Here is a 72,089-nt window from a genome sequence, read left to right as displayed (position 1 = left end):
AAGGTGAGGCCGTGATTTACAAGCAGTCCTGAGAGCTGCTTCAGCTGACACCTTAGAGCAGCCCATGTGCATTGCTCTGTAACCCTCCAGAATTAGGTGATTTGGGCAAAGGGTTTGTCTTAACAAGAAAGGTCAAAAAACACCCCTATATTTATCATAAATAATTTCCATCTGCCACAATCTTTTCTTAAAACGAGTAAAGCTTCACAGTGGAGGTAGTGGGCTCACACCCTGTACTGATGAATTTATTTCAGTGGACCAACTTAAGACTTGAGGAACTGAATTGACCGGAAGAAACGTACTCCAAATATAATAGAAGAAACAATGAGAGAATGACTTACTAATACTGAGATTTCTTTATTGTTAATGCTCAACACTATCATCTTTCAACTTCTTAAACTTACTAAACTTCTTTGAAATAATTCTACGCTTTTAAGAAATAATCTACGGCTCTGTGCTTATATTACCTACTGTACAATACTAATTTAAAAAATCCTAAAACCTAATATTCTAGTTGAAAAAAAAAATCCAGGGTTCACAGATTCAACGAGGCTGAAGCCAGCGTCTGGTGCCAGTACTCCACTTACAGCTGGTCAAATTCAGAAATGCGGCTTTGAATATGGGCCAGCTTGTTGTGGAGGTACAGGCACCCGCTCTTCATTTCAGAGTAGCTGGGGCTACCCTGTGAAGGAGAAAGGAAAATTAGAGCCTGCAAACACTTCTGCAGAGTCTAGAGCCTAATGTCCTTTGCTTTAGAAAAGCCTTGAGGCGGACTCAGCAGTTACCGTGGCCCCGCAGCTCTGGTGTCACACGCACCTGTTGTAACTGCTGATAATCTGCTAGGATTCGATGATGCAGTGCCTACAAGAGAAAAAAAATGGGGAGAGTATCACCACCACTATGAAATACAAACATTGGTAAAACACTAAAAGTTCACTCAGTCTGACTCTAGACATTTTCTTGTCTGTCAGCCACCACTCTTCTTGGAGATTCGTAAAAACAAATGTCCCCCGCCCAGCATCACCCAAGATCTGCAATTAAGCCTCTCAACAGGCAACAGAAGGAGCCCATGATCTAAGACTCTGCCTTGGACACCTCTCCTCTTACTGTTCCTTCATAGACAGCTCAAAAAAGGCAGTTTGGGGCAGGGTCTGGCCAAAATCAGACCCAGCCCAAGCAGTGTCTGACCATATATGCCAATTCTGCAGGTTCCCGTTGTTTCACTGAGCAGCTCCAGGGAATCCAAAACACTGCTGTGATGATGAAGCACAGTCTTCATGGTTTTGTCCTTCTTTACCTGATAGGATTCAGAGCCTGGAGTCAGACACTTCCATTGCTCCTGAAACTGTCTGAACTTCTTCATGGTCTTGTCAATCAGAGAATGTAAATTCCGGTATTCTTCATACTCTGCATTGAAGTCATCCTTGTAGCGCTGGCGTTGCTCCAAGGAGACAATGGCTATGTATTTTCTAAGGGAAAAAATGAGGCCATTTTTCCATGAGTGAACTCTAGGAGAACATTCCAGTATGTTTCTAGTCCATAAAACACGTGTGTAATTTTACACCAAGCACTGGGTAATGTCAAACACAGACACCCAAGATTTGAGTCACTTGCTCTGGGACCGACAGTTTCTACTTTCAAACTCATGTGCAGGAAGAGAATGTAATCAGGTAACTCTAGGAATCTGTCACATTTCTATGACACTTAGATACTAACGGTTTCAATTGTAGAGGTATTCTTCATTAGGAAGTGGAGCACACTTAGAAAACGTTTGCTTTAATTTCAAATGTCAAAGGAAAAACACAGCAGCTTAAGGAAGAGGAGATACATTACTAAATTATAATCTCGTCCTATGTAGGAAAAGCCTAAATTAGTTACATTTCCTTTTGAAAATACATGTCCAAAATATATTTGTCAGGGACCGCATTTATGGAGTTGACTGCACAGAGTTGGACTTTTGAGCTACATTCTTTACTGTTTAACACCAGAGTTAATTATAATATTGGATTCTTCAAGCGGACAGCAGTTACATCACTGACCATGGAACTGAGGCATTTGCAATACAGCCACAAAATCAATCTCTAGATCAGCCTGAAACAACTACTCCATAAAGAACATCTGCTCCTAGGGAGGGCACAATTCATTAATGCTCCAGGCCACTGATGGTCATCAAATCTTCTTCATTCCCTTCTCCTTCAAATCAACAGGCATGCGGTTTATCAAGCTCATGATAAAAATCCAAGATGAAGAGGCAATGAGAACAATAGATGCCAATTCCCAACACTCTCACACCAATGCTTCTGCTCCTCTAGGCCTTAAGATCTTGCTCTTTTTCAATAACAAAAGCTGCCTCCAAATGAGACTAAGTACTCCAAACCATTCTGATACTGATATTAAAAGGAGTACATTTTTAACAAGGACTGAAAACAACTGGTGCCAAGGATGCATTCCAGGCCAGACACACCTGATTAGTGTGCAGGATAAGTTTGGAAAGAAAACTACAGATGCCTTGCAACATTTTGGGAGGCCCCGGAGCAATGTGACCCAGGGCCCTGCCAGGCCTGCTCCAAAGGCCGCAGCTGCCCCAGAGCTGCAGGAGGCCTGACTGCCCTTGCCAACATCCCTGCTCTCACACAAGCTGGCAGCAAGTTCCAGTCTTTTATACCACACACACACACACACACACACATACACTTCTCCCTCCCCTCCTGCACTGCAACTTCAATGAGGGGATGCAGCAGCACTGCTGCAGCTGAGCCTGTGCAACTGCACTGCAGGAAGGGAAGGCCCGTCCAGGCCTAACCCACCTCGGTGTTCATCTCTGCTCTGAGCCTTCCAGGCCCAACTAAACCTGCTCAAACTCACCCTTTCAGCACAGGAAAGAGCTTGACACTGCACCCCACTGATAGGGGCAAGGGAGAATTGTTCTTTTACTCACCTCAAGTAATCTGGTTGGTCACTTGGTGCAGAGCATGTGGAGGCAATGGAAGTATCTCTTCTTGCTCCTGCAGAAAAGCACAATTTTGACACTCTTCATCAGGAAATCTTTAAAAGTCCAATAGACCCCATTGGACAGTCTTGAAAAAGTCCTTCAGAGCATTCTTCTCACAGCTAATTACTCACAAGAAGCAACAACATTGAATAATACGGCACAAACAACCTTCTCCAAAGAACCATTCCTGGGAATTAGAAAGAGGGAATGGCCACTTTATTCTACAGGTTGTGCATTCCCATAGGGTTAGTCCCAGCTCAGCTCTTCTTATTTGATGGCATTATGTGGCATCTACAGAGCCATTCAAGTCATGCAGCAAAAGATGCAGCTTCACAAAAGACAACAGCTTGAGAGAAATCAACATCGAGTTTCTAACCAGAAATAAAGAAGAAAGTTGAAGTGGTTCTCATGCCATGTTTTTATCCCCACTTCCCTGCCAAATCCAGAGGCCCAAAGTTTCGATGAGTGCCTGCACTCTTGTCAGCAGGAAAGCCAATTCCATTCTATAGGGCTTACTGGCACTAAGGCTCCAATACCCTGCAGACAAAACCCAGTGCTCCCCATTAACGTGGCAGGATGGGCTTGGAAACAGCTCTGCACTTGTAAATTGCCCTTTGGCTCTGGGCAAAGGCATTTGGCAATGCCTTTTTCAAAGGCATTTAGGAAGCATAAACTCACAGCCGCTTTCCAAAGAAATGTTGAAGAATTACGATGATATTGAAAATAGTTGACATAAGGAATAGTCAGCTGAAACAGGAAGGAACAATCAAGATCATGGTAATCTCTCTCTGCTTTCCATTTCAGGTCTTGTTCCAAGGATAGAAAGCCACAAGTTCCTTTACTTTCCTTATGAGCTTCCATTTGCCATTGTTTACGCAAAGTAATCTTGTGAAAACTCAGCCATTCTTGACAATATTTAAGCTACAACAGCTTCAGTTCTTGAGGAAAGAGCTGTTGTGTGACGTTCCACTTCCTTTTCTTAAATTTTGTTGTATAGCAGAAGTATAAAAAGAAGAGTAAAAGTGGTAGTAAAACTGGACAGAAAGACCAAGAGTCACAGAATGTTCAGTAAAACTTGGAAGAGCAGTTTGCTGTGAGCATTTCATTCCTAAAAGTACATTTGCTCTCATGCCTCAGTCCACATCAAAGTTTCAGCCTAAGCCCCAACTTGAAACACGGAACAGATTCTTCCTTCACTTGCTGGGCAGAATTTGGGAACTGGCTCCTGAACAAAGCTGCTCACATGAGTTTATAAATTTAAGCACAAATCTTTCCAAAGGCATCCCAAGGTTTGCAGGTACCGTGTCTGTGTCCAGAAGAAATGTGGAAAGACCATCTCAAAGCACCTGTCTCCACAAGCACACCACCACTTGCAAGAGGCATCTGCACACTTCAAACCTGCCTCCAGGCTGAACCCAATAGGGAATTTGCAAGCTCAGCCTCCAAAAGAGACAACCCACAGATTAAACAAAGCAACTGAACTGTGCCTTGCTGGGTGTGTCCCTGTCATCAGAAATCAAGTGTTCTTTATGCATTTCTGTTTACCTTTTCTATGCTGTTTCCAATCTGTACCACTTCCACACCTTTTGAAGAATGAAAGTCTGCAGCTGGGATGGAGAGAAAACTGCCAGCGCAGTTCAAAGTAGAACTGCAGGAAAGCACAGCCCAGGATTTGTAGCTTTTGCAGTTTCCATGAAAAGGCTGAGTTCAATGAAAACAACCATGGAATCACTGAGATTTTATCAATATGTATCAGCAAACGAGTCTGCAATAAATGTGTGACAGGTTTCTGCCTTCAACATGCAGTCTTGAAAATCTGCTGATTGAAAAAGCGCTGACTCAATCAACGCTTGTGATTTTACTAGAAATCAGATGGAAAGAATACAATCCATTGCCTGTGGCTATCCATTGTCTGGCTCTTCCTTTTAACCAGCTTCTCCTAACAGCAATCTATTTCACATTTCATTGTTCCTCATTGGTTTTGAACTACCTAAAGAAAGAATTTCTAAAAATGAGTTTAGAAATTGTAGGTGTTTTGTAGTTTTCAACAAGGTTCCATCAGCACAGGTTCTGGGCTTTGTTATAGTTGTCTTTTAAACCAAGAGAGACAAAGTCTTATGTAATGGCAGAAATAGAAAGAAGTCTTGATTTATCATGACCACACATCAAGGAAAAGGATTGAGCAGTCATGCAGTGCAGCGCCTTTATACATCCAGTGCCCATTTTCAAAGCTCCCTTTTCACAGGGTGTAAAACCACAAGTAACTATTTCAGAACACTGACAAAGACAGATTTTCCCATAAGATAAGCCAACACAACTGGAATGTGAGAGAAACACAGATGGCAAGAAGAAAACCTCGAAATCTTGGCATAACAGAAGCGAAGGTTTGGAATTAGGACACAAGACAGAAACCTCCACAGTAGAGAGCGTGGGTAAGGAAAATCACTGCTTTCGTGGCTTCTAGCCCAAGATGTGGGGACAGCTGTGACCACCCTGTGGATACTCCAGTCTTGGACAGTATAAAGGAGGCACCTCCAGAGAGACTTGGAGATCCCCACCATTGAGAAGACCAAGGGTGAAGAAGGACAGGCTGGATAACAGAGAGTCCATTTGATGATGTTATCTCCCCATTTAAAGTCTCTCTCTCCCCCTCACCCTGCCTCTCTTCTCTCATTTCTTTCTATCTCACTAGTTTGCATTTACTGTTCAATAACATTTTTACTATTGACTGTAGAAAAGAGTCATGCTTGCACCTTCATTTAGGCAGAAGGTTCCCTTAATAACCAAATTTTTACACCACAGTGATCCACACAGGAGTCAGGAAAACCAGCACATAAATACCTTCATCGAAATCCAAACGGTGCCACTGCTTCAGCCTCCCCAATTCATTTTTCTCCCCGTTTGAATTGGGGATCTCCTTCTGCTCCCTGGAAGGTGCTGGGACGCTGGAACTCGGAAATTTCTCCGTTGGCTGCACCACATGAGTGCAGGGGGAAATGGAGCCAGCACTTGGAGACATGTCCAAAGGGAAAAGAGATGTGGAGGGCAGAAGGCAGGAAGAAAAGTGGCCACCAGCTGCTGGCTGGACATGACTGGGCTGGTGGCCAATTCTCCTCTTCTTGCTCGTCACAGGACTGGGAAAGCCAGAAGCCAGAGGCCGTTTCTGCAACAATAAGAAAATAATTCATTCATTCACCAATGATCAGGATCATCTTTTGCTCCCATTCTCTAAAAGCAGCACTTCTGAACATGCAAAGGTTGAAAACATGTTTTTCTTCACTAAAAAGTGCATTCAAACCAGGAAGTACTGCAGGTAAAGGAAGTACTGAGGCTCTGTCTCACTCCTACTTTCTCATCTTAGCACTCAGCAAGTCCCACTTCATATCAGTATCTAAAAAGCTTTGGGAGAAAGACATTCCTTTTGGGAGTTCCATCAAAGGATTCCCTGAAAGAGAACGTCCTGCACTTTCACATCACAGCTTTTACACCACCTGCAAGTCTGCTGAAATTTACCATAGAGTCCAGAATTTTACAAAAGCACAAATACCTGAGCAGGTCTTGCTGGAGCATCTCTCTCAGAAGGCCCTGGAGATGTTTCTTGGCTGGTGTTGGTGGTGTTCTGAGATGGAGTTGATTTTCTGTATGGATGGGCCAGTATTTTATGTTACAAAGCCTAAATATCAACTATACTTTCCTTGCAAGGAAATCAGATTCCTTCAGTGTCAGGACTCAAGGAAACAGCATGAAGCTGAGTTGGGGGAGCTTTAGGCAGGATATCAGGAAAATGTTCTGCCCCAGAGGGTGCTGGAGCACTGCAACAGGCTCCCCAGGCCAGTGGTCACTGCAGGAGGCTTCAAGAAGAGTTTGGACAACACTCTTGGGCACCTGGTGTGATTCTTGTGGTGTCCTGTGCAGAGCCAGGATCCTGGCAGGTTCCTTCTACCTCCCCATATTCTAACAATCTAATCTTCACTAACTAGGGATTTTTTTCCCTTTCTCTGAGCAACTGAACTTACCCAGAGAGGATTAACTTCAAATTCTGTCTGTCTATTTCAGTGTAGCCAGGCCAATCAGTCTGAAGGGTTTGAAAGAGATGTTCCTTCAGACTGAAGGAATTATCCTTTGCATTCCACTTGGCCACCTACAGGCAGATATGTAGGAAAGCAAACCTTTATTATGCTTGCTGCATGCAAAACTACAGAAATATGATTGGTCCTGAACAGCTGCTTATGAGAACCCAGTTTCAACTAAATTATGTCTTTTAGTACAGAGCTTGATTATTCCTCTATCACATGAGTTTTAAGCCATATTACTCTTTCACCAAAAGAAAACACCAAGGATCTCCATCCATATCTAGGAAGATTTCCTGTGAAAACAACATTGAGAGCTACAGTGAGTAAGGAGAGGGGGTGAAGCCCAGAGTCCCTCATCATGTGGCAGAGCCAGGGTTCATTCTAGCAAATCCTGCCATGAGAAGGCCATGCATAGGCCTTGCTCTATTCCTCTGAACTCAAATGAGGATCATATCGTCCTCAAGACAAATACAAAGTCTACTCAAAAAGGTAAATTGTGGTAATAAAACCTCCAGACCACTGATCTCTAAAGTTCAGGTTTTGACTTCATCCCCTGACACCTGCTCAGAGTTCCACTGAAAAGTGCATTGGGAAAAATCTCCATCAATTTGACCCCTGCAACACACTGCATAACTCATCTAACACACCACCACCATTTCTCACAACTTTGACTTTTTGCCTTGAAAACATAATTTATGTCTATATTGATGCCTATCTGCCCAAAGCAAAAAAGAAATGTAAAAGTGACAAAGATACTCAGAATCAGGGATTGACTCCTTAGAAACAGAACTCAGGTTGTGTTGGAAAGGAAGCAAATGTGTGTGTATCAGATCTCAGCAAGCTCACTCTGCCCATTTGAGATTTATACAAAATAAACCTCCACTTGCTCTGATGTCCACAAAAGTCTGAGCAAGGCATTTCAGGCTGCAGGGCTGCTCACACAGAACTTTCACAATGCAAACCTGGACCCTGAGGCAGTTCCTACAGCACATTGACTCCAGGGAAATATCAAATATTGCAACGGCACAGGAGAAAATGTTTTCATCCTTTACACTCTAAGGAGCTGAAAATTTATAATCAACTTGAAATCTAAATGAGCTACTTCAGTTGGGGTGGCAGAACAAGGCTCTCATTATATTGTGAATGTCTTCCAGGTGAAAAAGCTCTGCCACGGCCTTGAGCAAACCCAGCAACAAATTTCCCAGGTTCATGGATTGAGTTCTTAAAAGTCACTGTAGGATCAACCGAAACTGCATCCATGTTGAATACTCCTCCATGGACTAGGTTCCAAGATACTGTTTTCCTACATAAGGAGGAAATGTTGCTACTGGATATATTAAGGATGGCATCATTCACCAACGGCCATGGGGAACAGGGAATATTGAAAAAGGCAGGAAAGAACCACTGCATCTTTCAATGCATGTGCATCCTTATGTTGGCTGTAGTAACAATATAACCATGGAATTCAGAGGAGTACTTTAGAAAATAAATGAGATCCAAGGAAGATTGAGCTTTAATTCACATGACAACAAAGAAACCCTCTGCTCAAATTTTCGCTACCATCTTTAACATGGAGGATGTGCCTGGAACACCCTGGAAGGCAATCCCCACAGATCCCAGCAGAAGCCAAGTACCATTGAGAGGCCACCAACTCTGTTCAAATGAAACACTGGCCTCTGCAGTTCCTGAACTTCTCTGCTCTGGAGCTTCTCCCAGGAAATTTTATGTGCCATCACAAACCATTTCACACAATCAAGGAACACCTGGTACTCCATGAAGCAGTTAAACAGTACACGGAAAAGCAAGAGAATGGATTAAGGCATGAAGACCAACAATGTTACAAAGTGTTACTCATTGCCAGCCATTCTAGGAAAACAACAATGCCCCAAAAGTTTTGCAGTTTTCCTTCTTTCTGTCAAATGGACCTTCAGTTTGAGACATCTGGATGAAGCTGATGGAAGAACTTAACAGGGAGCATTCCCTAACTTGTTCATCGGTATCTAATTTAAAGAGACAGTAATGAAAAAGACAATTAGGAACAAAACAATAGCTCGGTGGAAATAATCCTGTTACAAACTCCACAATCTCACCTGCTGAAGGATCTTTGCAAGGCTGCCCTTGTCCTTTTGCATGACTCCATCTCTCTGCAAGCGAACAAGCAACTCTGGCTTCTTGTAAGCCCTCAGAGCAAGTAAATGAATCACCCTGTCCCTGTAGGGTCACCGATAAACAGCACTGCAAGGATTCTGTACACTCCCTGCAGGCTTCACGAGCTTTGTTCTCTTCTCCTCAGGGACAGGACATGAAGTGTGTGATTCGGCCCTTCTCACATCTGCTGGTTTTCCCAAAGGAAAGGAAAGCAGTAAAAGAAGTGTCAAATGGGAAGTTTTCAGAAGGGAAAAGAGTTGATTTAAAATGATGATAGAAATCTTGGCTACAGAGCTGATTTTCACTGTCCTTGTGGTTCCCTTTCAAATCACATATTCTCTGACTCTGTGACAAAGCCCAATCCCTATCTGGTACTAGATGGAGCATGTTGCAAAGGCACCCTGTACCCTACCAGCAACCAGACCTGTGTCATCTGAATTTCTCTGTGCCAGGCCAAAGCAGATGTGGCACAAAGTTCCAAAATTGACTCTTTAATGCCAGTCCTCACATGCCAGGTATTCAAGGTTGAATATCCCCTTAGGATCTATGTAGACCACCAGCAAGAATCACACAAATCATCAATCACATGTGAAACAGAACATCCCCAATGAATAACTCAGAAGTTGAGTTTTGTCTCTCCAAAAAGCCACCTTGGTGCTGCCTTAAAATGCTCTGCACGAGGCTAAGGCAGAGCAAGAGCTGCACTCGCAGGGGCAGGGATGTCCCTGCAGGCAGGTGACTGCAGCCACAGCCAGGTCAGAGCCTGTTTTGCTCAGGGCAGCTGGCTGTGCCTGCCTCAGCTCCCTGCTGCAGGCAGCACCACTGAGTGCCTGGAAGGGGAATGTGCACCTGGTGTCTGCCCAGAGCCAGGCTCCTTGGGGAAACTGCACTCAGAACAGGTTAATACAAATGGCATCACCTAAGCACATTGTGCTTTGAGGGGAATATTGGAATCTGTGGGTAAGATGAAATCAATATCTTTCTTTCAATTTCCTTGGAAAGAACCCAGTGTAGTATTGTGGTAACATTCACTTATAAATGACCCACAGAAATAATTAAATCAAGCATGGTTTTCCCATATTGACGTTATGAAATTCACTATGCGACTTCCTAAAGCGCATTTTCTTTCAATTTCCCAATTTGATTTAATGGATAATGACAGTGCCTAGTTGTTGCAAAACCAAAATCTTAGCTACCAAGTCTGTGAATTTAAGTGCATAAGGTGGTCCAGTGCTTGACCTCTTTGTGCCAAATTGCAAGCCATCAAGCGGTATGGGAACAAGGAAGGACTGGCAGACTTTCTCAGGGGAAATAAACCACTGTCCAAATGCAGTGACAAGAGACTGCAAGGCTGACCTGAGGGCAAACCACCTCCAGGTTGAGATCTCAGAACACAAGACATCCCCCGTCCCCAAACTATGCTGCAAAAATGAATGACCAAGTTGAAAATCTTACAGACATTGAGCAAAAGATGAAACACAGCCATACCTCCAAGTGGGTTATAGAATTCGACATCCTGTGCACTTCCATTGTGCAACGCCTGGATGGCATTGGGCTAAAGGGAAAAAGAAATTTTCTGTAAAATCTTCAGCCTACTCTCCATTACTGCTGATTAACAAGGCCCTCCATATAAAACAGAAGCTGTATTTGCAAAGGTTTGCTGTCACATCACCAAAAAGGGCTGCTTTGACACAGTTCTCCCTCTGAAAACAGCTGGCTACAAATGTGCCCTGAGAGAGCCACCCTCACTCAGCCTCTAATGCAGCCAAGCCTTCAAGTAGCAAGTCATCCTTTCCCAGTTCCTGGAATTTATAGGCACAGGCGTCCCTTGAAATCGAGTGCCTGAGTACAACTGAACTGGTCAGTGCTAAGCAAAAACTCCAGAGAGGCTCACAAAAAGATCTGAATGTTGGGGCATGACCAGCACTGTGTTTTATTGGGCACTAAGGAAGCCCATCCTGGAGTCAGCTCCAGGAAGAACTTCAACTGCAGAAAGATGAATTTCATCTGTAACAGGCACCCAACCCTTTCTCTTTTCTTCAACTCTAGATGCACCTTTTGCATAGATGTAAAATGGAACCAGTTTATCCTAAGTTAGCCAGATACTACAAAATTTGGGTTTCTTGGCTGAACTCATCATTTAGTAGAGAATATGTCACATTCCATTGGAATGCAAAAATAACTTAAATATCTATTGGCCTAAAGTTTTTTTCTTAACATAAACAACCTACTGCCATGCAAGTGCTTCATTCGGAAAGCAACATTGCTTGACAGTGAAGCTAATAAGCTATTCATTTTAAATTGGCCTGAACTTTTACTGAAATACAAGTATCACCTGCAATGGTCGCAAGAAGAAATATTCAACAAGTCTTTTTTCTAAATCCTTCAATACTTTGCTTGTGAGACTATTCATCCTTCATTCATGTCGCTGTCATTTAGAGAAAGTGCTGCCTCAACCCAATTCCATATATATTTCTGTTTCAATCATCACCACTGGCAAAGATCAGAACAGGGACTTGACATGAAGGGGAAGGGGAAGAGGGCGTCCCCTGAACTTCACATGTTTTACGTCAGCTTAACGAATCAGTAAGCTCAAAGAGCATCTGTGCGTTTTATAGAAGAATGGAAACAAATCAGGTAAGGCAGCAAACCCATCAGCTTGGAATACTTATGCAGCTTTTTGTTGCTTGTTTAGCATACAGTTTTTTCTAATTAATGATTTTAATTATATATGTCATTAATCAATTAAATAATCATAGGCAGTATATTGATTACAAGCAGTGTATTAGTCTTAAGCATTATAATTTTCTGCTCTACAGAGAAGGTAGGTAACTGTCTTTGGAGAGTCTATTGCCAGAGTTGGATTGTTAGATCACCACAACTTTTAGCTTTGCTAAACTAACGCTGATAACCTCCAACAGACAAAGCCTGAGGGCGCAGAAGGATGGACACCTGGATCCTAGAGTTCCTAGCCCTCCATGAACACGTTGGAGTAGCCAGAAGACAAAGAAGAAACAAATTAAGACATTTCAGTCTCAGAGCCTAAATCAACTGTTCTGGGAATAAAGATAATAAGGAAACTTAAAAATGTGGACTAATTGGCATGAGAAGAGAGATATCAATGTGCAAGAAAAGATAGAAGACTAATTAATGTGGACAATGATGTAATTTAGAGCCAATGAACAGTCATTTCTTTGTTGGCTCAAATCTACCAATAAGGGGAAAACTTTGAAAGCGACATGCATGTGCCTGGAGTTCTCCCCTCTGCACCACAGCTGGAACTAAAAAAATGCCTACTCCTAATACCAAAAAATTACAGTTCAAGGGCTTCATCTATCCTTGGATTTTTGGTGACCTGGGTATAAACACAGAACAATGAGAAATCAGAGCATTTTGAGCATGAGGCAGACCCAGAGCATGAATTTCCTGGATGACACAGCATGGGGAACCTGCCACATCCGCAGACACTTCCTCTGGGTCATCCCCTGAGGTAGCTGCCTCAAAGGGCCCTTGGAGCACCAGAGGGGCCCCAGCCCTGCCCAACAGGTCCCGCGGGCTCAGCAGCGCCTGACACCAACACCATGGCCAAGCCCCCACTCGCTGCCAACCCACAGAGCCCCACACCTGCCCCTCACCTGCTGCTCCTGGCACCTCTGGCTCACCCTGACGGGCATGGCAGTGCTGGTGGGGGCCCTGCGGGACGCAGTGCGGATTGGGGCCCTGCGGGACTCACTGGATCCTTCCCAGGCCCGCAGCTCCGCCATCCCGCTCTGCCTCGGCTGCTCCTGCTCCCACACACACACACAGATCCCGATGAAAATCTGAAAAGTGTGAAATATTTCTTAGAAAAATATGTTCCTGGATTTTTGGTCTTTGTGGCTTCCAACGCTCATCAACAAGAAGGGAGATGATTCCCATGAAACAAGAAGCAGCCAACAAGCTGGAAGTGATGGCCAGGCCATGGAAATGCAGGTGACTTCTTGGCTGAATTGCCTTGTGGAGGTGCAGGGCCTGACAGGCTTCAGTGACTTCAGACACAGGGCAGGTCAGCAAGGTTTGGAAAGAAGGATGTACCACTCATGATGGTGGACACAAAGAATGCAGAATTTATGGGTAGAAGGATATTTGGGAGAATCTACAAGAAAAGAACAAACTGATAAAGGCAATGCAGCAACTGTGCTGAATCAGCTCCAGCAGGGTAAAAGGCCATTCCAGCAAGAGCAGACCATGGCCACCCACTCAAGGAACCTCTCTCTAAGAAGAAGGGAGAGATTGAGCATAGAGACTAATGAGCATGAGAAGCGAGAAGATCATTTTCCAACAGCAGACAGAATACTCCTTATGAAGAGAACTAGGGAACTTGCAAGCATTGAAAACTAATTTCTGTCTTTGCTCAAATGAATAAATACTCAAACATTCTGGGTTCTTGTGCTGCTGAATTTGTGAATTTGTCCCTGACAGAACTGTAAATAATTACCTCCACTCAGTGGGTGGATCGGGCTCTTGAACAACGGGTGCTGGAGCCAGCCAAGGTGGAACAACACTCGCTGTGGCTCTGACACCCCCGCTCTCGCTGCAGCTGCCGAAGGCTCTGAGCGCTCCTGCCCTGTGCCGGTGACAATGGCCACGTGTCCTTGGAAACGGGGAGTTCCGTGTGCCAGGCTGGCCGGGATGTCACTGAGGAGCGGGACGTGACACAGTAGGGGCAGAGGGATTTCACAGTGGGCACAGGTAGGGAATGCCCCGCCCTGTCCCATCACTGGCTCTGCTCATTTCCAAGTGCAGAAAGGGGCACCCCACCAACCCCAGCAGCTTCTGCTGTGCAAACCAGGGCTAATGAAGTGTTTCTGCACCAAAGCGCTGCACTTGGCTCTCTCTGAGGCAAAGGAGCAGCTCAACACCTCTAACCAGGGCAGCAAGGTGCAGCCCTGCCAGCTCTGGGCCATCCTGTCGTGGGCCCGTCAGTCTGTGAGGCTTCCAGCACGCACACGCTCACTCAAATATCATCTCTTTGACACAATGCCCCGGCCTTTCCTCATCCCAGCCTCCTCAATGGTAACAAGCCAGCAGCATTCCCAGGGCCCCAGATGCTCTGCAGGAGGAGCTGACATGGAAAGGCCAGGGAGGACCATGAACACAATTACATTTGACTGACAGTTGTGCTGACTGCAGGTGGCCATTGAAATTACTGATGCATCTGGAAAACTGTGTCATGCTCAGTTTATGATCATTTGACTTTCGTTTTCCCCGTACACAATCTTACTCCCTATTTCAGTCAGCTGGCACCCATAAAACCCTTGTCTAGGCATTACTGGGAGAAGGAATGAAAGCATGGCATTGAAAATGGCTTGAATATTACCATGCAAATCTGTTTTTTCTTCTTACAAATTCTTGTTTTTATCTTCAAGGCCATGTCCATATCTGTTCATGTCTGATCTCCTGGCTGCCGCCCTCACAAGGACAGCACAGTTTGGGGACGGAAAGGAAGGAAGCAATTTCTCAAACTGCAGAGCTGACATATGTAAAAGAACTGTGTCCCTTTTTGGGAATGATTGGATTTTGATGGTTATGGATACTGAGTATGGACGGTTGGAAAAGCCTTTTTATGAACCATGAAAGGGGTCCAAGAAGGTGTTGCACTGGACTCTGGAATGTCAGACACGCTTTCCATATCTTAAATAGACATTGATGACAACCCCTGCCATGGAGTTACCAGATTTGACTGAACCTTTTGCACTGTTCATACATGAGTGCCTTTGCCTTGTACAGTAGCCTCATCTTCAACTCAAGCCCTGGGAATGCAGGAAAGCAGCTGTTGGAATCCCTAAATTTCAAGAGTTTTGGGAATGTTGCAAAAGGCAGGCCTCAAAAACAGCAGAACTGCAATTAGAGCTGATTGGTAGCCGTAGGATTTGTCAGCGGAAATGTTATATGAGATGTGGAAAGTAAGGTCAACTAAACAATGGTCTGTGTATTAATGCTTGCCTAGAATAACTCCCTAAGCTGCAGAAAAGTATACTTAGTAAGATAGTAGAAAGTTATAAGCTCAACAATGGAGCTCAGTGCATTGTGTTTTAAGGCTTGCAAGCAGTTATTGTATATGAAATAAGCAAGCATTGCTGTAACCAAATGTATGTGTGCTCGAGTGGATGGATAGAACTACTGTCAATATGCTTCTGCTTCTGCAATTGGTGAAAAAACTCGAGTTGTAAACTGAATTCTTTCTCTGCTACTGGGGATGTGAGCTGCTGGCATCTTCCCATTCTCATAACCATGAAGTGAGACTGGAAAATAAAGAGCTCAAGGTGCGTTCCTCAGCAGTCCCATCCAGTTCATGATTTTGTACATAAACCTGTGGCTTGCAATAGAAGCCAGGGGAAAAGAGCATACTCCTTAAAAAACAACTAAATCTTGTATCCAAGGGATATCCTATCCCTTCAAGAGGAAGTCATATGATAGGAAATGATACCTTAAGTCCCTTTTTACAATCTTTGTGAAAAGTGCTCTCATCTCTGCAGAAATTTCAGGTATGACCATTCCTGATGACTTTGGATGCTCAGGTACATCCTCATCAACCTGGGGACTGTGTCTGTGTCAGAAAGCACAGCAACAAGGCACTTAAAGTGCAAAGGACCATTTCAAGTGTTCCTAAGCACTCCTGTAGCAATAAAAGGGGATGGGACCAGTGCGTTCATACACCTGCCCCCAAGGGAAGCCAGCCCCAACACACGAGGAACTGGAGGGAAAACAGAGTCAGTCAATAAAATGAAGATTTCATGTGTTAAAGCTTGGAAACATGACTTTTGTATGATGTGTAGAATTAGAAGAAATGTCATAAACGGAAAGATGAATCATGAAGGGGTAACTATGAAAAATCCTCAGTCTCAGCCCACCCTCAACAGCAGAACTCTTGCATGCTCTGTCAACCAGCAGCAGCCACCAGGCCAAGGGGAAGTTCCCAAGCACAATTCACCCCATGCCCCCTATGGCAGGGTTCCTGGGGCTGCTGCACTGCAGAGCTGTAGGAGCAGCCACTGACCCAGCCAATAATAGACTCAAATTTCTCAATTTCAGAGTTGACAATTTGTTGAACTTCACTTGAAAGAGAAAAAAAGGGCAACGATGGCTCAGTTGTTCAATCAAAAAACACCTCAAGAATGCTCAGTTATGGGGGCTCAACATCATTGCATGGAGACAATTGAGAACTTGTAGAATGCTCTCCAAGGAAAAAAGAGGCATTCAGAGCCCTACTGAGTGTTCCCAATTGTTATCCTGCTACAGTCAATTTCATATTCCTCCCCAAAAGAGGTTATGGGTTTGCTCCTAACAGGTCTACCATTTCAGCTAAATAAATAAATGAAAGGAAACTTAAGAAAAGGACTTTATTCCAAGTCCCCATAGGTCTGTGCAGGAATCAACATCTGTCTATCTAGGAAGGCTGGTTCAGACAGAGTAGTTTAAAATATTCAATGAAATGGACAACATTTCTATAGGGACACTTGAACCCAATTTCTCTTTAAAACTGATTGAAGTAACTTGCCTCCAACACTACTCCACATGTTTTACAAAACTCTTGCAAAGATCTGGATATTCCTTAGCTCACTGACGAGGGGAGGCCATGATTCAAAATCTGCTCTGAGAGCTGCTTCAGATGACAGCTGAGAGCAGCCCATGTGCACCCCTCTGTAACTCTCCAAACCAAAGTGATTTGCGGACACGGTTGTCCAAACTTCAATGCCTTTGTACCCTTGGGCAAAGAGTTTGCATTAACAAGAAAGGTCAAATAACAGGCCAAAACTTATAAGGAATTTCCATCGGCCAAAATCTATTCTTAAAATGTGCACAACTTTATAGTACAGGTAGTGGGCTTCCACTCTTGACTGATAAATTTATTTCGGTGGACAAACTTAAGACTTCAAGAGCAGAATTGACTAGAAGAAATACACTCCACATATCATAGAAGCAACAATGAGAGAAGGACTTAGCAATACTGAGATTTCTTTATTGTTGACATTCAACACTATCATCTTTCAACTTCTTAAACTTACTAAACTTCTTTGACCTAATGCTACACTTCAAAGAAATAATCTACGGCTCAGTGTTAAAGAACCTACTATACAATACTAATTTAAAAAATCCTAAAACCTAGTCTTCTAGTTGAAATAAAAAATCCAGGGTTCACAGATTCAACGAGGCCGAAGCTGATGTCTTGGTGCCAGTACTCCACTTACCGCTGGTCATATTCAGAAATGCGGCTCTGAATATGGGCCAGCTTTTTGTGGAGGTACAGGCACCTGCTCTTCATTTCAGAGTAGCTGGGGCTACCCTGTGAAGGAGAAAGCAAAAGAAAATTAGGTCATGCAAACACTTCTACAGAGTCTAGAGTCTAATGTCCTTTGCTTTAGAAAAGCCTTGAGGCAAACCGTGGCCTTGCAGCTCTGGTGTCACACGTACCTGTTGTAACTGCTGATAATCTGCTAGGATTCGATGATGCAGCATCTACAAGAAATAAATAATATGAGGAATGTTTCACTGCCACCATGAAATGCAAATTTTGGTAAAACACTAAATATTCACTCAGTCTGACTCTAGACATTTTCTTCTCCATCAGCCGCCACTCTTCTGGGATGTTTGCAAAAACAAATCTCCCCCGCCCAGCATCACCCAAAATCTGCAATTAAGCCTCTCAACAGGCAACAGAAGGAGCCCATGCTCTAAAATTCTGCTTTTGACACCTCTCCCCTTACTGTTCATTCATAGACAGTTCAAACAGGGGCTTTTGGGCGTGGTGTTGCAAAAATCAGACCAGGCCCAAGCAGTGTCTGGCCATATTTGCCAGTTCTGCAGGTTCCCTTTATTTCACTAAGCAGCTCCAGGGAATCCAAAACACTGCTGTGATGATGAAGCACAGTCTTCATGGTTTTGTTTTGTCCTTCTTTACCTGATAGGATTCAGAGCCTGGAGCCAGACACTTCCATTGCTCCTGAAACTGTTTGAACTTCTGTGTGATCTTGTCAATCACAGAGTATAAATTCCGGTATTCCTCATACACTGCATTGAAGTCATCCTTGTAGCACTGGCGTTGCTCCAAGGAGACAATGGCTACATATTTTCTAAGGGGAAAAAAAAGACCATTTTTCCATGAGTGAACTCTAAGTGAACATTCCAGTATGTTTCTAGTCCATAAAACACATGTGTAATTTTACACCAAGCACTGGGTAATGGTCAACACGGACACCCAAGCTTTGAGTCACTTGCTCTGGGACTGACAGTTTCTACTTTCAAGCCCATGTGCATGAAGAGAATGTAATCAGGTAACTCTAGGAATCTGTCACATTTCTGTGACACTTAGTTACGAATATTTTACATTGAAGAGATTTTCTTCATTAGGAAGTGGAGCATGTTAGAAAACATTTGCTTTAATTTCGAATGTCAAATGACAAACAAATACAGAAGCTTCAGGAAGACAAGGCATATTACTAAATTATAATCTCTTCATCTGTAGGAAAAGGTAATGTAGTTACATTTATTTGTGACATCTCTAAAAATAAATTTGTCAGGGATGGCATATATGGAGTTGAGTACACAGAATTAAAGTTTTGAGCCTCATTCTTTCCTGTCCAAAAGCAAAGCAAGTTAATTATAATATTTGATTCTTTAAGCGGACAGCAGTTACATCACTGACCATGGAACTGAAGCATTTGTAATACAGCCACAAAAACAATCTCTAGATCAGCCTAAAACTACACCTACTACCCAAAGTACATCTGCCCCTAAAGAGGGCAAAATTCATTATTGCTTAAAGCCACTGATGGGAGTGAAATATTATAAATTCCCTTCTCCCGCGAATCACGAGTCGTGAGGTTTATTCAAGCTCATGATACAATGAAGAGGCAATGAGAACAATAGATGTAACTTCCCAACACTCTCACACCAATGCTTCTGCTCCTCTAGGCCTTAAGATCTTGCTCCTTTTGAATAAGATAAACTCCCTCAACATTGGAGTAAGTAGTTCAAACCATCCTGAGACTGATATTAAAAGTAGTAAATTTTTAACAAGGACCGAAAACAACTTGTGCCAAGGATGTATCCCATGCCAGATACACCTGACTTTGTAGGATAATTTTGAAAAGAAAACTGCAGATGCCTTGCAACATTTTGGGAGGCCCCGGAGCAATGTGACCCAGGGCCCTGCCAGGCCTGCTCCAAAGGCCGCAGCTGCCCCAGAGCTGCAGGAGGCCTGACTGCCCTTGCCAACATCCCTGCTCTCACACAAGCTGGCAGCAAGTTCCAGTCTTTTATACCACAAAGACACACACACACACATTTCTCCCTCCCCTCCTGCACTGCAAATTCGATGAGGGGATGCAGCAGCACTGCTGCAGCTGAGCCTGTGCAACTGCACTGCAGGAAGGGAGGGCCCGTCCGGGCCTAACCCACCTCGGTGTTCATCTCTGCTCTGAGCCTTCCAGGCCCAACTAAACCTGCTCAAACTCACCCTTTCAGCACAGGAAAGAGCTGGACACTGCACCCCACGGATAGGGGCAAGGGTGAATTGTTCTTTTACTCACCTCAAGTAATCTGGTTGGTCACTTGTTGCAGAGCATGTGGAGGCAATGGAAGTATCTCTTCTTGCTCCTGTAGAAAAGCAGAATTTCTAAACTCTGCATCAGGAGATCACTAAAAGGCTAAAAGGTCCCCATTGGACAGTCTTCAAAAAGTCCTTCAGAATGTTCTTTACACATCAAATTACTCAGAAGAAGCAATAACATTTATACTATAATCCAACAGAAACGACCTCTACACGATACAGTACTGGGGTTTAGAACAAGGGAATGGCCACAGTGTTCTACAGATTGTGAATTCCCACGATGTTAGCCCCAGCTCAGCTTTTCTTATTTGAAGGCATGAGGTGGCATCTGCACAGCCATTCAAGTCATGCAGCAAAAGATGCAGTTTCACAAAAGACAACAGCTTGAGAGAAATCAACATCGAGTTTCTAACAAGAAATAAAGAAGAAATCAGAAGTGGTTCTCATGCCATGTTTTTGTCCCTACTTCCCTGCCAAATCCAGAGGCCCAAAGTTTCGATGAGTGCCTGCACTCTTGTCTGCAGGAAAGCCAATTCCATTCTATAGGGCTTACTGGCACTAAGGCTCCAATACCCTGCAGACAAAACCCAGTGCTCCTCATTAACGTGGCAGGATGGGGTTGGAAACAGCTCTGCACTTGTGAATTTCCCTTTGTCTCTTGGCAAAGGCATTTGGCAATGCCTTTTTCAAAGGCATTTGGGAAGCATAACCTCGCAGCCTTCTTGCGAGAAAAATGTTGAAGAATTACCATGATTATAAAAAGAGCTGCCATAAGGAAAAGTCAGGTGAAATGGGAAGGAATATTCAGGATCTTGCTAATGTGTCTCTGTTTTCCATTTCAGGTCTTGTGGCAAGCATAAATACCTCCACCATCTATTGTATTCCTTATGAGTTTCCATTGCCATTGTTTATACAAAATAATCTTGTTAAAACTCAGCCATTCTTGACAATCTTTAAGCTACCTGAGCTTCAGTTCTTAAGGAAAGAGCTGTTGTGGGATATTTTACTTGCTTTGGCTGATTTCAGTTATGCAGCAGAAGTATAAAAAGAAGTGTAATAGTGGTAATAAAACTGAACAGAAATCCCAATAGTCACAGTACGTTCAATACAACTTGGAAGAGCAGCTTTACTGTGAGCATTTCATTTCCAAAAGCACGTTTGCTGTCATGCCTCAGTCCACATGAAAGTTTCAGCCTAAGCCCCAGCTTGAAACACGGAACAGATTTTTCCTTCACTAGCTGGGCAGAATTTGGGAACTGGCTCCTGAAGAAAGCTGCTCACATGAGTTTATAGATTCAAGCAGAGATCCTTCCAAAGGCATCTGAAGAATTGCAGGTACCGTGTCTATGTCCAGAAGAAATGTGGAAAGACCATCTCAAAGCACCTGTCTCTACAAGCACACCACCACTTGCAAGAGGCATCTGCACATTCCAAACTTGCCTCCAGGCTGAACCCAACTTGTCATTTTCAAGCTTAACCTCCAGAAGGACAACCCACAAAGCAACTGAGCTCTGCCTTGTTGGGTGTGTCCCTGTCATCAGAAATCAAGTGTTCTTTATGCATTTCTGTTTAGCTTTTCTGTGTTTTTTCACCACTTCCACACCTTTTGAAGAATGAAATTCTGCAGCTGGGACAGAGAGAAAACTCCCAGTGCAGTTCAAAGTAGAACTCCAGGAAACCACAGCCCAGGTCTGTAGCTTTTACAGTTTCCATGAAAATGCTGAGTTCAATGAACCACCATGGAATCACTGAGATTTGATCGACATGTTTCAGTAAACAAGTCCGCAATAAATGTGTGACAGGTTTCTGCCTTCAGCATGCAGTCTTGAAAATCTGCTGATGGAAAAAGTACTCTCTCAGTCTACTTTCTCTTCTTTTTAACCAGTTTCTCCCAACAGGAATCTATTTCATATTTCATTGTTCTTCATTGGTTTTGCACTATGTAAAGAAAGAATTTCTAAAAATCAGTTTAAAAAATTGTAGGTTTTTTTTTTAGTTTTCAACAAGGATCCAGCAGCACAAGTTCTGGGCTTTGCTCTTGTTGTCTTTTAAACCAAGAGACAAAATCTTATGTAATGGCAGAAATAGAAAGAAGTCTTGATTTATCATGACCATACATCAAAGAAAATGATTGAGCAGTCATATAGTGCAGCGCCTTTATATATCCAGTGGCTGCTTTCAAAGCTCCCTTTTCACAAGGAGTAAAAACACAATTAACTATTTCAGAACACAGTCAAAGAAGGATTTTCCAATAAGATAAGCCACCACAACAGGATTTGGAGAGAAGCACAATTAGCAAGAAGAAAAGCATGAAGTCATGGCATAACAGAAGAAAAGGTTTGGAATTAGGACATCAGACAAAAAACTCAACTGTAGAGACTGTGGGTAAGGAAAATCACTGCTTTCGTGGCTTCTAGCCCAAGATGTGGGGACAGCTGTGACCACCCTGTGGATACTCCAATCTTGGACAGTATAAAGGTGGCACCTCCAGAGAGACTTGGAGATCCGAACCACTGAGAAGACCAAGAGTGAAAAAGGACAGGCTGGACAATAGAGAGTCCATGTGGTGATGATATCTCCTCACTTAATGTCTCTCTTTTCCCCTCACCTTGCCTCTCTTCTCTCATTTCTTTCTATCTCCCTAGTTTGCATTTACTGTTCAATAACATTTTTACTATTGACTGTGGAAAAGGGTCAGGCTTGCACCTTCATTCGAGCAGAAGCTTCTCCTAATAACCAAATCTTTGCACCACAGTGATCCACACAGGAGTCAGGAACACCAGCACATCAATACCTTCATTGAAATCCAAGCGGTGCCACTGCTTCAGCCTCCCCAGTTCATTTTTCTCCCCGTTTGAATTTGGGATCTTCTTCTGCTCCCTGGCAGTTGCTGGGACCCTGGAACTTGTAAATTTATCGGTTTGTTGCACCACATGGGTGCAGGGGGAAACAGAGCCAGCACTTGGAGACATGTCCAAAGGTAAAAAAGATGTGGAAGGAAGAAGGCAGGAAGAAAAGTGGCCACCAGCTGCTGGCTGGATATGACTGGGCTGGTGGCCAATTCTCCTCTTCTTGCTCGTCACAGGACTGGTAATGTCAGAAGCCAGAGGCCGTTTCTGCATCAATAAAAAAGAATTCATTAATTCACCAATGATCAGGATCACCTTTTCCTCCCATTCTGAAAAAACAGCATTTCTGAACTGACCCACTCGAAAAGACATCTTTCTACACTAAAAGACATTGAAACTAGAAAATACTACAGGTAAAAACAATCTCTGTATTATTCCTACTTTGCCATTTTAGCACTCAGCAAGTCCTACTTAATGTCTGTAGCTAACAAGCTTTGGGAGAAAGACACTCCCTTCAGGAGCTCCATCAAAGGCTTCCCCAAAAGTGAAGGTACTGAACATTGCCATCACAGTTTTTACAGCAGCATCAAGTCAGCTAAAATTTACCATACAGTCTAGAATGTTCAAAATGCACAAAATACCTGAGCAGGTCTCACTGGAGCATCTCTCTCAGAAGGCATCAGGGATGTCACTTGGCTGGTGTTGGTGGTGTTCTGAGATGGAGCTGATTTTCTGTATAGATGGTCCAATATTTTATGTTACAAAGCATAATATACGCTGTCAAAATTCGTTCCTTGCAGGGAAAACAGACCTTCAGTTTCAGGACTCAAGGAGATAGCCTTAAGGTGAGTTGAAGGAGCTTTAGGCAGGATATCAGGAAAACATTCATGCCCCAGAGGGTGCTGGAGCACTGCAACAGGCTCCCCAGGCCAGTGGTCACTGCAGGAGGCTTCAAGAAGAGTTTGGACAACACTCTTGGGCACATGGTGTGATTCTTGTTATGTCCTGTGCAGGGCCAGGATCCTGGCAGGTCCCTGATACCTCCCCATACTCTAACAATCACAGCTTCATTAACCAGGGACATTTTATTTTCCTATCTCTGAAAGACTGAACTTACCCAGAAAGTATTAACTTCAAATTCTGTCTGTCTATTTCAGTGTAGCCAGGCCACTCAGTCTGAAGGGTTTGAAAGAGATGTTCCTTCAGACTGAAGGAATTATCCTTTGCATTCCACTTGGCTACCTACAGGCCGACACGTAGGAAAAGAAATCTTTATTAGTTGCATGTAGTTGCATGCAAACTACAGAAATATGATTGGTCCTGAACAGCTGCTTGTGAGAACCCAGTTTCAACTAATTATTGTGTTTTTGTACAGAGCTTGATTATTCCTCTATCACATAAGTGTTCAGGCATATTAATTTTTCAACAATTGGAAAAACCAAGTATCTGAATTCATATCTAGCAAGAGTGCCCCTGAAAGCAACACTGAGGTCTACAATGTGTAAGGAGAGGGGGTCAGGCCCAGGTCCCTCATCATGCAGCAGAGCCAGGGTTCATTCCAGCAAGGTTCTGCCATGAGAAGGCCGTGCACATCCCTTGCTGTATTCATTTGAAATGAAATGAAGTTCATATCCTACTCAAGAAAAATACAAATTCCACTCAAAACGTAAATTATGGTAGTAAAACCTCAAGACCACTGTTATCTAAAGTTTAGGTTTAGACTTTATCCCCTGACATCTGCTTAGAGTTCCACAGAAAAGCCCATTGCGAAAGTCCCCATCTCTTTTACCCCGGCAATACACTGAATAACTCATCTAACACATCACCGCCACTTCTCATAACTTTGACTTTTTACCTTGAAAACATTATAAACATTTAAAATTTATGACTGTATTGATGTCTATCTGCCCACAACTAAAACAGAAATGTAAAAGTGAGAAAGATATCCAGAATCAGGGATTGACTCCTTAGAAGCAGAAATCAGGTTGTGTTGGAAGGGAAGCACGTGTGAGTGTAACAGATCTCAGCAAGCTGACAGTGCCAATCTGGGATTTCTACAAAATAAACCCCTACTTGCTCTGATGTCAACAAAAGCCTGAGCAAGGCATTCCAGACTGCAGGGCTGCTCACACAGAACTTTCAGAATGCAAACCTGGACCCTGAGGCAGTTCACACCTCCTACAACACATTGACTGCAGGGAAATCTCAAATACTGCAATGGCACAGGAGAAAAGTTTTTCATCCTTTACCTTCTAAGGATTTGGGCTTTGAAAATTCATAATCAACTTGAAATCTAAATGTGCTACTTTAGTTGTGAAGGCAGGACATGGCTCTCATTATATTGCGAATGTCTTCAGGGTGAAAAAGCCCTGCCACTGCCTGGGGAAAACCCAGGAACAAACTTCCCAGGTTAAGGGAATGAGTTCTTAAATGTCAGTGTGGGATCAACTGAAACTGTATTGGATTTTCCTCCCTTGACTAGGTTCCAAGAAACTGATTTCCTAAATAAAGAGGAAAAGTTTCTACTTGATATATTAATGCTGGCATCATTCAGCAACATCCATGGGAAACAGGGAATATTGAAAAAGGCAGGAAAGAACCACTGCATCTTTCAGTGCATGTGCATCCTGTTGTTGGCTGTAATAAGGAAATACCAGTGGAATTCAGAGGAGCACTGGAGAAGTTACTGAATAAAAGAGTTCCAAGGAAGTTGCAGCTTCAATTCACATCACAGCAAATGTACCCTCAGCTCAAAGTTTGGCTACCATCTTCATCATGGAGGATGTGTCTGGAAGACCCTGGGAAGGCAATCCCCACAAATCCCAGGAGAAGCCAAGTACCATTGAGATGCCACCACCTCTGTTCAAATGAAATACTGGCCTCTGCAGTTCCTGAACTCCTCTGCTCTGGAGGTTCTCCCAGGAACTTTTAAGTGCCATCACAAACTATTTCACACAAACAAGGAAGCCCTGGGAAGTTACTCCATGAAGCAGTTAAACAGTGCACAGAAAGGCAAAATCATGGAATAAGGCACGAGCAGCGAAAATTATACAAGGTGTTACACATTGCCAGCCATTCTAGCAAAACAACAATGCCCCAAAAGTTTTGAAGTTTTCTTTCTTTTTGTCACATGGACTTGCAGCTTGAGATCTCTGGATGAAGTTGATGAAAGAACTTAACAGGGAGCATTCCCTAACTTGTTCATCAGTATCTAATTTAAAGTGTGCAGGAGCAAGTGACAATTAGGAACAAAAGAATAGCGTGGTGGAAATAATGCTGGTAAAACTCCACAATCTCACCTGCTGAAGGATCTTTGCAAGGCTGCCCTTGTCCTTCTGCATGACTCCATCTCTCTGCAAGCGAGCAAGCAACTCTGGCTTCTTGTAAGCCCTCAGAGCAAGTAAATGAATCACCCTGTCCCTGTAGGGTCGCCGATAAACAGCACTGCAAGGATTCTGTTCACTCCCTGCAGGCTTCATTGGCTTTGTTCTCTTGTCCTCAGGGACAGGCATGAAGCATTTTGTTTGGCTCTTCTCACATCTGCTGGTTTTCCCAAAGGAAAGGAAAGCAGAAAAAGAAGTGTCAAATGGGAAGTTTTCAGAAGGGAAAAGAGTTGATTGAAAATGATGATGGAAATCTTGGAGACAGAGCTGCACTTGCATATCCTTGTGGATCCCTTTGAATTCACATATTCTCTGACTCTGTGACAAAGCCCAATCCCTAACTGGTACTGGATGGAGCATGTTGCAAAGGCACCCTGTACCCTACCAGCAACCAGACCTGTGTCATCTGAATTTCTCTGTGCCAGGCCAAAGCAGATGTGGCACAAAGTTCCAAAATTGACTCTTTAATGCCAGTCCTCACATGCCAGGTATTCAAGGTTGAATATTCCCAAAGGAACTATGTAGACCACCAGCAAGAATCACACAAATCATCAATCACATGTGAAACAGAACATCCCCAATGAATAACTCAGAAGTTGAGTTTTGTCTCTCCAAAAAGCCATCTTGGTGCTGCCTTAAAATGCTCTGCACGAGGCTAAGGCAGAGCAAGAGCTGCACTCGCAGGGGCAGGGATGTCCCTGCAGGCAGGTGACTGCAGCCACAGCCAGGTCAGAGCCTGTTTTGCTCAGGGCAGCTGGCTGTGCCTGCCTCAGCTCCCTGCTGCAGGCAGCACCACTGAGTGCCTGGAAGGGGAATGTGCACCTGGTGTCTGCCTGGAGCCAGGCTCCTTGGGGAAACTGCACTCAGAACAGCTTAATACAAATGGCACCACCTAAGCACAGTGTGCTTTGAGGCGAATGTTGGAATCTGTCAGTAAGATGAAATCGATATCTTCCTTTCAATTTCCTTGAAAAGAACCCAGTGTAGTATTGTGGCAACATCACTTATTGATTGCCAAGATGAAAAATTTAATCTAGCATGGTTTTTCATTTTGATCTTATGAAATTCTCTATGCAACTTGCTCAAGGTCACTCTATTTCAATGTCCCAATTTAGTTTAATGGATAATGACAGTGCCTAGTTGTTCCAAAACCAACATCTTAGCTACCAAGTCTGTGAACTTAAATGCATAAGGTGATCCAAACCTTGACCTCCTTGCTCCAAATTGCAACCCGTCAAGCAAAATGGGAACAAGGAAGGACTGGCAGGCTTTCTCAGGGGAAATAAACCACTGTCCAAATGCAGTGACAAGAGACTGCAAGGCTGACCTGAGGCTGACCTCAACCTCCAGTTTGAGGTCTCTGAACACTAGAGATCGCCTGTCCCAACAATATACTGTGTAAAGAATTACCAAGTTGAAAGTCTTACAGACATTGAGCAAAAGATGAAAGGCAGCCATACCTCCAAGTGGGTTACACGATTTGGCATCCTGTGCACTTCCATTTTGCCAGGCATCACTGGCATTTGGCTAAAAAGGGAAAGAAATTTTCTGTAAAAACTTCAGCCTACTCTCCATTACTCTGATTTCCAACACCCTTCTTTTTAAACATGACCTGTATCTGCAAAGGTTTGCTGTCACATCACCAAAAAGGGCTGCTTTGACACAGCTCTCCCTCTGAAAGCAGCCAGCTACAAAAGTGCCCTGAGAGAGCCACTCTCACTCAGCCTCTAATGCAGCCAAGCCTTGGAGTAGCAAGTCATCCTTTCCCAATTGCTGGAATTTATAGGCATAGGCTTCCCTTGAATTCCAGTGTCTGAGTGCAATTGACCTGGCCAGCTTGACTCAGCAAACAATCCTGGTGAGAGTGGTTCACAAAACAATCAAGAATTCAGGGCAGGAGCAGCACTGGGACTCATTTGGCACCATGGAAGCACATCACAGTGTCAGCTCTGAGAAGAATTTCATCTGCACAATCTGAATTTCAACTCTCAACATGCATGAAAACCCTTTCTCTTTTCCTCAGCTCTAGAAATTCTTATTTTCCTAGATGTGAAATGGAAAGAGCTTGTCAGATGTAATGAAATTTGGGTTGCTTAGCTGAACTCATCATTTAGTACAGAATATGTCGCATTCGATTGGAACTCAAACATCACTAAAATGTTTATCAACCTAAGAACATTTTTTAACAAATTTCAGCCATCCAACAGCTTCATTCTGGAGGTACAATTGGCTGAGATAAAATCTAAATGGCTATGATATATGGACTGAAAAATGTGGACCAATTAGCGTGAGAAGGGAGACATAAATCCCAAATAGAAGGTAGAATAGTATTTAAGGGAACTGTAATTTAGAACCAATGAGGATTAATTTCTTTCTTTGGTAAAATGTATCAATAAGTGGAAAAGCTTTCAATATAGTGTGCATGTGGGTGGAGTTCTTTATTAAACATCACAGAAAGAATTAGAGTAACAGGTCCTTCCAATAGTAGAAAATGTTTTTAGAGATTTCCTTTATCCTGACATGTTCTCAGAGGGCAGTACAAACTTGAAACTATGAGAAATCCGTGCATTTTGGCCATGAGCCATGCCCAGAGCATGAATTTCCAGAGTGTCCAAGCATGGAGAATATCTGACTTCCACTGGCAGCTCCTCCGTGGCATCCCTGTGAGTCGCTTCCCCCCGGGGCAGCTGCCTCAAAGGGCCCTTGGAGCACCAGAGGGGCCCCAGCCCTGCCCAACAGGTCCCGCGGGCTCAGCAGCACCTGACACCAACACCATGGCCAAGCCCCACCCGCTGCCAACCCGCAGAGCCCCACACCTGCCCCTCACCTGCTGCTCCTGGCACCTCTGGCTCACCCTGACGGGCATGGCAGTGCTGGTGGGGGTCCTGCGGGATGCAGTGCGGATTGGGGCCCTGCGGAACTCACTGGATCCTTCCCAGGCCTGCAGCTCCGCCATCCCGCTCTGCCTCGGCTGCTCCCGCTCCCACACACACACACACTGATCCTGATGAAAATCTGAAAAGTGTGAAATATTTCTTAGAAAAATATGTTCCTGGATGTTTGGCCTTTGTGGCTTCCAAGGCTCATCAACAAGAAGGGAGATGATTCCCATGAAACAAGAAGCAGCCAACAAGCTGGAAGTGATGGCCAGGCCATGGAAAGGCAGGTGACTTCTTGGCTGAATTGCCTTGTTGAGGTGCAGGGCCTGACAGGCTTCAGTGACCTCAGACACAGGGCAGGTCAGCAAGGTTTGGGAAGAAGGATGCACCACTCATGATGGTGGACACAAAGAATGCAGAATTTATGGGTACAAGGACATTTGGGAGAACCCACAAGAAAAGGAACAAACTGATAAAAGCAATGCAGCAACTGTGCTGAATCAGCTCCAGCAGAGTAAAAGGCCATTCCAGCAAGAGCAGACCATGGCCACACACTCAAGAAACCTATCTCTAAGAAGAAGGGAGAAACTCAGCATGCAGACTAATGAGCATGAGAAGTGAGAAGATCATTTTCCAACAGCAGACAGAATACTCCTTATGAAGAGAACTAGGGAACTTGCAAGCATTGAACACTAATTCCTTTCTTTGCTCAAATGTATAAATACTCAAACATTCTGGGTTCTTGTGCTGCTGAATTTGTGAATTTTTCCCTGAGCCCCCCTGTCTGCACAGAACTGTAAATAATTACCTCCACTCAGTGGGTGGATCGGGCTCTTGAACAACGGGTGCTGGAGCCAGCCAAGGTGGAACAACACTCGCTGTGGCTCTGACACCCCCGCTCTCGCTGCAGCTGCCGAAGGCTCTGAGCGCTCCTGCCCTGTGCCAGTGACAATGGCCACGTGTCCTTGGAAACGGGGAGTTCCATGTGCCAGGCTGGCCGGGATGTCACTGAGGAGTGGGACGTGACACAGTGGGGGCAGAGGGATTTCACAATGGGCACAGGTAGGGAATGCCCCGCCCTGTCCCATCACTGGCTCTGCTCATTTCCAAGTGCAGAAAGGGGCACCCCACCAACCCCAGCAGCTTCTGCTGTGCAAACCAGGGCTAATGAAGTGTTTCTGCACCAAAGTGCTGCACTTGGCTCTCTCTGAGGCAAAGGAGCAGCTCAACACCTCTAACCAGGGCAGCAAGGTGCAGCCCTGACAGCTCTGGGCCATCCTGTCGTGGGCCCGTCAGTCTGTGAGGCTTCCAGCACGCACACGCTCACTCAAATATCATCTCTTTGACACAATGCCCCGGCCTTTCCTCATCCCAGCCTCCTCAATGGTAACAAGCCAGCAGCATGCCCAGGGCCCCAGGTGCTCTGCAGGAGGAGCTGACATGGAAAGGCCAGGGAGGACCATGAACACAATTACAGTTGGCTGACAGTTGTGCTGACTGCAGATGGCCATTGAAATTACTGTCACTTCTGGAGAAACATTTTACACTCCACTTACTATCATTTGACTTTCATTTTCCCCACACCCAAGCTTACTCCTGATTTTAATCTGTTGGCACCAAAATCTCCTGTCATTACAGGGAGAGGCAATAAAAGCATGTCATTGAAATTAGGCTTAATATTACCATGCCAAGATCATTTCCCATGTCACTAATTTTTTTCTTTTTCTTCAGGATCATGTCCATATCTGCCCATGTCACATCTGGCTGCCAAACTCACAATGAGAGTGTAGTTTGGGGGCAGAAAGGTAGGAAGCACACTAAAACATCAGAACTAACATGCATAAAAAAGCTGTGTACTTTTTTGGGAATTAATGGATTGCATTTTTAATGGATTCGCAGTTAAGGACTGTTGGAAAAGCCTTTGTATGAACCATGAAAGGAATTGAAAGAGGTGTTTCCCTCAACTCTGGAATGTCCATATCTTAAAAAGTCATTGATGGCAGCCCCTGCTCTGGAGTTACCAGATTTGAGTCATCCCTTTCCACTGTTCGTACATGAAAGACTTTGCCTTGCACAGTCACCACATATTTATCTCAAAGACTCGGAATGCAGGAAAGAACCCTGTAGAAAGGAGCATATTTCTTAAAAGAATATCTAAACATTGTCTCCAGGGCATGACCAGTGCACCTGAGGGCAGGAACCACCACAGTCCTCATTGAGAGAATAGGCTTGAAAATACATGAGAAAAAAAATGTCATTTTATGTGCCACAAATGATTCTGTCTGGTGTAGAGCCAAAAGGAGCTCACTGGTTTTCCTAAGGGAATAGATGGCACTCCTGGAACAATAGACATGGTGCTAAAGTCAGCTACTGCCTTGAACCCTGCTGTGTTCCTCAATCCTTCTGCAAGGAATCAGTATCTCCAATCAAATAAGGACAGCTTTGGGAGCATCCAGTTCCCTGCTCAAGGAACAATAATGCACTGCAAAGCTCACCAGTTCACACAAGCACAGCAGGCTGATGAGCAGACCAAACTGCTGCAGAGGTGGCAGAACAAAGCGTCTTGTTGGCAATTCTTTGCCAATTGTGAACCTTTCCTAATCAGACCCAGAACACCATGATGAAACAATCATTCATTAAAATCATTAAATATCTGATTTGGTCCCAAAGGGAGGTAGGTATCAACAAATCAACAAGACAGAGTGCCTTAAGTAATAATGAGTCAAACTAGAGAAGGCAAACACAAAGAAACCCATTGGGGTATTGCAGGTACAGTAGACAATTTGGAAAGGCAGCTACTTAGTGTTAGGCTGACAGGGACTGTGACAAGTGAAATGTAAAATCTCCTTACAGATTTTACAGAAGACTGTTCTTAGGCATCTCAAAAGGGTGGTAGTTCAGGAGATTAAGGCCAAAGACATTTTTCTGAGTTACCTCAGCAAGAAGGATAAAAGTTCTTAGGGGTAGTAGACCCATTTTTCTGCACAGACAGAGGCTTTTCCTTGTCACACCAAACAAAGCTAAAGAAGTACCTCAAGTAATAATTAAAGAAATACTACTAAGACTAGGGACTTCTTCTGGAATCTCATCAGAAAGGGATTCTCATTTCATAAACTATACCAAATTTATGTGAAACACTCCCAGTTAAATGGGACCTACTTAGCCCATGGAGGTCATTGGCCAGCAGCAAGGCTGAGAGACCAAGTCAGAGTCTAAACACAGAAATGAGTAAAAGTTGCCAGGAAGACTCACTGAAGCAGCTACAAATGCTTCCCCTTGCAATACCGAGGATCAGAATTCCAGTGGCTTCTAAAGAAGATGTGAGCTCATAGGAAATGCTCTATGGAAGATAATACCAAATTACAATCCTTTCTAGAGAAAGTCATATGAGAGGAATGATAATTTAAGTCAGTTTCTACCATCTTTGTGAAAAGTGCTGTCAATATTGCACAGATTTCTGGTGTGATCATGACTGATTGCTTTGGATTCTCAAGTACATTCTCATCAAGCTGGGGACTGTCTTTATGTCAGAAAGTACATCAACAAGGCACTTAAAGAAAAGTGAAAGGAACCATTTCAAGTGTTCCTAAATTCTCCTGCAGCAATAAAAGGTGATGGGATCAGTACATTAATACACCTTTCCTCAAGGAATGCCAGACCCAACACACAAGGAAATGGATGGGAAAATGTAGACGAGAATTGGAAGCCTCAATTGGTTAAAGCGTGGAAATATAACTTCTTTATTTGGTGTAGAATTAGTTAGAAGAAATTCCATAAAACGTGAGACAGGCCATGAAGGGGTAACCATAAAAATTCCTCACTCTCAGCCGACACTCACCAGCAGCACTCTTGCACACTCTGTCAACCAGCAGCAGCCACCAGGCCAAGGGGAGGCTCCCCAGCACAATTCACCCCATGCCCCCGCAGGCAGCGTTCCTGGGGCTGCTGCACTGCAGAGCTGTAGGAGCAACCCCGGACCCTGGCAAAAATGGACCCAAATTTTGGGTTTAAGAGGTGACATTTTAATGGACTTCACTTGAAGGAGAACAGAAAGGCAACAATTGCAAAACACACCAAGACCACTCAGGTGTAGGGTTTAACATCATTGCATGGAAACAGGTGAGGAACTTATAGAATCTTCTCTGAGGAAGAAACGGGCATTCACAGCCACCTTTGAGTGGTGGCATTGTCCCTCCTTATCCTCCCTCCCTCAATTTCATAAACTTTCCCAAAATAAGGTTATGGCCCTACTAGCAACACCTCTCCTGTGTCAGTTTTATGAATACATGGCAGGAGATTTAAGAAAAGGACTTGACAGCAAAGTCCCCATAAGTTCTGTGAAGGAATCAACATCTGTGTCTCTCTAGACAGGCTGGTTGAGACACACTAGATTTAAAAGTGCTAAGAAATGGACAGTGTTTCCATAGGACACTTGAACCCAATTTCTCTTTAAGATTCATGTAGCACCCTGCCTCCAACACTTCTCCATGTGTTTTACAAAACTCTTGCAAAGATGTGGATATTCCTTGGCTCACTGTCAATGTGAGGCCATGAATTACAAGCAGTCCTGAGAGCTGCTTTACTGACACCTTAGAGCAGCCCACGTGCACTCCTCTGTAACCCTCCAGAACAAGGTCATTTGGGGAGGGGTTTGTCCAAACTTCAATGCCTTTGACCATTTTGGCAAAGATTTAACGTAACAAGAAATGTCAGAAAACAGGCTTATTTGAATTAAAAAGAATTTCCATTTGCTGCAATCTTTTCTTCAAATGTGCACAACCTGACAGTAGAGGTAGTGGGTTTCCACTCTCTACTGATAAATTTATTTCAGTGGACAAACTTAAGACTTGAAAAACAGAATTGACCAGAAGTTCACTCCAAATATGATACAAGCAACAATGAGAGAAAGAATTACATATAGTAAGATTTCTTTATTGTCAAATTTAAACACTATCATCTTTCAACTTCTTAAACTTACTAAACTTCTTTGAAATAATCCTACACGTATAAGAAATATTCTACTGCTAAGTGCTAAAATAAACTACTGTTCAATACTAACTCAAATAATCCTAAAAAACTAATCCTCTAGTTGAAATGAGAAATCCAGGGTTCGCAAATTTCAGGAGGCTGAAGCAGGTGTCTGGTGCCAGTACTCCACTCACAGCTGGTCAAATTCAGAAATGCGGCTCTGAATATGGGCCAGCTTGTTGTGGAGGTACAGGCACCTGCTCTTCATTTCAGAGTACCTGGGACTACCCTGTGAAGGAGAAAGAAAAAGAAAATTAGGGCATGCAAACACTTCTGCAAAGTCTACACTCTGATGTCCTTTGCTTTAGAAAAGCCTTGATGCAGACTCAGCAGTTACCATGGCCCCGCAGCTCTGGTGTCACACGTACCTGTTGTAACTGCTGATAATCTGCTAGGATTCGATGATGCAGTGCCTACAAGAGAAAAAAAAATGAGGAGTATTTCATCACCACTATGAAATGCAAACGTTGGTAAAACACTAAATGTTCGCTCAGTCTGACTCTAGACATTTTCTTCTCTGTCAGCCACCACTCTTCTGGGATGTTTGCAAAAACAAATCTCCCCCACCCAGCATCACCCAAGATCTGCAATTAAGCCTCTCAACAGGCAACAGACGGAGCCCATGCTCTAAGACTCTGCTTGGGACACCTCTCCCCTTACTGCTCCTTCGCAGACAGCTCAAAAAATGCAGTTTGAGGCACGGTCTTGCAAAAATCAGACCCAGCCCAAGCAGTGTCTGACCATATATGCCAATTCTGCAGGTTCCCATTGTTTCACTGAGCAGCTCCAGGGAATCCAAAACACTGCTGTGATGATGAAGCACAGGCTTCATGGTTTTGTCCTTCTTTACCTGATAGGATTCAGAGCCTGGAGTCAGACACTTCCATTGCTCCTGAAACTGTCTGAACTTCTTCACGGTCTTGCCAATCAGAGAATGTAAATTCCGGTATTCTTCATACTCTGCATTGAAGTCATCCTTGTAGCGCTGGCGTTGCTCCAAGGAGACAATGGCTATGTATTTTCTAAGGGAAAAAATGAGGCCATTTTTCTATGCGTGATGTCTAAGAGCACATTCCAGTATGTTTCTAGTCCAAACACGTGTGTAATTTTACACCAAGCACTGGGTAATGTCAAACACAGACATCCAAGATTTGAGTCAGCTGCTCTGGGACCGACAGTTTCTACTTTCAAGCTCAGGCCCTTCAAGAGAAGGCATTCAGGAACTCTAGGAATCTGCTACATTTCTATGACACTTAGTTTCTAATAGTTTACATTGTGGAGGATTTCTTCATTAGCAAGTGGAGCACACTTAGAAAACATTTGCCCTCATTTCAAACGTCAAAGGACAAACGAACCCAGCACCTTCAGGAAGAGGAGATACATTACGGAAGTATAACCTCTTCTTATGTAGGAAAAAACTTAATTTAGTCCAATTAACTTGTAAAATTACAACTGTAAAACATTTTTATAAGGGACTGCATTTATGCAGTTAAGAGTTTCAAAGAGCTGCACTTTCGAGCCACATTCTGGTCTAACAGCAAAGCAGAGTTAATGATAATATTTGATACTTCCAGCGGACAGCAGTTACATCACTCATCATGGAACTGAGGAATTTGTAATGCAGCCAACAAAAGCAAACTCTATATCAGCCTGAAACTAGAACTACTACCCAAACAGCATCTGCTTCTAAGGAGGACAAGACTCAATAATGCTTAAAGCCACTGATGGTCATCAAAACTTCTTCATTCCCTTCTCCCTCAAGTATACAGGCATAAGGTTTATCATGCTCATGACACAAATCCAAGATGAAGTGGCACTGAAAACAACAGATGCCATTTCCCAACACTCTCACACCAATGCTTCTGCTCCTCTGAGCCTGTAGACCTATTTCTTTTTGGATGACAAAACCACCTTTCATATGGGAATAAACAATTCAAACCATCCTGAGATTAAAATTTACAAACAGGAAATCCTCAACAAAATGAAATTCAGTCCCAGGACAGACATCAGATTTTGCCAAGTATGCCTCCCAGACCAGATATACATAAATAGAAGGATAAGTTTGAAAAGAAAACTACAGATGCCTTGCAATATTTTGGGAGGCACCGGAGCAATGTGACCCAGGGCCCTGCCAGGCCTGCTCCAAAGGCCGCAGCTGCCCCAGAGCTGCAGGAGGCCTGACTGCCCTTGCCAACATCCCTGCTCTCACACAAGCTGGCAGCAAGTTCCAGTCTTTTATACCACACACACACACACACACTTCCCCCTCCCCTCCTGCACTGCAAATTCAATGATGGCATGCAGCAGCACTGCTGCAGCTGAGCCTGTGCAACTGCACTGCAGGAAGGGAGGGCCAGTCCAGGCCTAACCCACCTCTGTGTTCATCTCTGCTCTGAGCCTTCCAGGCCCAACTAAACCTGCTCAAACTCACCCTTTCAGCACAGGAAAGAGCTTGACACTGCACCCCCTGGGAGTGGCAAGGCTGAATTGTTCTTTCACTCACCTCAGGTAGTCTGGTTGGTTGCTTGTTGCAGAGCATGTGGAAGCAATGGAAGTCTCTTTTCTTGCTCCTGCAGGAAAGCACAATTTTGGCACTCTTCATCATGAGATCATTAAAAGGCCGAAAGATCCCACTTGGAGAGTCTTGAAAAAGTCTTTCAGAGTGCTCTTCTCACAGCTAATTACTCACAAGAAGCAACAACTTTTAAAAATAGAACAGAGAGGATCTGCACAGTATACAGTCCTGAGAAGTAGACAGAGGGAATGGCCACTGTATTCTCAGGTTGTGCATTTCCAGTGTTAGTGCCAGTTGAGCTTTTCTTATTTGAAGTCATGAGGTGGCATCTGCACAGCCATTCAAGCCATGCAGCAACAGATGCAGCTTCCAAAGACAACAGCTTGAGAAAAATCATCATCAAGGTTCAAAACAAGAAATATAGAAGAAATCAGAAATTCTTCTCATGCCACGTTTTTATCCCCACTTCCCTGCCAAATCCAAAGGCCCGAAGCTCCAATGAGTGTCTGCACTCTAGTCTGCAGGAAAGCCAATTCCATTCTATAGGGCTTACTGGCACTAAGGCTCCAATACCCTGCAGACAAAACCCAGTGCTCCTCATTAACGTGGCAGGATGGGGTTGGAAACAGCTCTGCACTTGTAAATTGGCCTTTGGCTCAGGGCAAAGGCATTTGGTAATGCCTTTTTCAAAGGCATCTGGGAAGCATAACCTCGCAGTCCTCTTTCAAAGAAATGTTGAAGAATTACGATGATATTAAAAAGAGTTGACATAAGGAAAAGACAGCTGAAACAGGAAGGACCAATCAAGATCATGGTAATCTCTCTCTGCTTTCCATTTCAGGTCTTGTTCAAGGATAGAAAGCCACAAGTTCCTTTACTTTCCTTATGAGCTTCCATTTGCCATTGTTTACACAAATAATCTTGTTAAAACTCAGCCATTCTTGACAATATTTAGGCAAAATCAGCTTCAATTCTTGAGGAAAAAGCTGTTGTGTGATGTTCCACTGGCTTTTCTTGATTTCAGTTGTATATCAGAAGTATAAAAGGAAGTGTAATAGTGGTAATAAAACAGGACAGAAATACCAATAGTCATAGTATGTCCAATAACAACTTGGAAGAACAGTTTTGCTGTGAGCATTTCATTTCCAAAAGTGCATTTACTCTCATGCCTCAGTCCACATGAAAGTTTCAGCCTAAGCCCCAACTTGAAACATGGAAAAGATTTTTCCTTCACCAGCTGGGCAGAATTTGGGAACTGGCTCCTGAACAAAGCTGCTCACATGAGTTTATAGATTGAAGCAGAAATCCTTCCAAAGACATCCCAAGGTTTGCAGGTACCGTGTCTATGTCCAGAAGAAATGTGGAAAGACCATCTCAAAGCACCTGTCTCCACAAGAACACCACCACTTGCAAGAGGCATCTGCACACTTCAAACCTGCCTCCAGGCTGAACCCAATAGGGAATTTGCAAGCTCAACCTCGAAAAGAGACAACCCACAGATTTAAAAAGGCAGATGAACTGTGCCTTGTTGGGTGTGTCCCTGTCATCAGAAATCAAGCGCTCTTTATGCATTTCTGTTTACCTTTTCCATGTTGTTTCAAATCTGTACCACTTCCACACCATTTGAAGAATGAAATTCTACAGCTGGGATGGAGAGGAAACTGCCAGCGCAGTTCAAAGTAGAAGTGCAGGAAACCACAGCCCAGGATTTGTAGCTTTTGCAGTTTCCATGAAAAGGCTGAGTTCAATGAAAACAACCATGGAATCACTGAGATTTTATCAATATGTATCAGCAAACGAGTCTGCAATAAATGTGTGACAGGTTTCTGCCTTCAACATGCAGTCTTGAAAATCTGCTGATTGAAAAAGCGCTGACTCAATCAACACTTGTGATTTTACTAGAAATCAGATGGAAAGAATACAATCCATTGCCTGTGGCTATCCATTGTCTGGCTCTTCCTTTTAACCAGCTTCTCCTAACAGCAATCTATTTCACATTTCATTGTTTTTCATTGGTATTGAACTACCTAAAGAAAGAATTTCTATAAATGAGTTTAGAAATTGTAGGTTTTTTTGTAGTTTTCAACAAGGTTCCATCAGCACAGGTTCTGGGCTTTGTTATAGTTGTCTTTTAAACCAAGAGACAAAATCTTATGTAATGGCAGAAATAGAAAGAAGTCTTGATTTATCATGACCATACATCAAGGAAAAGGATTGAGCAGTCATGCAGTGCAGCGCCTTTATATATCCAGTGGCCGCTTTCAAAGCTCCCTTTTCACAGGGTGTAAAAACACAATTAACTATTTCAGAACACTGACAAAGAAGGATTTTCCCATAAGATAAACCAGCACAACAGGAATGTGAGAGAAACACAGATGGCAAGAAGAAAACCTCAAAGTCTTGGCATAACAGAAGCGGAGGTTTGGAATTAGGACACAAGACAAAAACCTCCACAGTAGAGACTGTGGGTAAGGAAAATCACTGCTTTCGTGGCTTCTAGCCCAAGATGTGGGGACAGCTGTGACCGCCCTGTGGATACTCCAATCTTGGACAGTATAAAGGTGGCACCTCCAGAGAGACTTGGAGATCCCCACCATTGAGAAGACCAAGGGTGAAGAAGGAAAGGCTGGACAACAGAGAGTCCATTTGATGATGTTATCTCCCCACTTAATGTCTCTCTCTCCCCCTCACCCTGCCTCTCTTCTCTCATTTCTTTCTATCTCACTAGTTTGCATTTCCTCTTCAATAACATTTTTACTATTGACTGTGAAAAAGAGTCATGCTTGCACCTTCATTTAGGCAGAAGCTTCTCCTAATAACCAAATCTTTACACCTCAGTTATCCACACAGGAGTCAGGAACACCAGCACATCAATACCTTCATCGAAATCCAAGCGGTGCCACTGCTTCAGCCTCCCCAATTCATTTTTCTCCCCATTTGAATTGGGGATCTCCTTCTGCTCCCTGGCAGGTGCTGGGACGCTGGAACTCGGAAATTTCTCCGTTGGCTGCACCACAGGAGTGCAGGGGGAAATGGAGCCAGCACTTGGAGACACGTCCAAAGGGAAAAGAGATGTGGAGGGCAGAAGGCAGGAAGAAAAGTGGCCACCAGCTGCTGGCTGGACATGACTGGGCTGGTGGCCAATTCTCCTCTTCTTGCTCGTCACAGGACTGGTAAAGCCAGAAGCCAGAGGCGGTTTCTGCATCAATAAGAAAATAATTCATTCATTCACCAATGATCAGGATCATCTTTTGCTCCCATTCTGAAAAAGCAGCACTTCTGAACATGCAAAGGTTGAAAACACGTTTTTCTTCACTAAAAAGTGCATTCAAACCAGGAAGTACTGCAGGTAAAGGAAGTACTGGGGCTCTGTCTCACTCCTACTTTCTCATCTTAGCACTCAGCAAGTCCCACTTCATATCAGTATCTATAAAGCTTTGGGAGAAAGACATTCACTTTGGGAGCTCCATCAAAGGATTCTCTGCAAGGGAACGTCCTGCACTTTCACATCACAGCTTTTACACCACCTGCAAGTCTTCTGAAATTTACCATAGAGTCCAGAATTTTAAAAAAACACAAATACCTGAGCAGGTCCTACTGGAGCATCTCTCTCAGAAGGCCCTGGAGATGTCGCTTGGCTGGTGTTGGTGGTGTTCTGAGATGGAGTTGATTTTCTGTATGGATGGGACAATATTTTATGTTACAAAGCCCAAATATCAACTGTACTTTCCTTGCAAGGAAATCAGATTCCTTCAGTGTCAGGACTCAAGGAAACAGCATAAAGCGGAGTTGGGGGAGCTTTAGGCAGGATACCAGGAAAATGTTCTGCCCCAGAGGGTGCTGGAGCACTGCAACAGGCTCCCCAGGCCAGTGGTCACTGCAGGAGGCTTCAAGAAGAGTTTGGACAACACTCTTGGGCACCTGCTGTGATTCTTGTGGTGTCCTGTGCAGAGCCAGGATCCTGGCAGGTTCCTTCTACCTCCCCATAGTCTAACAATCACAGCTTCACTAACTAGGGATTTTTTTCCCTTTCTCTGAGCAACTGAACTTACCCAGACAGGATTAACTTCAAATTCTGTCTGTCTATTTCAGTGTAGCCAGGCCAATCAGTCTGAAGGCTTTGAAAGAGATATTCCTTCAGACTGAAGGAATTATCCTTTGCATTCCACTTGGCCACCTACAGGCAGATATGTAGGAAAACAAACCTTTATTATGCTTGCTGCATGCAAAACTACAGAAATATGATTGGTCCTGAACAGCTGCTTATGAGAACCCAGTTTCAACTAAATTATGTCTTTTAGTACAGAGTTTGATTATTTCTCTATCACATGAGTTTTAAGCCATATTACTCTTTCACCACAAGAAAACACCAAGGATCTCCATCCATATCTAGCAAGAGTTCCTTTGAAAACAACATTGAGAGCTACAGTGAGTAAGGAGAGGGGGTCAAGCCCAGGGTCCCTCATCATGTGGCAGAGCCAGGGTTCATTCTAGCAACTCCTGCCATGAGAAGGCCATGCATAGGCCTTCCTCTATTTCTCTGAACTCAAATGAGGATCATATCGTCCTCAAGACAAATACAAAGTCTACTCAAAAAGGTAAATTGTGGTAATAAAACCTCCCGACCACTGATCTCTAAAGTTCAGGTTTTGACTTCATCCCCTGACACCTGCTCAGAGTTCCACTGAAAAGTGCATTGGGAAAAATCTCCATCAATTTGACCCCTGCAACACACTGCATAACTCATCTAACACCCCACCACCATTTCTCACAACTTTGACTTTTTGCCTTGAAAACATAATTTATGTCTAGATTGATGCCTATCTGCCCAAAGCTAAAAAAGAAATGTAAAAGTGACAAAGATATCCAGAATCAGAGATTGACTCCTTAGAAACAGAACTCAGGTTGTGTTGGAAAGGAAGCAAATGTGTGTGTACCAGATCTCAGCAAGCTCACTCTGCCCATTTGAGATTTATACAAAATAAACCCCCACTTGCTCTGATGTCCACAAAAGTCTGAGCAAGGCATTTCAGGCTGCAGGGCTGCTCACACAGAACTTTCACAATGCAAACCTGGACCCTGAGGCAGTTCCTACAGCACATGGACTCCAGGGAAATATCAAATATTGCAACGGCACAGGAGAAAATGTTTTCATCCTTTACAATCTAAGGAGCTGAAAATTTAAAATCAACTTGAAAAATAAATGAGCTACTTCAGTTGGGGTGGCAGAACAAGGCTCTCATTATATTGTGAATGTCTTCAAGATGAAAAAGCTCTGCCACGGCCTTGAGCAAACCCAGCAACAAATTTCCTAGGTTCAGGGATTGAGTTCTTAAAAGGCACTGTGGGATCAACCAAAACTGTATCCATGTTGAATACTCCTCCCTGGACTAGGTTCCAAGACACTGTTTTCCTAGATAAGGAGGAAATGTTGCTACTGGATATATTAAGGATGGCATCATTCAGCAACGGCCATGAGGAACAGGGAATATTGAAAAAAGCAGGAAAGAACCACTGCATCTTTCAATGCATGTGCATCCTTATGTTAGCTGTAGTAACAAAATAACCATGGAATTCAGAGGAGTACTTCAGAAGTTGGTGAATAAATGAAATCCAAGGAAGATGGAGCTTTAATTCACATGACAACAAAGAAACCCTCTGCTTCAATTTTCGATACTATCTTTAACATGGAGGATTTGCCTGGAACACCCTGGAAGGCAATCCCCACAGATCCCAGCAGAAGCCAAGTACCATTGAGAGGCCACCAACTCTGTTCAAATGAAACACTGGCCTCTGCAGTTCCTGAACTTATCTGCTCTGGAGCTTCTCCCAGGAAATTTTATGTGCCATCACTAACCATTTCACACAATCAAGGAACACCTGGTACTCCATGAAGCAGTTAAACAGTGCATGGAAAAGAAAGAGAATGGAATAAAGCATCAGGAGCAACAAGATTACAAAGTGATACTCCTTGCCAGCCATTCTAGGAAAACAACAATGCCCCAAAAGTTTTGAAGTTTTCCTTCTTTCTGTCAAATGGACCTGTAGTTTGAGATCTCTGGATGAAGCCGATGGAAGAACTTAACAGGGAGCATTCCCTAACTTGTTCATCGGTATCTAATTTAAAGAGACAGTAATGAAAAAGACAATTAGGTACAAAACAATAGCTCGGTGGAAATAATGCTGTTACAAACTCCACAATCTCACCTGCTGAAGGATCTTTGCAAGGCTGCCCTTGTCCTTTTGCATGACTCCATCTCTCTGCAAGCGAGCAAGCAACTCTGGCTTCTTGTAAGCCCTCAGAGCAAGTAAATGAATCACCCTGTCTCTGTAGGGTCGCCGATAAACAGCATTGCAAGGATTCTGTTCACTCCCTGCAGGCTTCATTGGCTTTGTTCTCTTCTCCTCAGGGGAAGGGCATGAAGCATTTCGTTTGACTCTTCTCACATCTGCTGGTTTGCCCAAAGGAAAGGAAAGCAGAAAAAGAAGTGTCAAATGGGAAGTTTTCAGAAGGGAAAAGAGTTGATTGAAAATGATGATAGAAATCTTGGCTACAGAGCTGATTTTCACTGTCCTTGTGGTTCCCTTTGAATTCACATATTCTCTGTTTCTGTGACAAAGCCCAATCCCTAACTGGTACTGGATGGAGCATGTTGCAAAGGCACCCTGTACCCTACCAGCAACCAGACCTGTGTCATCTGAATTTCTCTGTGCCAGCCCAAAGCAGATGTGGCACAAAGTTCCAAAATTGACTCTTTAATGCCAGCCCTCACATGCCAGGTATTCAAGGTTGAATATTCCCAAAGGAACTATGTAGACCACCAGCAAGAATCACACAAATCATCAATCACATGTGAAACAGAACATCCCCAATGAATACCTCAGAAGTTGAGTTTTGTCTCTCCAAAAGCCATCATGATGCTGCCTTAAAATGCTCTGCACGAGGCTAAGGCAGAGCAAGAGCTGCACTCGCAGGGGCAGGGATGTCCCTGCAGGCAGGTGACTGCAGCCACAGCCAGGTCAGAGCCTGTTTTGCTCAGGGCAGCTGGCTGTGCCTGCCTCAGCTCCCTGCTGCAGGCAGCACCACTGAGTGCCTGGAAGGGGAATGTGCACCTGGCGTCTGCCCGGAGCCAGGTTCCTTGGGGAAACTGCACTCAGAACAGGTTAATACAAATGGCACCACCTAAGCACAGTGTGCTTTGAGGGGAATGTTAGAATCTGTCAGTAAGATGAAATCGATATCTTCCTTTCAATTTCCTTGAAAAGAACACAGTGTAGTATTGTGGAAACATCACTTATTAATTACCAGGATGAAAAATTTAATCTAGCATGGTTTTTCATATTGATCTTTTAAATTCTCCATGCAACTTGCTCAAGGTCACTCTATTTCAATGTCCCAATTTAGTTTAATGGATAATGACAGTGCCTAGTTGTTCCAAAACCAACATCTTAGCTACCAAGTCTGTGAATTTAAATGCATAAGGTGATCCAAACCTTGACCTCCTTGCTCCAAATTGCAACCCATCACGCAAAATGGGAACAAGGAAGGACTGGAAGGCTTTCTCAGGGGAAATAAACCACTGTCTGAATTCAGTGACAAGAGACTGTTAGGCTGACCTGAGGCTGACCTCAACCTCCAGTTTGAGGTCTCTGAACACTAGAGATCGCCTGTCCCAACAATATGCTGTGTAAAAGAATTACCAAGTTGAAAGTCTTACAGACATTGAGCAAAAGATGAAAGGCAGCCATACTTCCAAGTGGGTTACACGATTTGGCATCCTGTGCACTTCCATTTTGCCAGGCATCACTGGCATTTGGCTAAAAAGGGAAAGAAATTTTCTGTAAAAACTTCAGCCTACTCTCCATTACTCTGATTTCTGACACCCTTCCTTTTAAACATGACCTGTATTTGCAAAGGTTTGCTGTCACATCACCAAAAAGGGCTGCTTTGACACAGCTCTCCCTCTGAAAGCAGCCAGCTACAAAAGTGCCCTGAGAGAGCCACTCTCACTCAGCCTCTAATGCAGCCAAGCCTTGGAGTAGCAAGTCATCCTTTCCCAATTGCTGGAATTTATAGGCACAGGCTTCCCTTGAATTCCAGTGCCTGAGTACAATTGACCTGGCCAGCTTGACTCAGCAAACAATCCTGGTGAGAGTGGTTCACAAAACAGTCAAGAATTCAGGGCAGGACCAGCACTGGGATTCATTTGGCACCATGGAAGCACATCACAGTGTCAGCTCTGAGAAGAATTTCATCTGCACAATCTGAATTTCAACTCTCAACATGCATGAAAACCCTTTCTCTTTTCCTCAACTCTAGAAATTCTTATTTTCCTAGATGTGAAATGGAAAGAGCTTGTCAGATATAATGAAATTTGGGTTGCTTGGCTGAACTCATCATTTAGTACAGAATATGTTTCATTCCATTGGAACTCAAACATCACTAAAATGTTTATCAACCTAAGAACATTTTTTAACAAAACGAATGTCTGCCATCCAACAGCTTCATTCTGGAGGAAAAATTGGCTGAGAAAAAATCTAAACGGCTATGATAAATGGACTGAAAAATGTGGACTAATTAGCGTGAGAAGGGAGACATAAATCCCAAACTGAAGGTAGAATAGTATTTAAGGGAACTGTAATTTAGAACCAATGAGGATTAATTTCTTTCTTTGGTAAAATGTATCAATAAGTGGAAAAGCTTTCAATATAGTGTGCATGTGGTTGGAGTTCTCTATTAGGCATCACAGAAAGAATTAGAGTAACAGGTCCTTCCAATAGTAGAAAATGTTTTTAGAGATTTACTTTATCCTGACATGTTCTCAGAGGGCAGTACAAACTTGAAACTATGAGAAATCCGTGCATTTTGGCCATGAGCCATGCCCAGAGCATGAATTTCCAGAGTGTCCAAGCATGGAGAATATCTGACTTCCACTGGCAGCTCCTCCGTGGCATCCCTGTGAGTCGCTTCCCCCCGGGCAGCTGCCTCAAAGGGCCCTTGGAGCACCAGAGGGGCCCCAGCCCTGCCCAACAGGTCCCGCGGGCTCAGCAGCACCTGACACCAACACCATGGCCAAGCCCCACCCGCTGCCAACCCGCAGAGCCCCACACCTGCCCCTCACCTGCTGCTCCTGGCACCTCTGGCTCACCCTGACGGGCATGGCAGTGCTGGTGGGGGCCCTGCGGGACGCAGTGCGGATTGGGGCCCTGCGGAACTCACTGGATCCTGCCCAGGCCCGCAGCTCCGCCATCTCGCGCTGCCTCGGCTGCTCCCACTCCCACACACACACACTGATCCTGCTGAAATATCTGAAAAATGCAAAATATTTCTTAGGAAAATGTGTTCCTGGACATTTGGCCTTTGTGGCTTCCAAGGCTCATCAACAAGAAGGGAGATGATTCCCATGAAACAAGAAGCAGCCAACAAGCTGGAAGTGATGGCCAGGCCATGGAAAGGCAGGTGACTTCTTGGCTGAATTGCCTTGTGGAGGTGCAGGGCCTGACAGGCTTCAGTGGCCTCAGACACAGGGCAGGTCAGCCAAGAAGTCACCTGCCTTTCCATGGCCTGGCCATCACTTCCAGCTTGTTGGCTGCTTCTTATTTCATGGGAATCATCAAGGACATTTGGGAGAACCCACAAGAAAAGGAACAAACTGATAAAGGCAATGCAGCAATTGTGCTGAATCAGCTCCAGCAGGGTAAAAGGCCATTCCAGCAAGAGCAGACCATGGCCACCCACTCAAGGAACCTCTCTCTAAGAAGAAGGGAGAGACTGAGCATACAGACTAATGAGCATGAGAAGTGAGAAGATCATTTTCCAACAGCAGACAGAATACTCCTTATGAAGAGAACTAGGGAACTTGTAAGCGTTGAACACTAATTCCTTTCTTTGCTCAAATGTATAAATACTCAAACATTCTGGGTTCTTGGGCTGCTGAATTTGTGAATTTGTCCCTGAGCCTCCCTGTCTGCACAGAACTGTAAATAATTACCTCCACTCAGTGGGTGGATCGGGCTCTTGAACAATGGGTGCTGGAGCCAGCCAAGGTGGAACAACACTCGCTGTGGCTCTGACACCCCCGCTCTCGCTGCAGCCGCCGAAGGCTCTGAGCGCTCCTGCCCTGTGCCGGTGACAATGGCCACGTGTCCTTGGAAACGGGGAGTTCCATGTGCCAGGCTGGCCGGGATGTCACTGAGGAGCGGGACGTGACACAGTGGGGGCAGAGGGATTTCACAGTGGGCACAGGTAGGGAATGCCCCACCCTCTCTCATCACTGACTCTGCTCATTTCCAATGCAGAAAGGGGCACCCCACCAACCCCAGCAGCTTCTGCTGTGCAAACCAGGGCTAATGAAGTGTTTCTGCACCAAAGTGCTGCACTTGGCTCTCTCTGAGGCAAAGGAGCAGCTCAACACCTCTAACCAGGGCAGCAAGGTGCAGCCCTGACAGCTCTGGGCCATCCTGTCGTGGGCCCGTCAGTCTGTGAGGCTTCCAGCACGCACACACGCTCTCAAATATCATCTCTTTGACACAATGCCCCGGCCTTTCCTCATCCCAGCCTCCTCAATGGAAACAAGCCAGCAGCATGCCCAGGCCCCCAGATGCTCTGCAGGAGGAGCTGACATGGAAAGGCCAGGAAGGACCATGAACACAATTACAGTTGGCTGACAGCTGTGCTGACTGCAGGTGGCCATTGAAATTACTGACACATCTGGAAAAACATTTCATACTCCGCTTATGATCATTTGACTTTTATTTTCCCCACATCTAAGCTTACTTCTTATTTCAGCCAGCTGGCACCCATAAAACTGTTTTTCCAATCATTACAGGGAGATGTAATGAAAGCATGTCATGGACAATGGGTTGAATATTACCATCCAAAGCTGATTTCTCATGAAATCTTGTCTTTGTTTTCAAGACCATGTCCATTGTTGTCCATGTCTCATCTGGCTGCCACACTCACACGGACATTGTAATTTGGGGACAGAAAGGAAGGAAGCAAATTATCAAACACCAGACACAACATGTATAGAAGAACTGTGTTCCTTTTTAGGAATGACTGGATCGTATTGATCCAGTCCAATTGGATGTCCAATGGATGAACTTTTGGAAAAGCTTTTGTATGGATTGGATTCCATGAAAGAAATCCAAGGAGGTGTTACACCGGACTGCAAAATGTCCAACAGCCTTTCCATCTCTTAAAAAGACATTGATGGCAGCTCCTGCCCTAGAGGTACCGGATTTGACTGAACCTTTTGCACTGTTCAGACATGAGTGCCTGTGCCTTGCACAGTCACTCCACATTTCGCTCAAGGGCTGGCAATCTATGGAAGAAGCGGGTTGAAAAGAGTGTATTTCTTAAAAAAGAGCTAAACAGTGTAACTGAGGGATGGCCAGTGCACCTCAGAGTAGGAGCCAGAACAGGTGAGGCTATTCTTTTGATAGAATAGGCCTGAAAATACATGGGGGGAAAAAGCAATTGATGTCCTGCAGAGGGTTAGGTCTGGTGAAGAGCAAAAAGGAGCTCACTGGTTTTCCTAAAGGAATAGATGGCACTCCTGGAACAAAAGACATGGTGCTAAAGACAGCTACTGCCTTGAACCCTGCTGTGTTCCTCAATCCCTCTGCAAGGAATCAGCTTCTCAAATCAAATAAGGACAGTTTCGGGAGCATCCAGTTCCCTGCTCAAGTGGCAATGATGTGCTGCAGAGCTCACAAGCAGACTGATGAGGAGACAAAATGCTGGAGAGGAGGCAGAACAAAGCATCTTGTTGCCAATTTTTTCCAAATTGTGAATTTTTCCAAATTAGAACCTGAAAACCACAATGAAAACAATCATTCTTCAAGTACCCTAATTGTCCTGAAGGATGGTAGGTAGCAACAAATGAACAAGTTAGAGTGCGTCAAGCAACAATGACACAAACTTGAGAAGACAAAGATAAAGAAACCCAATGGTGTATTGAAGGTACAGCAGACAATTTGGAAAGGCAGCTGCTTGGTGTTAGGCTGACAGGGATGGTGACAAGTGAAATGTAAAATCTTTTTAGAGAACAATGCCGAGTTTTACAAAAGAGTTCCTGGAGGGATCCAATAAAAGGGAAGTAGTACAGGAGATTTATTTCCAAAGACTATTTTCTGACTTACCTCAGCAGGAAGGGTCTAGGTACTTATTTGCCTTAGTAGGCCATTTTTCTGCATGGCCAGATAATTTTCCCTGTCACACAAAACAAAGCTTTAGACATAGCTCAAGTAATAATAAAAGAAATAACTCCCAGTTGAGACCTACTTAGCACATGGCGGTCTTACCCCAGCAACGAGATTGAGAGAACAAATCAGAGCCTACAAAGACAGAAATGAATACAATTTGCCAGGAAAGCACACAACAGATCACAAGAGGTTCCCCTTGCACTACTGAGAATCAGAATTCCAGTGGCTTCTAAAGAAAAACTGACCCCACAGGGAATGCTCTATGGAAGACCTTAGCAAGTCACAATCCTAATCTAGAGAAAGTCATATGAGAGGAAGTGATAATTTAAGTCCCTTTTCATCATCTTTTGGCCAAGTGCTCTCATTTCTACAGCAATTTTGGGTATGACCATCCCTGATGAGTTTGGATGCTCAGGTACATCCTCATCAAGCTGGGGACAGTGTCTGTGTCAGAAAGCACAGCAACAAGGCACTTCAAGAAAAGTTGGAAGGACGATTTGAAGTATTCCTAAGCACTCCTGCAGCAATAAAAGGGGATGGGACCACTACTATGATACACCTTCCCCCAAGGGGAGCCTGCCCCTACTCACAAGGAACTGGAGAGGAAAATATAGTTGAGAATTTGAAACTTAGATTTGTAAAGGTTGGAAATAATACACGTTTTTTGCTATGTTGAATTAGTTAGAAGAAATTCTATGAAATACCAGATAAGTCATGAATGGGTAACTATGAAAAATCCTCACTCTCAGCCCACAATCTTGCCAGCAGCATTCCTGCACGCTCTGTCAACCAGCAGCAGCCACCGGGCCAAGGGGAGGCTCCCCAGCACAATTCACCCCATGCCCCCCATGGCAGCGTTCCTGGGGCTGCTGCACTGCAGAGCTGTAGGAGAAACTCCTGACCCAGGCAAAAAAGCACCCAAGTCTCAGGGTTTAAGAGGTGACATTTTGCTGAACTTCACTTGACAGAGAACAGAAGGGAAAAATGGCTCAGATGTTCAATCTAAAATGCCCCAAGAATTCTCAGGAATGGGCACTCAACATAATTGGCACAGAGATGATTCAGGAATTTGTGGAACACTCTCCAAGGAAAAACGTCCTACTTGCATGTTCCCAAATGTTATCCTCCCTCAGTCAATTTCATATCTCTCCCAAAAGAAGGTTCTGGCATTGCTGGCCACACCTCTACCCTGTCAGCTGTATATATTCCTGACAAGAAACTTAGGAAAGGGTCTAGAATTCAAAGTCCCCATAAGTCTGTGCAGGAATTAACATTCGTGTATCTCTAGAGAGATGGGTTGTGACACAGTAGTTTGGAGAAAACTACAAAACTCATTGAGATTCCTTTGGAGACTCTTGAACCCAATTTCTCTTCAAAATCCATTGAAGTACCTTAACTCCAACACCTCTCCATGTGTTTTACAAATCTCTTGAAAAGAACTGGATATTCCGTGGCATCCACTGTCAAGGTGAGGCCGTGATTTACAAGCAGTCCTGAGAGCTGCTTCAGCTGACACCTTAGAGCAGCCCATGTGCACTGCTCTGTAACCCTCCTGAACACGGTCATTTCGGGAGGGGTTTGTCCAAACTTCAATGCCTTTGACCACTCAGGCAAAGAGTTTGCCACAACAAGAAAGGTCCAAAAACACATGTCCTAAACAATTTCCAGCTGCCACAATCTTTTCCTAAAAGGAGCACAACTTCACAGTAGAGGTAGTGGGTTTCCAACCTCTACTGATGAATTAATTTCAGTGGACAAACTTAAGACATGAGGAACTGAATTGACCAGAAGAAACCCACTCCAAATATAATACAAGCAACAACAGGAGAAAGAATTACAAACAGTGAGATTTCTTTATTGTTCATGTTCAATACTATCATCTTTCAACTTCTTAAACTTACTAAACTTCTTTGAACTAATTCTACGCTTTTAAGTAATAACCTACTGCTCAATACTAAAGGAACTTACTGTACAAAACTAACTTTAAAAATCCTAAAAACCTAATCTTGTATTTGAAATAAAAAATCCAGGGTTCGCAAATTTCAGGAGGCTGAAGCAGGTGTCTGGTGCCAGTATTCCACTTACAGCTGGTCAAATTCAGAAATGTGGCTCTGAATATGGGCCAGCTTGTTGTGGAGGTACAGGCACCTGCTCTTCATTTCAGAGTACCTGGGACTACCCTGTGAAGGAGAAAGAAAAAGAAAATCAGGTCATGCAAACACTTCTGCAAAGTCTACACTCTGATGTCCTTTGCTTTAGAAAAGCCTTGAGGCGGACTCAGCAGTTACCACGGCCCCACAGCTTTGGTGTCACACGTACCTGTTGTAACTGCTGATAATCTGCTAGGATTCGATGATGCAGTGCCTACAAGAGAAAAAAATGAGGAGTATTTCACCACCACTACGAAATGCAAACATTGGTACAACACTGAAACTTCACTCAGTCTGAATCTAGACATTTCCTTCTCTGTCAGCCACCACTCTTCTGGGAGATTTCCAAAAACGAAAGTCCCACGCCCAGCATCACCCAAGATCTGCAATTAAGCCTCTCAACAGGCAACAGAAGGAGCCCATGCTCTAAGACACTGCTTGGGACACCTCTCCTCTTACTGCTCCATTGCAGACAGCTCAAACAGAGGCTTTTGGGCACAGTCTTGCAAAAATCAGACCCAGCCCAAGCAGTGTCTGACCATTTATGCCAATTCTGCAGGTTCCCTTTATTTCACTGAGCAGCTCCAGGGAATCCAAAACACTGCTGTGATGATGAAGCACAGTCTTCATGGTTTTGTCCTTCTTTACCTGATAGGATTCAGAGCCTGGAGTCAGACACTTCCATTGCTCCTGAAACTGTCTGAACTTCTTTGTGATCTTCTCAATCTGAGAATGTAAATTCCAGTATTCATCATACTCTGCATTGAAGTCATCCTTGTAGCGCTGGCGTTGCTCCAAGGAGATGATGGCTATGTATTTTCTTAGGGAAAAAATGAGGCCATTTTTCCATGAGTGAACTCTAAGAGAACATTCCAGTATGTTTCCAGTCCATAAAACACATGTGTAATTTTACACCAAGCACTGGGTAATGTCAAACACAGACACCCAAGATTTGAGTCAGCTGCTCTGGGACTGACAGTTTCTACTTTCAAGCTCATGTGCATGAAGAGAATGCAATTAGGTAGCTCAGGAATCTGTAAAATTTCTATCATACTTAGTTACTAACACGTGACATTGCAGAGGTATTCTTCATCAGGAAGTTGTTTAAACTTAGAAAACATTTGTTTTAATTTCAAATGTCAAAGGAAAAACACAGCATCTTAAGGAAGAGGAGATACATTACTAAATTATAATCTCATCCTCTGTAGGAAAAGCTTAAATTAGTTACATTTCCTTATGACAATGCGTCTCTAAAACATATTTGTCAGGGACCGCATTTATGGAGTTGAGTGCACAGAGTTGGACTTTTGAGCTACATTCTTTACTGTTTAACACCAGAGTTAATTATAATATTGGATTCTTCAAGCGGACAGCAGTTACATCACTGATCATGGAACTGAGGCATTTGCAATACAGCCACAAAATCAATCTCTAGATCAGCCTGAAACAACTACTCCATAAAGAACATCTGCTCCTAAGGAGGGCACAATTCATTAATGCTTCAGGCCACTGATGGGAGTCAAACCTTCTTCATTCCCTTCTCCTTCAAATCAACAGGCATGAGGTTTATCAAGCTCATGATAAAAATCCAAGATGAAGAGGGAATGAGAACAATAGATGCCACTTCCCAACACTCTCACACCAATGCTTCTGCTCCTCTAGGCCTTAAGATCTTGCTCTTTTTCAATAACAAAAGCTGCCGCAACATGGGAATAAGTTCTTCAAACCATCCTGAGGCTGATATTAAAAGGAGTAAATTTTTAACAAGGACTGAAAACAACTGGTGCCAAGGATGCATTCCAGGCCAGACACAACGGACTAGTGTGCAGGATAAGTTTGGAAAGAAAACTACAGATGGCTTTCAACATTTTGGGAGGCACCGGAGCAATGTGACCCAGGGCCCTGCTGCACCTGCTCCAAAGGCCGCAGCTGCCCCAGGGCTGCAGGAGGCCTGACTGCCCTTGCCAACATCCCTGCTCTCACACAAGCTGGCGGCAAGTTCCAGTCTTTTATACCACACACACACACACACACACACACACACACACACACACACTTCTCCCTCCCCTCCTGCACTGCAAATCCAATGATGGCATGCAGCAGCACTGCTGCAGCTGAGCCTGTGCAACTGCACTGCAGGAAGGGAGGGCCCATCCGGGCCTAACCCACCTCGGTGTTCATCTCTGCTCTGAGCCTTCCAGGCCCAACTAAACCTGCTCAAACTCACCCTTTCAGCACAGGAAAGAGCTTGACACTGCACCCCACTGATAGGGGCAAGGGTGAATTGTTCTTTTACTCACCTCAAGTAATCTGGTTGGTCGCTTGTTGCAGAGCATGTGGAGGCAATGGAAGTATCTCTTCTTGCTCCTGCAGAAAAGCACAATTTTGACACTCTTCATCAGGAGATCTTTAAAAGTCCAATAGACCCCATTGGACAGTCTTGAAAAAGTCCTTCAGAGCATTCTTCTCACAGCTAATTACTCACAAGAAGCAACAACATTGAATAATACGGCACAAACAACCTTCTCCAAAGAACCATTCCTGGGAATTAGAAAGAGGGAATGGCCACTGTATTCTACAGGTTGTGCATTCCCATAGGGTTAGTCCCAGCTCAGCATTTCTTATTTGATGGCATTATGTGGCATCTACAGAGCCATTCAAGTGATGCATCAAAAGATGCAGCTTCACAAAAGACAACAGCTTGAGAGAAATCAAAATCGAGTTTCTAACCAGTAATAAAGAAGAAAGCTGAGGTGGTTCTCATGCCATGTTTTTATCCCCATTTCCCTGCCAAATCCAGAGGCCCAAAGTTTTGATGAGTGCCTGCACTCTTGTCTGCAGGAAAGCCAATTCCATTCTATAGGGCTTACTGGCACTAAGGCTCCAATACCCTGCAGACAAAACCCAGTGCTCCTCATTAACGTGGCAGGATGGGCTTGGAAACAGCTCTGCACTTGGGAATTGCCCTTTGGCTCTTGGCAGAGGCATTTGGGAAACAGTGCACACGTAACCTCTCATCTCTCTTTCCAAAGAAATGTTCAAGAATTACCATCCTAATAAAAAGAGCTGCCATAAAGACAAGGCAGCTGAAACTGGAAGGAACAATCAAGATCATGGTAGTCTCTCTCTGCTTTCCATTTCAGGTCTTGTGGCAAGCATAATAATTCCACATGATCCGTTCCATTCCTTGTGACCTTCCATTTGCCATTGTTTACACAAATTAATCTTGTGAAAACTCAGTCATTCTTGACAATATTGAAGATACCTGAACTTGAATTCTTGAGGAAAGAACTGTTGTGTGATGTTCCACTTTCTTTTCTTGATTTCAGTTGTATAGCAGAGGTATAAAAAGAAGAGTCAAAGTGGTAGTAAAACTGGACAGAAAGACCAAGAGTCACAGTATGTTCAGAGCAACTTGGAAGAACAGCTTTGCTGTGAGCATTTCATTCCTAAAAGTACATTTGCTCTCATGCCTCAGTCCACATCAAAGTTTCAGCCTAAGCCCCAACTTGAGACATGGAAAAGATTTTTCCTTCACTTGCTGGGCAGAATTTGGGAACTGGCTCCTGAACAAAGCTGCTCACATGAGTTTATAGATTTAAGCAAAAATCTTTCCAAAGGCATCCCAAGGTTTGCAGGTACCGTGTCTGTGTCCAGAAGAAATGTGGAAAGACCATCTCAAAGCACCTGTCTCCACAAGCACACCACCACTTGCAAGAGGCATCTGCACACTTCAAACCTGCCTCCAGGCTGAACCCAATAGGGAATTTGCAAGCTCATCCTCCGAAAGGGACAACCCACAGATTTAACAAAGCAACTGAACTGTGCCTTGCTGGGTGTGTCCCTGTCATCAGAAATCAAGCGTTCTTTATGCATTTCTGTTTACCTTTTCTATGCTGTTTCCAATCTGTACCACTTCCACACCTTTTGAAGAATGAAATTCTACAGCTGGGATGGAGAGGAAACTGCCAGCGCAGTTCAAAGTAGAACTGCTTGAAACCACAGCCCAGGATTTGTAGCTTTTGCAGTTTCCATGAAAAGGCTGAGTTCAATGAAAACAACCATGGAATCACTGAGATTTTATCAATATGTATCAGCAAACGAGTCTGCAATAAATGTGTGACAGGTTTCTGCCTTCAACATGCAGTCTTGAAAATCTGCTGATTGAAAAAGCACTGACTCAATCAACACTTGTGATTTTACTAGAAATCAGATGGAAAGAATACAATCCATTGCCTGTGGCTATCCATTGTCTGGCTCTTCCTTTTAACCAGCTTCTCCTAACAGCAATCTATTTCACATTTCATTGTTCTTCATTGGTATTGAACTACCTAAAGAAAGAATTTCTAAAAATTAGTATAGAAATTGTAGGTTTTTTTGTTGTTTTCAACAAGGTTCCATCAGCACAGGTTCTGGGCTTTGTTATAGTTGTCTTTTAAACCAAGAGACAAAATCTTATGTAATGGCAGAAATAGAAAGAAGTCTTGATTTATCATGACCATACATCAAGGAAAAGGATTGAGCAGTCATGCAGTGCAGCGCCTTTATATATCCAGTGCCCGCATTCAAAGCTCCCTTTTCACACGGTGTAAAAACACAATTAACTATTTCAGAACACTGACAAAGAAGGATTTTCCCATAAGATAAACCAACACAACAGGAATGTGAGAGAAAAACAGATGGCAAGAAGAAAACCTCGAAGTCTTGGCATAACAGAAGAAAAGGTTTGGAATTAGGACAAAAGACAAAAACCTCCACAGTAGAGACTGTGGGTGAGGAAAATCCCTGCTTTCGTGGCTTCTAGCCCAAGATGTGGGCACAGCTGTGACCACCCTGTGGATACTCCAATCTTGGACAGTATAAAGGAGGCACCTCCAGAGAGACTTGGAGATCCCCACCATTGAGAAGACCAAGGGTGAAGAAGGACAGGCTGGACAATAGAGAGTCCATGTGGTGATGATATCTCCCCACTTAATGTCTCTCTCTCCCCCTCACCCTGCCTCTCTTCTCTCATTTCTTTCTATCTCACTAGTTTGCATTTCCTCTTCAATAACATTTTTACTATTGACTGTGAAAAAGAGTCATGCTTGCACCTTCATTTAGGCAGAAGCTTCTCCTAATAACCAAATCTTTACACCTCAGTTATCCACACAGGAGTCAGGAAATCCAGCACATCAATACCTTCATCGAAATCCAAGCGGTGCCACTGCTTCAGCCTCCCCAATTCATTTTTCTCCCTGTTTGAACTGGGGATCTCCTTCTGCTCCCTGGCAGGTGCTGGGATTCTGGAACTCGGAAATTTCTCTGTTGGTTGCACCACATGAGTGCAGAGGGAAATGGAGCCAGCACTTGGAGACATGTCCAAAGGGAAAAGAGATGTGGAGGGCAGAAGGCAGGAAGGAAAGTGGCCACCAGCTGCTGGCTGGACATGACTGGGCTGGTGGTCAATTCTCCTCTTCTTGTTTGTCACAGGACTGGAGAACTCAGAAGCCAGAGGCCGTTTCTGCAACAATAACAAAATAATTCATTCATTCACCAATGATCAGGATCATCTTTTGCTCCCATTCTGAAAAAGCAGCACTTCTGAACATGCAAAGGTTGAAAACATGTTTTTCTTCACTAAAAAGTGCATTCAAACCAGGAAGTACTCCAGGTAAAGGAAGTACTGAGGCTCTGTCTCACTCCTACTTTCTCATCTTAGCACTCAGCAAGTCCCACTTCATATCAGTATCTAAAAAGCTTTGAGAGAAAGACATTCCTTTTGGGAGCTCCATCAAAGGATTCCCTGAAAGGGAATGTCCTGCACTTTCACATCACAGCTTTTACACCACCTGCAAGTCTTCTGAAATTTACCATAGAGTCCAGAATTTTAAAAAAACACAAATACCTGAGCAGGTCTTACTGGAGCATCTCTCTCAGAAGGCCCTGGAGATGTTTCTTGGCTGGTGTTGGTGGTCTTCTGAGATGGAGTTGATTTTCTGTATGGATGGGCCAATATTTTATGTTACAAAGCCTAAATATCAACTGTACTTTCCTTGCAAGGAAATCAGAGTCCTTGAGTGTCAGGACTCAAGCACACAGCATGAAGCTGACTTGGGGGAGCTTTAGGCAGGATACCAGGAAAATGTTCTGCCCCAGAGGGTGCTGGAGCACTGCAACAGGCTCCCCAGGCCAGTGGTCACTGCAGGAGGCTTCAAGAAGAGTTTGGACAACACTCTTGGGCACCTGGTGTGATTCTTGTGGTGTCCTGTGCAGAGCCAGGATCCTGGCAGGTCCCTTCTACCTCCCCATATTCTAACAATCTAAGCTACACTAACTAGGGATTTTTTTTCCCTTTCTCTGAGCAACTGAACTTACCCAGACAGGATTAACTTCAAATTCTGTCTGTCTATTTCAGTGTAGCCAGGCCAATCAGTCTGAAGGCTTTGAAAGAGATGTTCCTTCAGACTGAAGGAATTATCCTTTGCATTCCACTTGGCTACCTACAGGCAGATATGTAGGAAAGAAAACCTTTATTATGCTTGCTGCATGCAAACTATATAAATAGGATTGGTCCTGAACAGCTGCTTATGAGAACCCAGTTTCAACTAAATTATGTCTTTTAGTACAGAGCTTGATTATTCCTCTATCACATGAGTTTTAAGCCTTTTATTACTCTTTCACCACTAGAAAACACCAAGGATCTCCATCCATATCTAGCAATATTTCCTGTGAAAACAACATTGAGAGCTACAGTGAGTAAGGAGAGGGAGTCAAACCCAGGATCCCTCATCATGTGGCAGAGCCAGGGTTCATTCTAGCAAATCCTGCCATCAGAAGGCCATGCATAGGCCTTCCTCTATTTCTCTGAACTCAAATGAGGATCATATCGTCCTCAAGACAAATACAAAGTCTACTCAAAAAGGTAAATTGTGGTAATAAAACCTCCCGACCACTGATCTCTAAAGTTCAGGTTTTGACTTCATCCCCTGACACCTGCTCAGAGTTCCACTGAAAAGTGCATTGGGAAAAATCTCCATCAATTTGACCCCTGCAACACACTGCATAACTCATCTAACACCCCACCACCATTTCTCACAACTTTGACTTTTTGCCTTGAAAACATAATTTATGTCTAGATTGATGCCTATCTGCCCAAAGCTAAAAAAGAAATGTAAAAGTGACAAAGATACTCAGAATCAGGGATTGACTACTTAGAAACAGAAATCAGGTTGTGTTGGAAAGGAAGCAAATGTGTGTGTGTACCAGATCTCAGCAAGCTCACTCTGCCCATTTGAGACTTATACAAAATAAACCCCCACTTGCTCTGATGTCCACAAAAGTCTGAGCAAGGCATTTCAGGCTGCAGGGCTGCTCACACAGAACTTTCACAATGCAAACCTGGACCCTGAGGCAGTTCCTACAGCACATGGACTCCAGGGAAATATCAAATATTGCAACGGCACAGGAGAAAATGTTTTCATCCTTTAGAATCTAAAGAGCTGAAAATTCATAATCAACTTGAAAAATAAATGAGCTACTTCAGTTGGGGTGGCAGAACAAGGCTCTCATTATATTGTGAATGTCTTCAAGGTGAAAAAGCTCTGCCACGGCCTTGAGCAAACCCAGCAACAAATTTCCTAGGTTCAGGGATTGAGTTCTTAAAAGTCACTGTAGGATCAACCAAAACTGCATCCATGTTGAATACTCCTCCATGGACTAGGTTTCAAGATACTGTTTTCCTAGATAAGGAGGAAATGTTGCTACTGGATATATTAAGGATGGCATCATTCAGCAACGGCCATGGGGAACAGGGAATATTGAAAAAGGCAGGAAAGAACCACTGCATCTTTCAATGCATGTGCATCCTTATGTTGGCTGTAGTAACAAAATAACCATGGAATTCAGAGGAGTACTTTAGAAGTTGGTGAATAAATGAGATCCAAGGAAGATGGAGCTTTAATTCACATGACAACAAAGAAACCCTCTGCTCAAATTTTCGCTACCATCTTCAACATGGAGGATGTGCCTGGAACACCCTGGAAGGCAATCCCCACAGATCCCAGCAGAAGCCAAGTACCATTGAGAGGCCACCAACTCTGTTCAAATGAAACACTGGCCTCTGCAGTTCCTGAACTTCTCTGCTCTGGAGCTTCTCCCAGGAAATTTTAAGTGCCATCACAAACCATTTCACACAATCAAGGAACACCTGGTACTCCATGAAGCAGTTAAACAGTGCATGGAAAAGAAAGAGAATGGAATAAGGCATCAGGAGCAACAAGATTACAAAGTGATACTCCTTGCCAGCCATTCTAGGAAAACAACAATGCCTCAAATGTTTTGAAGTTTTCCTTCTTTCTGTCAAATGGACCTGCAGCTTGAGACCTCTGGATGAAGCCGATGGAAGAATTTAAGAGGGAGCATTCCCTAACTTGTTCATCGGTATCTAATTTAAAGAGACAGTAATGAAAAAGACAATTAGGTACAAAACAATAGCTCGGTGGAAATAATGCTGTTACAAACTCCACAATCTCACCTGCTGAAGGATCTTTGCAAGGCTGCCCTTGTCCTTTTGCATGACTCCATCTCTCTGCAAGCGAGCAAGCAACTCTGGCTTCTTGTAAGCCCTCAGAGCAAGTAAATGAATCACCCTGTCTCTGTAGGGTCGCCGATAAACAGCACGGCAAGGATTCTGTTCACTCCCTGCAGGCTTCATTGGCTTTGTTCTCTTGTCCTCAGGGGAAGGGCATGAAGCATTTCGTTTGGCTCTTCTCACATCTGCTGGTTTGCCCAAAGGAAAGGAAAGCAGAAAAAGAAGTGTCAAATGGGAAGTTTTCAGAAGGGAAAAGAGTTGATTGAAAATGATGATGGAAATCTTGGAGACAGAGCTGCACTTGCATATCCTTGTGGATCCCTTTGAATTCACATATTCTCTGACTCTGTGACAAAGCCCAATCCCTAACTGGTACTGGATGGAGCATGTTGCAAAGGCACCCTGTACCCTACCAGAAACCAGACCTGTGTCATCTGAATTTCTCTGTGCCAGGCCAAAGCAGATGTGGCACAATGTTCCAAAATTGACTCTTTAATGCCAGCCCTCACATGCCGGGTATTCAAGGTTGAATATTCCCAAAGGAACTATGTAGACCACCAGCAAGAATCACACAAATCATCAATCACATGTGAAACAGAACATCCCCAATGAATACCTCAGAAGTTGAGTTTTGTCTCTCCAAAAGCCATCATGATGCTGCCTTAAAATGCTCTGCACGAGGCCAAGGCAGAGCAAGAGCTGCACTCGCAGGGGCAGGGATGTCCCTGCAGGCAGGTGACTGCAGCCACAGCCAGGTCAGAGCCTGTTTTGCTCAGGGCAGCTGGCTGTGCCTGCCTCAGCTCCCTGCTGCAGGCAGCACCACTGAGTGCCTGGAAGGGGAATGTGCACCTGGTGTCTGCCCGGAGCCAGGCTCCTTGGGGAAACTGCACTCAGAACAGGTTAATACAAATGGCACCACCTAAGCACAGTGTGCTTTGAGGGGAATGTTGGAATCTGTCAGTAAGATGAAATCAATATCTTCCTTTCAATTTCCTTGAAAAGGACCCAGTGTAGTATTGTGGTAACATTCACTTATTAATGACCCACAGAAATAATTAAATCAAGCATGGTTTTCCCATACTGACGTTGTGAAAAATTCACTATGCAACTTCCTAAAGTGCATTTTCTTTCAATTTCCCAATTTGATTTAATGGATAATGACAGTGCCTAGGTGTTCCAAAACCAAAATCTTAGCTACCAAGTCTGTGAATTTAAGTGCATAAGGTGGTCCACAGCTTGACCTCTTTGTGCCAAATTGCAAGCCATTAAGCAGTATGGGAACAAGGAAGGACTGGCAGACTTTCTCAGGGGAAATAAACCACTGTCCAAATGCAGTGACAAGAGACTGCAAGGCTGACCTGAGGGCAAACCACCTCCAGGTTGAGATCTCAGAACACAAGACATCCCCCGTCCCCAAACTATGCTGCAAAAATGAATGACCAAGTTGAAAATCTTACAGACATTGAGCAAAAGATGAAACACAGCCATACCTCCAAGTGGGTTATAGAATTCGACATCCTGTGCACTTCCATTGTGCAACGCCTGGATGGCATTGGGCTAAAGGGAAAAAGAAATTTTCCGTAAAATCTTCAGCCTACTCTCCATTACTGCTGATTAACAAGGCCCTCCATATAAAACAGAAGCTGTATTTGCAAAGGTTTGCTGTCACATCACCAAAAAGGGCTGCTTTGACACAGTTCTCCCTCTGAAAACAGCTGGCTACAAATGTGCCCTGAGAGAGCCACCCTCACTCAGCCTCTAATGCAGCCAAGCCTTCAAGTAGCAAGTCATCCTTTCCCAGTTCCTGGAATTTATAGGCACAGGCGTCCCTTGAAATCGAGTGCCTGAGTACAATTGAACTGGTCAGTGCTAAGCAAAATCTCCAGAGAGGTTCACAAAAAGATCTGAATGTTGGGGCATGACCAGCACTGTGTTTTATTGGGCACTAAGGAAGCCCATCCTGGAGTCAGCTCCAGGAAGAACTTCAACTGCAAAAGGATGAATTTCATCTGTAACAGGCACCCAACCCTTTCTATTTCTTCAACTTTAGATGCACCTTTTGCATAGATGTAAAATGGAACCAGTTTATCCTAAGTTAGCCAGATACTACAAAATTTGGGTTTCTTGGCTGAACTCATCATTTAGTAGAGAATATGTCACATTCCATTGGAATGCAAAAATAACTTAAATATCTATTGGCATAAAGATTTTTTCTTAACATAAACAACCTACTGCCATGCAAGTGCTTCATTCTGAAAGCAACATTACTTGACAGTGAAGCTAATAAGCTATTCATTTTAAATTGGCCTAAACTTTTACTGAAATACAAGTATCACCTGCAATGGTCGCAACAAGCAATATTCAACAAGTCTTTTTTCTAAATCCTTCAATATTTTAGCTTGTGAGACTATTCATCCTTCATTCATGTCGCTGTCATTTAGAGAAAGTGCTGCCTCAACCCAATTCCATACATATTTCTGTTTCAATCATCACTACTGGCAAAGATCAGAACAGGGACTTGACATGAAGGGGAAGGGGAAGAGGGCGTCCCCTGAACTTCACATGCTTTTACGTCAGCTTAACGAATCAGTAAGCTCAAAGAGCATCTGTGCGTTTTATAGAAGAATGGAAACAAATCATGTAAGGCAGCAAACCCATCAGCTTGGAATACTTATGCAGCTTTTCGTTGCTTGTTTAGCACACAGTTTTTTCTAATTAATGATTTTAATTATATATGTCATTAATCAATTAAATAATCATAGGCAGTACATTGATTACAAGCAGTGTATTAGTCTTAAGCATTATAATTTTCTGCTCTACAGAGAAGGTAGGTAAGTGTCTTTGGAGAGTCTATTGCCAAAGTTGGATTGTTAGACCACCACAACTTTTAGCTTTGCTAAACTAACCCTGATAACCTCCAAAAGACAAAGCCTGAGGGAGTAGAAGGATGGACACCTGGATCCTAGAGTTCCTAGCCCTCCATGAACACGTTGGAGTAGCCAGAAGACAAAGAAGAAACAAATTAAGACATTTCAGTCTCAGAGCCTAAATCAACTGTTCTGGGGAAAAAAGATAATAAGGAAACTTAAAAATGTCGACAAATTGGCATGAGAAGAGAGACATCAATATGCAAGAAAAGATAGAAGACTAATTAATGTGGACAATGATGTAATTTAGAGCCAATGAACAGTCATTTCTTTGTTGGCTAAAAATCTACAAATAAGGGGGAAACTTTGAAAGCGACATGCATGTGCCTGGAGTTCTCCCCTCTGCACCACAGCTGGAACTAAAAAAATGCCTACTCCTAATACCAAAAAATTACAGTTCAAGGGCTTCATCTATCCTTGGATTTTTGGTGACCTGGGTATAAACACAGAACAATGAGAAATCAGAGCATTTTGAGCATGAGGCAGACCCAGAGCATGAATTTCCTGGATGGCACAGCATGGGGAACCTGCCACATCTGCAGACACCTCCTCTGTGTCATCCCCCGAGGCAGCTGCCTCAAAGGGCCCTTGGAGCACCAGAGGGGCCCCAGCCCTGCCCAACAGGTCCCGCGGGCTCAGCAGCACCTGACACCAACACCATGGCCAAGCCCCCACCCGCTGCCAACCCGCAGAGCCCCACACCTGCCCCTCACCTGCTGCTCCTGGCACCTCTGGCTCACCCTGACGGGCATGGCAGTGCTGGTGGGGGCCCTGCGGGACGCAGTGCGGATTGGGGCCCTGCGGAACTCACTGGATCCTGCCCTGGCCCGCAGCTCTGACATCCCGCTCTGCCTCGGCTGCTCCCGCTCCCAAATACACACTGATCCTGCTGAAATATCTGAAAAATGAAAAATACTTCTTAGGAAAATGGGTTCCTGGATATTTGGCTATTGTGGCTTTCAAGGCTCATCAACAAGAAGGGAGATGATTCCCATGAAACAAGAAGCAGCCAACAAGCTGGAAGTGATGGTCAGGCAATGGAAAGGCAGGTGACTTCTTGGCTGAATTGCCTTGTGGAGGTGCAGGGCCTGACAGGCTTCAGTGACCTCAGACACAGGGCAGGTCAGCAAGGTTTAGGAAGAAGGATGCACCACTGATGGTAGACACAAAAAATGCAGAATTTATGGCCACAAGCACATTTGGACAAAAAAAAGAAACAAACTTATAAAGGCAATTCATCAACTATGCTGAATCACCTCCAGCAGGGTAAAAGGCCATTCCAGCAGGAGCAGACCATGGCCACACACTCAAAAAACCTCTCTCTAAGAAGAAGAGAGAAACTCAGCATGCAGAATAATGAGCACGAGAAGTGAAAAGATCATTTTCGAACAGCAGACAGAATACTCCTTATGAAAAGAACTACGGAACTTGCAAGCATTGAACACTGGTTCCTTTCTTTGCTCAAATGTATAAATACTCAAATACACTTGGCTCTAGCGCTGCTGGATTTGTGAATTTGTCCCTGAGCCCCTGTTTCTGCACAGATCTGTAAATAATTACCTCCACTCAGTGGGTGGATCGGGCTCTTGAACAACGGGTGCTGGAGCCAGCCAAGGTGGAACAACACTCGCTGTGGCTCTGACACCCCCGCTCTCGCTGCAGCCGCCGAAGGCTCTGAGAGCTCCTGCCCTGTGCCGGTGACAATGGCCACGTGTCCTTGGAAACGGGGAGTTCCATGTGCCAGGCTGGCCGGGATGTCACTGAGAAGCGGGACGTGACACAGTGGGGGCAGAGGGATTTCACAATGGGCACAGGTAGGGAATGCCCCGCACTGTCCCATCACTGGCTCTGCTCATTTCCAAGTGCAGAAAGGGGCACCCCACCAACCCCAGCAGCTTCTGCTGTGCAAACCAGGGCTAATGAAGTGTTTCTGCACCAAAGTGCTGCACCTGGCTCTCTCTGAGGCAAAGGAGCAGCTCAACACCTCTAACCAGGGCAGCAAGGTGTAGCCCTGCCAGCTCTGGGCCATCCTGTCGTGGGCCCGTCAGTCTGTGAGGCTTCCAGCACGCACACGCTCACTCAAATATCATCTCTTTGACACAATGCCCCGGCCTTTCCTCATCCCAGCCTCCTCAATGGTAACAAGCCAGCAGCATGCCCAGGGCTCCAGGTGCTCTGCAGGAGGAGCTGACGTGGAAAGGCCAGGGAGGACCATGAACACAATTACAGTTGGCTGACAGCTGTGCTGACTGCAGGTGGCCATTGAAATTACTGACAAATTTGCAGAAATATTTTGTACTCAGCTTAGGATCTCTTGACTTTTATTTTCCCCACACCCAAGCTTATTCCCCATCTCAGTCAGCTGACAACATAGCACCCATTACAGGGAGAAGGAAATAAAGCATGTCACTGAAAATGGCTTGATTATTGATCTTGTCAAGCTAATTTTTCATGTGACAAAATCCTTGTTTTGTCTTCATGACTAGGTCCATTTCTGCCCATGTCGGGTTTTCTGGCTGCCATAGTCAAAGGGACAGTGTTGTTTGGAGACAGAAAAAAGGAAGCAATTTGTCTAATAGCAAAGCTCACATTTGTAAATCAACTCTGTCCATTTTTTGGGAATAGCTGGATTGTGGTATTATGGATCCCCAGTTATGGAATTCTGCAAAAGCCTTTGTATGGACCGTTATGAATATGAGTGAGACCAAACTTTCTCTGGAGAAAGAGATTCTTCTTTATTAAAATACATGCAAGGAACTGAGCACCCAGGGTAAGCCCAGGCACCCACACAGTGAGTCAAAAACAAAACAGTGTGCTACCCCCAAGTGCATTTTTTTGGCTCATCCCAAAAAAATAAGGATCCAAGAAGAAGACCCAATCAAACTCCCCCCATTTATAACCCCCTTTGACTCCAGGATTGGTCCATTTTGGATCCGCATGACGATTGGTCCATTTCCAGACTTCTCATTGGTCTTTAATGCCATTCATTCTGGACCAATCATTTCTGCAGGGCTTTGAATGATTGGCCAGATCTTCCATCCAATCCTTCTTCGACCTCGCCTTGCCCTGTCAGACCGCCTTTCCAGCAAACCCTGGACCCTTCTCCTAGAACATTCTAAAAAGCCTCCCCCCCACTTTAACATAATATAATTAATATAACATAATTAGAACAATATAACTGAACTATACCCTAATTTAACTTAACTTTTACTTACAACATGAACCATGAAAGGAATCTCATGAGGTTTTACCCTCCAGAAAATCCAGCAGCCTTTCCATATCTTAAAAAGACCCTGATGACAGCCCCTGATCTGGAGTTACCAGATTTGATCTGAGTGATCCCTTTGCACTGTTCATACATGAAAGCCTTTGCCTTGTATATTAGCCCCATATTTATCTCAAAGGTTGGGAATGCAGGAAAGAACCATGTGGAAGAGAGCAAATTTCTGAAGAGAACATCTAAACATTGTCTCCAAGGGATGACCAGTGCACCTGAGAGCAGGAACCACTACAGTCCTGATTGATAGAGTAGGTGGGAAAGTAAATGGGAAAAAATGTCGGTTTATGTGCCACACATGGTTATGTCTGGTGAAGAGCAAAAAGGAGCTCACTGGTTTTCCTAAAGTAACGAGGGTTAGGCCTGGAACAAAAGACATGGTGCTAAAGACAGCTACTGCCTTGAACCCTGCTGTGTCCCTCAGTCCTTCTGCAAGGACTCAGCATCTCCAAATTGGGACGGCTTTAGGAGCCTCCAGTTCCCTGCTAAAGTAGCAATAATGCACTGCAAAGCTCACCAGTTCGCACAAGCCCAGGAGACTGATGAGCAGACCAAACTGCTGCAGAGGTGGCAGAACAAAGCATCTTGTTGGCAGTTCTTTCCAAAATTGTGAACCTTTCCTAATCAGAGCACCATGATGAAAACAATGATTCTGTAAAATCCTTAAATGTCTGATTTGCTCCTGAAGGGTGGTGGGTATCAAAAACTCAGCAAGTTAGAGTGTCTCAAGCAATAATGACTCAAAGTGGAGAAGGCAAACACAGAGAAACCCATTGGGGTATTGAAGGTACAGTAGACAGTTTGGAAAGGCAGGTATTTCATTTTAAGCAGACAGCAACTGTGACAACTGAAATGTAAAAGCTGCTTACAGATCAATGCAGCATTTTCAAAAGACTGCCCTTAGGGATCCCAAAACAGGGAAGTAGTGCAGAAGATTAATGCCAAAGACATTTTTTCTGACTTCCCTCAGCAAGAAGGGTGTAGATATCTATTTGTCTTAGTAAACCCATTTTCTGTATGGCCAGAGGCTTTTCCTTGTCATACCAACAAAGCTAGAGAAATACATCCAGTCAAAACTAAAAATAGTACTCTGATTAAGGATGCCTTTTGGATTGTCATCAGATAAAGATTCTCATTTCATAGTTAAAACTGTGCAAAATTTATACAAAACACTCCCAGTTAAATGAGATGTACTCCGCCCATCAAGGTCTTACCTCAGAAGCAAGATTGAAAGAAAAAATCAGAGTCTAAAGAGAGAAATTAGTAAAATTTTAGGAAATAGGAAACCTCCCACAAAAATGTGTCCCCTGCCACTCCTGAGGATCAGAATTCGAATGGCTTTTAAAGAAAAAGTCATCCCACATGAAATGCTCGATGGACAACCTTGCCAAGTGCCTATCCCTTTGAGAGGAAATCATGTGATAGGAAATGATAATTTAAATTGCTTTTTACTATCTTTGTGAAAAGTGCTCTCTGCAGAAATTTCAGATATACCATCTCTGATGACTTTGCATGCTCAGATACATCCTCATCAACATGGGGACTGTGTCTATGTCAGAATGCACAGAAACAAGGCACATAAAAAAAGTAGAAAGGAACCGTTTCAAGTGCTCCTAAGCATTCCTGCAGCAATAAAAGGGGATGGGACCAGTGTGTTCATACACCTGCCCCCAAAGAAAGCCAGCCCCAACACATGAGGAACTGGAGGGGAAATGCTGAGAATATGAAGATTAGACTTGTAGAAGCATAAAAATACAACTTTTTTATGATGTGCAGAATTACTTAGAAGAAATTCCATAAAAGGAAAGATGAATCATGAAGTGGTAACTATGGAAAATCCTCACTCTCAGCCCACCCTTAGGGCAGCAGCATTCTTGCACGCTCTGTCAACCAGCATCAGCCACCAGGCCAAGGGGAGGTTCCCCAGCACAATTCACCCCATGCCCCCGCAGGCAGCGTTCCTGGGGCTGCTGCACTGCAGAGCTGTAGGAGCAACCCCGGACCCTGGCAAAAATGGACCCAAATTTCAGGGTTAGAGGTGAAATTTCTTGAATTTCCCTTTAAAGAGAACAGAAGGGGAAGGGCAATGGTGGCTCTGGTTTTCAATCACAAAACACCTCAAAAACTCCCAACTCTGGGAGCTCAATATCATTGCATGGAAAAAATTCAGGAATTTGTAGAATGCTCTCCAGGGAAGAAAGAGGCATTCACAGCCCTACTGAGTGTTCTCAAATGTCATCCTCTTTCAGTCAATTTAATATTCTTCCCCAAAGAGGTTATGGCTTTGCTGGTAAGAGGTCTACCATTTCAGCTAAATAAATAAATGTCAGGAAACTTAGGAAAAGGACTTGACTTCAAAGTCCCTGTAGGTCTGTGCAGGAATCAACATCTGTGTCTCACTAGATAGGCTGGTTGTGACAGAGTAATTTAAAATATGCAAAGAAATGAACAGCATTTCCATAGGGACACTTAAAACCAATTTTTCTTTAAAACCCATTGAAGTACCTTGTGTCCAACACTTCTGCATCTGCTTTACAAAAGTCTTGCAAAGATCTGGATATTCCTTGGCTCACTGACAAGGTGAGGCCATGAATTACAAGCAGTTCTGAGCTGCTTCAGCTGACACCTTAGAACAGTCCATGTGCACTCCTCTGTAACCCTCCAGAACAAGGTGATTTGGGGACAGGGTTGCCCAAACCTCTACGCCTTCTACCACTTAAGGCAAAGATGCTAAATTAACAAGAAAGGTCAGAAAACAGGCTTATTCAAATCATAAAGATCTTCCATTTGCTGCAATCTCTTCTCAGCACAATTTCACAGTAGAGGTTGTGGTCTTCCACTCTCTACTGATTTAAATCATTCAGTGGACAAATCTAAGTCTTGAAGAGAAGAATTGACCAGAAGAAAGACATTCCCAGTATGATATAAGTGACAATAAGGAATGAGTTAAAAATAATGCAACTTCTTTATTACTAAAGTTCACTACTAACTTCTATATTCCAAGAACTAACCCTATGTTTTTAACAAATAATCATCTCCTAATTGCTAAGTTGAAGAATCCTAAAACAACTAATCTTCTTATAAAATAAAAAAGCCAGAGTTCATAGAAGTTCCTTTGAGGGTGTAGACTGTTGCCAGGACTCCACGTGCTGCTGGCCAAATTCAGACACTCATTGCTGAATGTGGAACAGGTTTTTGTGGAGGTACTGGCACCTGCTCTTCATCTCAGAGTAGCTGGGACTACCCTGTGAAGGAGAAATTAAAAGACAGTTAGTGCATGCTAACATTTCTGCAGAGTTTAGAATTTCATTATGTTTGCTTTAGAAGAGCCTTGGGGCACACTCAGAGATTACCAAGCCTGGCCAGTTTTTTTATTCATGTAAAACAATAAAAATACTCTCAGTCTGACTTTTGAGCTATTTTTCTCTGTTAGTCACCACACTTCTGGGAACTCTGTAAACTGAGGTGGTTTTAATACAGACCTAAAAACAAACTCCAGACAAGTCTGAAACCAAAACAACAACAACCCAAAGCACATCAGCTCCTAAGGAGACCAAAACTCATTAATGCTTAAAGCCACTGATGGGAGTCAAACCTTCTTCAATCCTTTCTCCCTCAAATTAACACAAGTGTGGTTTATTACGCTCATGATACAAATCCAAGATGAAGTGGCAATAACAATAACAGATGCCACTTCCCAACACTCTCACACCAATCCTTCTGCTGCTCTGGGCTTGAAGACCTGCTTCTTTTTGGATGACAAAATCTCCCTCCCCATGTGAACAAACAATTCAAACCATCCTGAGATAAATATTTACAAGCAGTAAATCTTTAACAAATTGAAATTCAGTACCAGGACAGACAACAACTTGTACCAAGGATGCATCCCAGGCTACATGCACAAAACTGCTGTGCAGGATAACTTTGAAAAGAAAACTACAGATGGCTTGCAACATTTTGGGAGGCCCTGGAGCAATGTGACCCGGGGCCCTGACGCACCTGCTCCAAAGGCCGCAGCTGCCCCAGGGCTGCAGGAGGCCTGACTGCCCTTGCCAACATCCCTGCTCTCACACAGGATGGCAGCAAGTTCCAGTCTTTCATACCACACACACACACACACTTCTCCCTCCCCTCCTGCACTGCAAATCCAATGATGGCATGCAGCAGCACTGCTGCAGCTGAGCCTGTGCAACTGCACTGCAGGAAGGGAGGGCCTGCCTGTCCGGGCCTAACCCACCTCCGTGTTTATCTCAGCACTTCCCCCCACCTGGCCCTTCTCCTCCTTTATTCTTTCTATCTCCCTAGTTCATATTTACTTGTAAATAACACCATTTTAACTTTAATATGCATAAACTGTATAACTGTAGCATAAACTCTGAAATATGGTCTTGCTTGCACCTAAATTCATACAGAGGCTTCTTTTAATAATCAAATTTTACTCCACTGTTATCCACACTGAAGTTAGGCAAAGCAGCATATTGATACCTTCATTGAAATCCAAGGGACACTACTGCTTCAGCCTCCCCAGTTCTCTTCACATCTCCTTGGACACGGCAGTCATCTGCACACAAGGCCTGGCATTCTAGAACTCCAGACTTTGACTTTTTCTTAAAACCTAAAGGGTGCAGTGGAAATGGAGCCCAGACTTGGAGACAGGTAGGAAGTAGAATGGGATGTCAAAGGCAGCACTCAGGAAGAAGAGTGGCCACCAGCTGCTGCCTGGATGGAACTGGGCTATTGCTCAGTCCTATGCTTCTTGCTCCTCACAGGACTGGTCAAGCCAGAAGCCTGAGGCCGTTTCTGCAACAACAGCAAAATAATTCATTAATCTATGATCAGGATCAACTTTTGCTCCCATTCCAAAAAAGCAGCATTTGGCAAAAGTTGAAAACAAATCTTGTTTAATTCAGACTAGGTGTCAAACATATGCAGGTGGAAGACCTGCATATCTACTAAATATCTGCTCTGCTGCAATCCTACTTTCTCATCTTAGGACTTAGCAAGTCCTTCTCCAAGTCTACTGCTAAAAGGCTTTGGGAAGTAGACACTCCCTTCAGCAACTCTAGCAAAGCCTCCCCAAAATGGGGCTGCCCAGTAAGTTTTGTCTACATCCCAATTACTGTTTGCACACCCCGGGAAAAGACTCAGCTTTTGCTATCACACCCCCACATGATTTATTAAATAGGAACCTGGCTGTTTTAGAGCTCAATGTGTTAAAAAGAGATTATTGCATCACTATTACAACCCAGCAGTACAACGTGTGATGGCTGGTTGTGAATTCTCAACAGGATGAACACAGACAGCAGCCACATGACAAGAAACTCTTGTGCTTTTAGGTACAGCTGTCTTCAATCCAGCAGGCTTCCCACTCTGCAGACTCAAAAGCTGTTAAGCTGTTGGCTAACAAGCCCTTCCATTTGTACTAGAGAGTTTCACAAGTGCTTACCAACAAGCCCTTACTGTTGCCCTTTACTCATCTCTCAGCTCCTCCCAAGGACCTTCTCAGAGGTGCTGCCCCACAAGGCATAGCACACGGCCACAAGCTCCCCACAAGCACAGCAAAGCTCAGGGCCAAGAATGGAGCAGAACAGGACAGCCATGCTGTGCCCAGGCACAGGGAGGGAGGAGAGAAATTAAGGCAGAGGAGGGAGCAAGGGAATGTCACCTTTCTGTAGACCCTGTGCTTTGTCCAGCCACGTGGATAGTGCAGAGCTGGGGTCAACAATGAGAGGGACAGAGAGACAGAGGGAGAAGAGAGTGAAAGGGCCCCATCTGCCCCAGCCTCGTGCATCCTCCAATGCACAGGAGATTTTTCATGCATTTCTGTCACACATGCAGAGCCAGCCCTTGGAGCCCTTCTGCAGGGAATGAGTTGAGGCATGGGCACTGAGCTCAAGTCTCCAGGCAAAGCAGAAAGTTGCCTCAGGACAATGCTGCTCCACCCCTGCAGGATCCTCTCTTCTTGTCACACCCTTCCTGTCACAGCACTCAGAATGTCTGAGGCAAAACATGCTTAGGCCTGCTCCTGCACATTCCCATCACAGCTTTTACACCACCAGCAAGTCTGCTGAAATTAAATATACAATCCAAAATGTTAAAAATGCACAAAATACCTGAGCAGGTCTTGCTGGAGCATCTCTCTCAGAAGGCCCTGGAGATGTTGTTTGGCTGCTGCTGGTGAGATTCTGAGATGGAGCTGATTTTCTGTATGGATGGTGCAATATTTCATGTTACAAAGCCTAAATATCAACTGTCATAGTACTTTGCTAGCAGGGAAAACAGATCTTCAGTGTCAGGACTCATGGAAACAGCCTGAAGCTGAGTTGAGGGAGCTTTAGGCAGGATATCAGGGAAACATTCATGGCCCAGAGGGTGCTGGAGTACTACAACAGGCTCTCCAGGCCAGTGGTCACTGCACCAAGAGCTCAAAAAGAGTTTGAAGAACACTCTTGAGCACAGAGTGTGATTCCTGTGGTGTCCTGTACAGGGCCAGGAGTT

At 44.0% G+C, this 72,089-nt stretch overlaps 2 protein-coding genes across 2 annotated transcripts; both read right to left on the bottom strand.

The window, feature by feature from the left end:
- Positions 1-34,073: 34,073 nt before the first annotated feature.
- Positions 34,074-45,709, bottom strand: LOC134432555 (RNA polymerase II elongation factor ELL2-like). The gene is made up of 8 exons (XM_063181399.1): positions 45,581-45,709; positions 42,666-42,863; positions 40,511-40,635; positions 40,042-40,132; positions 39,290-39,465; positions 34,794-34,965; positions 34,312-34,356; positions 34,074-34,172 (listed from the first exon to the last, which is right to left on the bottom strand). Exons 1-8 carry the CDS (start codon positions 45,707-45,709, stop codon positions 34,074-34,076), a joined length of 1,035 nt encoding a protein of 344 aa, XP_063037469.1.
- Positions 45,710-50,746: 5,037 nt separating this feature from the next.
- On the bottom strand, positions 50,747-63,156 carry LOC134432553 (RNA polymerase II elongation factor ELL2-like). Its single transcript, XM_063181398.1, has 9 exons — positions 63,028-63,156; positions 59,331-59,528; positions 57,173-57,297; positions 56,718-56,793; positions 54,081-54,189; positions 53,116-53,182; positions 51,464-51,635; positions 50,985-51,029; positions 50,747-50,845 (listed from the first exon to the last, which is right to left on the bottom strand). Exons 1-9 carry the CDS (start codon positions 63,154-63,156, stop codon positions 50,747-50,749), a joined length of 1,020 nt encoding a protein of 339 aa, XP_063037468.1.
- Positions 63,157-72,089: the final 8,933 nt, after the last annotated feature.

The sequence above is a fragment of the Melospiza melodia genome, chromosome Z (genome assembly GCF_035770615.1).
Source record: "Melospiza melodia melodia isolate bMelMel2 chromosome Z, bMelMel2.pri, whole genome shotgun sequence".
Taxonomy (NCBI): domain Eukaryota; kingdom Metazoa; phylum Chordata; class Aves; order Passeriformes; family Passerellidae; genus Melospiza; species Melospiza melodia.
This window is presented reverse-complemented; position numbering and strand designations above follow the sequence as displayed.

Coding starts and splice junctions, on each gene's coding strand:
- LOC134432553 (XM_063181398.1), bottom strand. CDS start 63,156: ATGTCAGAGCTGCGGGCCAGGGCAGGATCCAGTGAGTTCCGCAGGGCC. Junction 57,298..59,330: donor TTGCAAAGATCCTTCAGCAG/GTGAGATTGTGG, acceptor ATCTGCCTGTAG/GTAGCCAAGTGGAATGCAAA. Junction 54,190..56,717: donor CTTCTGAGAGAGATGCTCCA/GTAAGACCTGCT, acceptor CTTTCTGTCCAG/TTTTACTACCACTTTGACTC.
- LOC134432555 (XM_063181399.1), bottom strand. CDS start 45,709: ATGGCGGAGCTGCGGGCCTGGGCAGGATCCAGTGAGTTCCGCAGGGCC. Junction 40,133..40,510: donor TTGAAGTTAATCCTGTCTGG/GTAAGTTCAGTT, acceptor CCATCCATACAG/AAAATCAACTCCATCTCAGA. Junction 34,357..34,793: donor CAGGCTCTGAATCCTATCAG/GTAAAGAAGGAC, acceptor TTTCTCTTGTAG/GCACTGCATCATCGAATCCT.